We start from the raw sequence: 72,089 nt of genomic DNA, 5'->3' as shown, positions 1-72,089 counted from the left end.
GCTGAGCGTCAATGCCAAGGGTCACAAACAAGCTCCGGCAGGGCTTGTGCAGGACGTACTGGATTTGATCATTGTGTGGTGAGAAGAATTTGTGCAGTCAGAACTCCAAAGCAGCAGAAGAAAAGCTGATATCTATGCCAATATCACACAGGGCACGGTGGAAAAAGGATACAGCAATGACACCCAGCAGTGTCGTGTGAAAATAAAAGAACTCAGGAAAGAAGACAAATGAGGCAAATGGTCATTCTGGGTGAGAGCCTCAGACATGCTGATTCTCTGAGCAGCTGCATAGGATTCTAGCTGGGGACCCAACCACTGTCCCCAAATGGTTCATAGGTACCTTCAAGTGACCCTTCAGGCAACCACAGGAAACAGCAAGGAGGATGTTGTAGAGAAGGAGGAGACTGCTCAGTAGGCAATCAGAACTTCCAGTCTCACTGACAGACAGGAAATTTTTCTCACTTTGGAGCCAATCCCCGCCCAGGACTTATTCCTACTAGATGTTGATGGGGCGGAGGGAACTTCTGGTAGATTTACATTTGGAATCATGCTACAGTGGTAAATGAAATTGTATTTAATCTGTTTGAACTGCCCTGAGCAATTGAGGTAGAGTGGCAGGGGCTCCCGTAACAGTTCACTAATGTGTCTGGAGATGGAGTGGGCTGTCTCCCTGCACATCTTTACACAGCTCTTATAGGGGTACGCCTTCATCCTTCTCAGAAGGTTTCTGAGGTGGGCTGCCTTATTCCATCCCCCACAGTGGGACATCTGGCCATGCCATGTCAGCCGTAAGTGATCTGGCATCATCGCAGCACAAAGCACTGCAGCGTAAGCTCCAGGTTTCTGTGCACATGCTGTTAGCATCCTCTCCCTAGCATGCTCTTGCATTCAAAGAAGGTTGTATGAAACAGGAGATGCTCTATAATTCATAGCACTGGGACAAGCCACCTCTGTTCATCCCCAGCAAATCATGACACCAGGTTTGCTGCCCTGTTTGCAATGGGCTTGAAGGGATCATCCTGGAGAACACCCATGATGTTTGGGGCAGAGGGGACCACATGTTGCTGAATGACATGATCATGTGCTGTATAAAGTGTTGGCAACCATAAGCTGACTGCATGAACCTTTACATCCCCATCAAGTCCCCTCCACACACACTTTGCAGGTCGATATGGGAGGGAAAACTTCAGTTTGCAGGCATGTGTGGGGGTAACCATGCACTGATAGCATGAGCCACTATGCCCCTGCTCAGTTCCACCTGCCACAGGACCCCTTGAATATGCGCTCCCTGTCTTTGCAAACACGGATGCCTAGATAACCCTGAGGGCTGTACTTTGCAAACAATCATTCACACGTTTTCAAAGCAGAAGCAAAAGATCAAGAACCCCAACCTATGTTTACCATGCCCATCACTAGACTAAGTTCAGCTGCCCAGTTCTGTGCTGTGTGTTCTACCTGCCTGGTAGGTGCTCAGTCTAAAATTAAAAATTTGTCCTTGAAATAACATGTTTCTGCAGCACAGTGCTTCATTCATTGTAAAAGAGCTAACCTTCCGTGTATCTTCTTGAAAGTCTACCCTTGCTTTTTTCTCCCCATTGCAGCTGGAACAATTATTCTGTTACCTGCTCCCCCAGCTCTTCCTGCATCTTGACTGACATAGATCAGAGGGCCAAATAAATCCATGGGATGAAATGTTTAATAAGCTCATGCAATCTGCCTGCACAGAAAGAGCTCAGTTGAATGTATGGAGAAGAGCACTGCTAGAGGTCATCCACGCAGGAGGACAGGAGAGCATGTAGGGAACATGACCATAAAATGCAGGATAAGATGTTGAGTCTCATGGGAGAGCAAACAGAACTGATGAGGTGCCTGGTAGAAGTTCAGGAAAAACATCTCTTGCACAGAGTCCCCCTGAAGTCTATAATAAACCACATGCCCTCTTCACCAAGTTCCATAGCCGCCTTTTTCCAGAATTCTAGAATGCCAGGGTGGGGGGATTACTGCAAAACCTTTTCTTCAACTCCCAGGGATGTCCCCTGGTGCAGAAAGCTTTAATTCCCACAGCTTTGCTTGCTACAAAGTGGGATTGTAATAATCCATTTGCCCGAGACTGCTGCCCTCCCATCCCGGGTATCATGACCTAAACTCCTTTTCTGTCTGTGTTCCCTGTGTTTCCTAAATGTATGAATTCAGAATGACAGGATCATTGTGACAAACAACTGTGTTGGAAGTTGTGTGTGGGGCAGGGGGGTGTTCCGGCCAGTACATGTATGGGAGGAGACACCTTGTTAAGAGTGACATGCATTGTTGTCAAATCATTGTCTGTTGATCCACAAAACTCTTTCAAAGGCTGGCTGATTCATGGTGCCACTCAGTGTGCTCTCCTTATTGTCCTAGTGTCTGGCTGCTCATGATTAGCCACTGGGCAATTTGCCTTAACCCCCTAACCTGCCAAAAATGTTTCCCCAACATATATATAATGGAGCACAAAGCAAGCAGCAACAAAGGGAATATTGCTTCCACTGAGGTCTAAACTAGCCAGTATACTGTGAAAGAATCCTTTTAAACAACCAAAGGCACATTCTGCTCCATTTTGCACTTGCTCAGTCTGTAGTTGAACTGCTCCTTACTGGTATCCAAGTATAACTATTGGCATGTTCATGTATCCACTGGTAATTTTCTGGTCTGGGAAGAAAGTTCCACCTTTCAGTTCTCAGAAAACTCTGGAGCTCCTAAAGATGGGCACTGTGAACCTTTCCCAACCATCCTACTTTGATGTCAGTGAGATAGTCTTTGTGATCCACTAGCAGCTGCAACATAATGGAGAAGTACCAGTTGCAATTTATGTACTCTTTAGCATTGTGGTCTGGTGCCACTAAAGAATGTGTATTCCATTTATTGCCCCACCAAAGTTAGGGAACTCCATCACAGTAAAGCCATCCACAATACGCTGCACATTTCCCACAGTCACTATCCTTCCTGGCAGAATGGTATTGATTGCCCTGGCTACTTGGATCACAGCAGCCTCCAATGTAGATTTACCCATTCTGAATTGATTCCCAACTAACAAGTACAAATCTGTCATTTCAGAATGTCACAGGGCTACCACCGTTTGCTTCTCAGCTGGCAGAGACGGTTTCATTCTGGTATTGCTGCATTTCAGGGCAGGGGAAAGCAATTCATAAAGTTCTATGAAAGTGACCGTACACGTGTGAAAGTTTCGAAACTGCTAGTTATTGTCCCATAGCTACCTAACTATGTGGTCCCACCAGTCTATGCTTGTCTCGTGAAACTTTAATAACTGTCTACAGAGGGAATGTTTGGAACTAACATTCATACTCAAACTCAACACATTAACATGTGGTTTGAACAGGGACAGCAATTACCTGACCCATTACAAGGACTCTTTTACATACTTTGATGTTTGATTTAACACTTCCTTCCCTACCCCTCACCCTCCTGTCTTGCTATTCTATCTGATTTGCCAATAATGATAATACATTTTCTGATCAGTCAATCTTGATACAAATCTTTGGACTTCTGTGCTTTACATATTGAGCCTGTTCTGATAGGGCTGTAGATCTGAAAAAGTGTGTGTGTCCCATGAAAGTTCATCACCTAATAAATTATTTTGTTAGTCTTTAAAGTGCTATATGACTGCTTTTTTGTTTTGATAGATTACAGACTAACATGATTATCTCTCTGATACTATTCAAATCACAAGCTACAGATATTCATAAACAGATGCCTGAGGTACATCCTTCACATCAAGTGGCAAGACTTGGTCACAAATAAGGTTCTTTGGAACAGAGCAGGACAAGAACCAAATGACATTGAAATCAAGGGAAGAAAGTTGGAATGGGTAGGCACACTCTTAGAAAATCATCATCCAGCATAGTCCACCAAGCTCTCACATGGAACACACAAGGAAAATGCAAAAGAGGAAGGCCTTGGATGACATGGAGAAGGTCTACTGAGATTGAAGGACAACAACGGGGGGTACTCCTGGAGCCAGCCAGAAGCTTTGTCCCAAGACTGAGTGAAGTGGAGGAGACTTGTACAATGCCCATCTATAAAAAGGAAAATAAGGACATCCCAAAAATTACAGACCAGGTCATCCAGAACTCCAATCTTGGAGAGGCTGAAAACCTGGTGTAGTTGGCAAGGCACATGGTTGATATCTGCCACCAATGGTGAATTTCTATAGCCAGACTGAATGCTGAGCCTTCAGGGAATTTTACTTGCCTCTTTCAACAATGTCAAATTAGCTCAAAGCCCCTAATAAGAAGGAAAACATAATTTCTTTTTATGGAACAAGGGTCATAATAATATGTTTCCTTTGCCATGAAAGTCCTTGATGGCACTTTTGCCATGATACCTAAACATCTGCGTAATATCAGATTGTTCAGATGTCACAACAATCAAAGCATTTGCTCCAGTTTAGTGCATCTATTGGCTTGTGTGAATAAAAAGCATTTGGCAATGAGAGATGATGCAGAGAAACACTGACAATGACTGAAAACCCATTGACTTCAGCAGAGCCAGAATTTTGCCTGTAAACGCAATCAGATTCCACTAGATGGTGCCACGTCACTGCATTTAAAATATCTGTTGCCCAGAATAATATGAGCTCACCCTTTTATCATTGTACTTTTGATTTAGTTTCACAGGGTAACTTGCAAGGACTTTAGAACAAACCCAAGAACATTTTTGGAAATAGGGTTCATGTGAGATTAATTGTAGGGCCTGGGGCTGATTCTGTAGGGGTTTTTGTATGTGAATATCCCAAGGCATCCAGTGGCAATTCTGCATTAGTTACTTATTTGTAGTACATTAGAGATTGTAGGTCTGTTGTGTTAAGCACCATACATACATATTGTGGGAGGTACCCCCTGCCCCAAACAGTTTGCAATACAAGTAAATATGAATGGGAAAGGGTGGAAAGAAAAGTATTACTAGTCTCACTTTGAGGGCAAAAAGCTGAGTGATTAAGTGAGGTTTCCAAAATCACATGAGAAGTTTGTAGTAACATCAGGGAATGATCCCAATAGGTATGACTACAAAATGTGGGTTTGCCCACTTCTTGGAATGTTCTGTCAGACTTGTTTTGCCATGTTGGTGCAGGTTGAATCTCTGTAATCCGTCACCCTGGAGACCTGATCAGTGCCACCTTAGAGAATTTGCCAGATTATGGAAGATCAATATTTTCTAGCACTTTACCAACAGTTCCACTGCTTACTGGCCTTAGAAGATACTTGGGGTAAATTACAGCTAAATAACAGCACAAAACACTGAGAAACAGGACTGGTGATTGTAAAAAAACTGTATGGGATTGAGGGAAACTTGACCACACCCAAGATAAGTGGTCATCTGGTTAACTAAAATCATGCTGGATTACAGAAATTCTCCAATGAGAGAGTTCTGCATTAGAGAGGTTTAACCCGTAGCTATAGAATTTCTGAAAGAAATAGCAAAAATGGAATTGCTGGAACCCTTCTGATAGCTGTGAAGATTATAATGACAGGGTATGGAGTGCTGTACGAAAGAGCTGGGGTAAGAGATTTACTAATAATCCTATGATGGCATGATGTGGGTCACAAATTAAGTCTCCCGCCAACTAAGAGACTCTTGCTAATTCATGTCCTCTACACCCCACTGTGATTTCTATTCTTAGGAATAAATATGGCCAACAAGCAAAAGATACTCTATGAGAAGAATTTTCCTCTCCTACTTGCAGAGTTGGTTTAGTGTTAGCATGTCCTTTCAGTGAATAAGGGTAATATGGTGGTTGGACTCGTTGACTTGCTAATGTCTCTTTCAACCCTATGACTCTATGCTAAACATCAATATTTGTCCTATGTTTACAGCATTGTCCCATTTTAATATCTTTCTCATTCAAATTACAAAGCAGAAATATTATTATAGTAGGAATAGTAAAAATAAAACCCGCTTCCAGAGTAGTAGGGTTAGAAAGGACCACGAGGCTTGTCTAGTCTAACTCCATGCCCAGATTCAGTATTTGTTGCATCTTGATGCTATTCAGCCTCCTTTGATACCCTCCAGTGAAGGACCTTCCACAACTTCCCAAGGTGTCTGTCCCATTATCCTACTGTTCTCATCATCCTACTGCAACTTCCCTTGCACACAGACACTACACCCCAAGCTCACTTCCCAGCAGCACCCTCCAACACTAAACCCCTCATTTTGGCCACACCCCATCCTAGAGGAGCACACAAAATGTGCTAGCTCTAGCCCCTCTAGGCTCTGGGGCTGGTGTGCAAGATGAATGAGAGGAGTGTCTCCTTTCTTGTTTGTTTTTCATTTGTTTGTTTTTCAGTCAGGGACCACATCAGTGAGGATGTTTTTTATTTGTTTGTTTTTGTTCTCTTTTGTGTAGTCCCCAACTGATTTTTCTGTGTGTCAGAGACCCCCACTCAAAAAAGTTTCTCCATCCCTGTCATATGGGACTGTGTCAAAAGCCTTTCTGAAGTCCAGGTATATTATGGTCACCACATTCCACTAGCCACCAAAACAGTTATCCTGTCAAAGAAGGAATACAAGCTGGTTTTGCATAATTTGTTCTTACTAAATCCATGCTGGCTGCTAGTGATCACCCCTTCATCCTCCAGGTATGCTCAAATGCAAAGTTTGATACATTGCTTTACAGGTTTTATTTCAATTCTTGATGTCAACAAGTATCCTTAAAGGTAGGACAAAATTTTAGGGTTAGGTATTAGGTTTAGGTATTCCATTGCCTGTGCTGTAATTTCTAGTGCAATATTCAATAAAAATGACTGTATTCTCTTGCATTTTCATACTCTGTGTATGCTGGTTCTTAAATTGAGAGTCTATTGTGAGACTTAAATTACAAGGCTTCCAATACAGTAAATATGTCCAGTCTATGCAAATTGTAGGGTAGTGTGTATTCTGTGAAAGGATATATGTTCATTACTATTTTTTGGTGTTGTAATAGGCAGGTCTGCTGATGGGGGACAAAGAGGTTAACTGCCTGGGGGCCCAGCGATTTAAAAAGGCTCATGGTTATGGGCCAGAAGTCTCAGGTCTTTATGCTCTGGGAGGCTGTAATAGCCAGGGGGGGTGCAGTGTGACACACTCCAGGTGGCATTAAGTGTTGGCTGTCTCTGATACCATACCTTCCACCTAAGGCCCCACTCCTTTCAGGAGTACAGAACCAGACTCCTCCCCCCACCACAGCCTTGCACAGGGGCCCAGTGTGACTCTCAGCTCCCCTGGCCACAGGACCCACGTATCTTACTCAAGGACTAGGATGCCATTGTGCTAGGCAATTCAGAAATACAACACAAAATTACAGCCCCTGCCTGGAAAAGTTTTCAAAGTAAATAAAAAAATAATAAAGTAAATAAAAACAATCAAAAGCCAACAGGTAGATGGAGACATTCTTCCCATTTTGTTTTGGGATGAAGGAGCTTTTGAAATCAGGGGGTACTTTTGAAAGGCCCCCGTCTATATGGGTGGCATGCATTTTGAAAGCGACACTTTCAAATCGCCTGCAGCCATCATTATGCTAATGAGGTGCTGCATATTCATGGCAGTGCCTCATTAGCATCTGCAGAAATCCCTTGTTAACATGCTGCTTCCAAAAGGAGGGGGCTAGTGTAGCCACAGCCAAACTGACAGCATCCTATTTCAAAATATACAAAGTGACTATCCATAAACCAAACACAAATAAGTTCTTGAGCAGCATTTTTAAAACACTTTATTATTGTCAATAGAAATATTTTTATGTATGTGTGCATGTGTATGGAGAAATCATTATTTACTAATAAAAATCTAATCCTGATGAGTGTACAATGTAGGAGAGTGGGTTAATCTTACTGCTTTGCATAGCCAGCTCTAGCTATGTCTCCTGCTTTATACAGTTTCATTCTGATTGTGAAATTTGTCATACTACATTGACCAGAAGCCAAAATTTGGCAAATGTTCAAATTCAACAAGTTTGAGCAGTATTTTTTCCACAAAACCTCCTGGCTGGTTTGAATGTATTGATCAACCATATAAACATGACCCATGTAAGCTGTGTCTACACGTGCACGCTACTTCGAAGTAGCGGCACTAACTTCGAAATAGCGCCCGTCGCGGCTACACACGTCGGGCGCTATTTCGAAGTTAACTTCGACGTTAGGCGGCGAGACGTAGAAGTCGCTAACCTCATGAGGGGATCGGAATAGCACCCTACTTCGACGTTCAACGTCGAAGTAAGGACCGTGTAGACGATCCGCGTCCAGCAACGTCGAAATTGCCGGGTCCTCCATGGCGGCCATCAGCTGGGGGGTTGAGAGATGCTCTCTCTCCAGCCCCTGCGGGGCTCTATGGTCACCGTGGGCAGCAGCCCTTAGCCCAGGGCTTCTGGCTGCTTCTGCGGCAGCTGGGGATCCATGCTGCAGGCACAGGGTCTGCAACCAGTTGTCGGCTCTGTGGATCTTGTGTTGTTTAGTGCAACTGTGTCTGGGAGGGGCCCTTTAAGGGAGCGGCTTGCTGTTGAGTCCGCCCTGTGACCCTGTCTGCAGCTGTTCCTGGCACCCTTATTTCGATGTGTGCTACTTTGCCGTGTAGACATACCCTCGCTGTGCCTATTTCGATGTGGTGCCGCGCAACGTCGAAGTTGAACATCGACGTTGCCAGCCCTGGAGGACGTGTAGACGTTATTCATCGAAATAGCCTATTTTGATGTTGCTACATCGAAATAAGCTATTTCGATGTTGGCTTCACGTGTAGACGTAGCCGTATAGTAGTGTGTTAGTAGGGTTACAATAGAACAAATGAGAAGAAACATACCCTGTGTTTTTTTTTTGATAAAGACCTTATAGCTATGGATTATGTAGGAGAAAATTATGCAAACTGCAGTGAGTGTGTTGAGTTATAACCCAAGTTTTGCAGAAGTCGTAAAGCTTGGCTGAATTAAAGGAGAGTGCTTGCTTACAGGGTGTATGAAATATATGGATAGAGGCCACTAAATGTCTTAGTAGGGATTGTATAGTGTCATTTGAAGAATTGTCTTAAAGGTGTTTATTTAATCACTTATGGCTGGTGAATGGAAGTTGTGATTGTTCTCAGGGATGGTAAATGTTTTCATTACAGCAGCCAGGATGTTACACAGTATTGTTGGGTGAGGTCCGTATGTTCATGCCCACAGGGAAATTGAGTCATTTCTGTTTAGTAAGAAAATCTGCCCTTTCTAGAGACATCAGTCCTTCTGCTTTTTTTTATTGCATAACTGCTCTGGTCAACAATGTGCCATCAAGAGGCGAGGCTGATACTCAGCAGGTCAGGGTCACCAGGGCTGATTGGCTGTGCAACCTCAGTCAATTCACTATAATCTGTCTTTCTGCTTCAGTTTCCTATTGTGCTAATACCTGCCCACCTCACAGGGGTTTTGCATGTGAATATGAGATACTCAAAGGGAATATTAGCATGTGGCATTTTGAGGGGAAAAAAAACACTTTCATAGTCTTCCATTTTATCATGATATTTCCTGTATTTGAAAGTGATATTTCCAGGAGGGATTTATACTAGAGCACAAAAATATTTGTTTTGGAGTAGCACCTGAATCCAATCTCTACTAGTCTCATATTTTCAACACTCCAGTTCATCAGCAAGTACACAAGACTTTAAAGTGTTATAGAAAAGAGAGAGAAAAAAAAATTCTCTGAAGAGCGATAGGGGAAGGTGGACCTGGGGGCACTGAGAGCAGCTGGGGGGAGAGGGGCCAGTGCAGTGAGGAGGGTGGACATGGGAGCAGATGGGGGTAGTGGGTTGGGGAGGGTCCTATGGTGATGGTAGCTGGGGTGAGGGGCAGTGAAAGGTGGGGAGAAGGGTCATGGCTCCACAGGGAGCTATGGTGACTCATGCTGACAGGGAGGTATGAAGTAGTATGATCCTTAACCACATTCTCCACAACTCCACACCCCACTGCCTTGTGGGTTATCCTGGGAAGGAGGAAGGCTAAGGGAGTAAACCCTGACAGAAAACCCGGAGTGGAGTCCAAAGGCGGTTCAGTGTCAACTTCTGGCACTGTCCCGGCAATTCCTGCAGCTGAGCTGGTACCAGACGTGGAGGTTATCCTCTCCTTTGGACTATATCAGTAAAGCAGAGAGGGGGACACTGGTGTCTGGGCAGCCCAGAGTCTCCATAACAAATGCCCCGGCTCACGCCCGGAGAGGTACTCCGGCATCGCTGAACAGCGTTGCATCAACACTGGAGGCAACAGTTACCGGTTATAAGCTCTTGCTCGATTGGCGTAGAGAACGAGCTCCAGGGGTTGCCTTCAACGGTGGGAGGGATCCTCGCATCTCACTGGACAGTCACCGCCCGCCTCAAGCTGGGCAGCCCCCAGCCAATAGGGTACTGTCCTGCCACAGTTCACCTGCCTCGCTGGGTGCGCGAGGCTTAAGGTTCCTGAACCTGACAAGTGACTGAAATTTGGGCACCAGGCAAACCAATAAGAAAATCAACAAGAAATGAGAAACATCAACAATTCAAGCTTGCTTGCTGGAATGTGCGGACCATGCTGACCAGCTTGACTGAAGATCTTCAGGCCATCAGTGACACCCGCAAGACCGCTGTCATCAATGAGGAACCGAAGAGGCTCCGAGTTGATATCGCTGCACTGCAAGAGACGTGACTTGCAGATTCGGGATCTCTAAAGGAAAAGGACTACACCTTTTTCTGGCAGGGTAAAGTTCAAGAAGAACCCAGAGAGCATGGTGTTGGCTTCGCTGTCAGAAACACCCTTTTACAAATGGTTGATTTAGTCATGGGCGGATCAGAAAGACTTCTTCGGATCACGCTTCAAACGTGCGCCGGTCCTGTCCACCTGATCAGCGCTTATGCCCCAACCCTGTACGCCACACCAGAAGTAAAAGACAAGTTCTATGACGTGCTTAGTGCTGCTGTAGTGCAAATACCTGCTCGTGAACAACTGCACATCTTGGGTGACTTCAATGCAAGAGTTGGAGCTGATTGGGCCTCATGGCCTTCCTGCTTAGGCCACTTCGGTGTGGGAAAAATGAATGAAAATGGACAGTGTCTCCTTGAACTGTGCACGTACCACAATCTGTGTGTCACAAACACATTCTTCCGAACGAAGCCACAGCACAGAGTGTCGTGGAGACACCCACGCTCGAAGCACTGGCATCAACTAGATGTGGTCATCACTAGGCATAACAACCTCAAAAACGTCCTTCTGACACGCAGCTATCATAGTGCTGACTGCGATACAGATCACACGCTAGTTTGTTCCAAGCTCAAGCTGAGACCCAAGAAGCTGTACCGCTGTAAACCTGCTGGAAGGCCCCGCATTGACGTCAGTAAGACGGCAAACTCGGAGAAAGCTGAAAAGTTCAGAGAGACCCTCCAGGAAAATCTGCGCAGTGGCCATGGGGGCGTCGACGCGACATCCAAATGGCAACATCTGAGGGATACAGTTTACAACACGGCCTTGTCAGTGTTTGGAAGAAGAGCTAGAAACACGAACGACTGGTTCGAAGCCAACTCTGATGAGATGATTCCAGTCATTGAAAAGAAGCGTGCTGCGCTCCTGGAGTACAAACGCTCACCGAGCCAGAGTACCCAGCAAGCACTTAGAGAGGCCAGAAGAACAGTACAGCAGACAGCCAGGCGCTGTGCCAACAACTACTGGCTCCAGTTATGCAGCAGCATCCAGACCTGTGCCGACTTTGGTAATCTCAGAGGAATATACGAGGGTATGAAGAAGGCATTAGGACCCACCCAGAACAAGATGGCACCTCTGAAATCCAAATCTGGTGAAGTCATCGCTGACAAAGCCAAACAGATGGAGCGCTGGGTCGAGCACTACTCCGAGCTGTACTCACGCAAGAATGTTGTGGTTGACGGAGCCCTCGATGCCGTCGAGCTCCTACCAGTAATGGACGAACTGGATCAAGAACCGACTGTGGATGAACTGAAGACAGCCATCGACAGCATTGCAGCAGGAAGGCCCCTGGTCCGGATGGTATACCACCAGAGGTAATCAAATGTGCCGCAGACACACTCCTGGAACCCCTGCATGAGCTGCTGTGCCTGTGCTGGAAAAAGGGTGAGGTTCCACAGGATGTGCATGACGCTAACATTGTAACGTTGTATAAGAACAAAGGAGACAGAAGCTACTGCAACAACTACCGTGGAATCTCCCTCCTAAGCGTCACTGGTAAACTGTTCGCTCGTGTCATCCTTGTCAGACTCCAGAAGATTGCTGAGAGGGTGTACGCTGAATTGCAGTGCGGATTCCGTGCAGAGAGGTCTACCGTTGACATGGTCTTCTCTCTAAGGCAGCTGCAGGAGAAGTGCAGGGAGCAGAGAAAGCCACTCTACATAGCCTTCATCGACTTGACCAAGGCTTTTGACTTGGTCAGCAGGGATGGTCTGTTCAAACTGCTCCACAAGATAGGCTGTCCTCCACGGTTACTCAAGATGATCCAGTCGATCCACGAAAACATGAGAGGAACCATCCAATATGATGGCGCATTATCGGATGCTTTCAGAATCAGGAGCGGCGTCAAACAAGGATGCGTGCTTGCTCCGACATTGTTCGGGATCTTCTTCGCACTCCTCCTGAAGCATGCCTTTGGATCTTCAACAGAGGGCATCTTGCTGTACACAAGATCTGATGGGAAACTGTTTAACCTTGCAAGGCTGAGATCTAAGACTAAGGTGCGAGAAGTCCTCATCAGAGACATGCTGTTCGCAGATGCTGCTGCTGTAGTGTCTCACACAGAAGACCAGCTTCAAAAACTGCTGGATCGGTTCTCCAAAGCGTGCAAGGACTTTGGGCTTACCATCAGCCTAGAGAAGACAAATGTACTCGGTCAAGATGTTGCTGAATCCCCATCAATCAGCATTGACAACTATACGTTAGAGGTTGTCCACGAGTTCGTTTACCTCGGGTCCATCATCACTGACACCCTGTCATTGGACACTGAGCTAAATAGGAGGATCAGAAAAGCAGCCACAACTCTGTCCAGACTCAGCAAGAGAGTGTGGAATAAAAACAAGCTGTACATTCACACCAAAATGCAAGTCTACAGAGCCTGCATCCTCAGCACCTTCCTTTATGGCAGCGAGACTTGGACCCTGTATGCCCGCCAGGAAAAGAGGCTGAATGTCTTCCACTTGCGCTGCCTCAGGCGCATCCTTGGAATATCATGGAAGGACAGAGTGACCAACACAGCCATCCTCGAGCAAGCTGGAATCCCAACCATGCACACCCTTCTCAGGCAGCGTCAGCTCTGCTGGCTTGGCCATGTCCACAGGATGAACGATGGAAGGATTCTTGGAGCAGCTAGTACAGGAACCCACAAGGGGAGAGTCAATTCTCGATCTAGTCTTGACTGGAATGCAGGATCTGGTCCAAGAGGTAACTGTTACTGGACCGCTTGGAAATAGTGACCACAATATAATAACTTTTAATATTCCTGTGTTGGGAAGAACACCGCAGCGGTCAAACACTCTGGCATTTAATTTCAAAAGGGGAATTACACTAAAATGAGGAAGCTAGTTAAACAGAAACTAAAAGGTAGAGTAATTAAACTAAAATCCCTGGAAGCTGCATGGAAACTGTTTAAAGACACCATACTAGAGGCCCAACTTAAATGTATACCCCAAATAAAAAAACACAGTAAGAGACCTAACAAAGAACCACCATGGCTAAACAGCCATGTTAAAAAGGCAGTGAGAGAGAAAAGGGCAGCTTTTAAAATATGGAAGTCAAATCCTTGTGAGGAAAATAGAAAGGAACACAAACACTCCCAAATTGTGTCATAATGTAATAAGAAAAGCCAAAAAAGATTTTGAGGAACAGCTAGCCAAAAATTCAAAAAAAGATAGTAAAATGTTTTTTAAATACATTAGAAGCAGGAAGCCCGCTGAAAAAGCAGTGGGGCCCTTGGACGATAAAGATATAAAAGGAGCGATCAAGGAAGACAGTGCCATTGCGGAGCGATTAAATGATTTCTTTGCTTCAGTCTTCACGGCTGAGGATGTTACAGAGGTTCCTAAATCTGAGCCAGCCTTTTTAGGTGACAAATCTGAGGAACTCACTCAGATTGAAGTGACATTAGAGGAGGTTTTGGAGTTAATTGATAAGCTGAATAGTAACAAGTCTCCAGGACCAGACGGCATTCACCCAAGGGTTCTGAAAGAACTCAAATGTGAAATTGCGGAATTATTAACAGTGGTTTGTAACCTATCCTTTAAATCCACTTTGGTACCAAATGACTGGAAGACGGCCAATATAACACCAATATTTAAAAAAGGCTCTAGAGGAGACCCTGGCAATTATAGACCGATAAGTCTAACATCAGTACCAAGCAAATTAGTAGAAACACTAGTAAAGAATAAAATTGCAAGGCACGTAGAAGAGCACGAATTGTTGGGCAAAAGTCAGCATGGTTTCTGCAGAGGGAAGTCGTGTCTAACTAATCTATTAGAATTCTTTGAAGGGGTTAATAAACATGCGGACAAGGGGCACCCAGTGGACATAATATACCTAGATTTCCAGAAAGCCTTTGACACGGTCCCACACCAAAGGCTTTTATGTAAATTAGGTAGTCATGGAATAGGAGGAAAGATCCTTTCATGGATCGGGAATTGGTTAAAAGACAGAAAACAAAGGGTGGGAATAAATGGTAAATTTTCACAATGGAGGAGGGTAACTAGTGGTGTTCCCCAGGGGTCAGTCCTGGGACCGATCCTGTTCAACTTGTTCATCAATGATCTAGAAAATGAGGTAAGCAGTGAGGTGGCAAAGTTTGCAGATGACACCAATTTGTTCAGGACAGTCAAAACCAAAAGGGATTGTGAAGAACTACAAAAAGATCTCAGCAAACTGATTGATTGGAAAGCAAAATGGCAAATGAAATTTAATGTGGGTAAGTGTAAGGTAATGCATGTTGGAAAAATAACCCAAATTACACGTACTACATGATGGGGTCAAATTTAGCTACGACAGATCAGGAAAGGGATCTTGGAGTTATAGTGGATAGTTCTCTGAAGACATCCACGCAGTGTGCAGCGGCAGTTAGTAAGGCAAATAGGATGTTAGGAATTATTAAAAAAGGGATCGATAATAAGACAAAAGATATCATACTTCCCCTATATAAAACTATGGTATGCCCACATCTTGAGTACTGCGTGCAGATGTGGTCTCCTCACCTCAGAAAAGATATATTGGCATTAGAAAAGGTTCAGAAAAGGGCGACTAAGATGATTAGGGGCTTGGAACGGGTCCCATATGGGGAGAGGCTAGAGAGACTGGGACTTTTCAGTTTGGAAAAGAGGCGATTGAGGGGCGATGTGATAGAGGTATATAAAATCATGAATGGTGTGGAGAAAGTGAATATAGAAAAATTATTTACCTTTTCCCATAATACAAGAACTAGGGGACACCAAATGAAATTGATGGGTAGCAGGTTCAAAACTAATAAAAGGAAATTTTTCTTCACACAGCGCACAGTCAACCTGTGGAACTCCTTGCCCGAGGAGGCTGTGAAGGCCAGGACTCTATTAGGGTTTAAAAGAGAGCTTGATAAATTTTTGCAGGTTAGGTCCATAAATGGCTATTAGCCAGGGATAAAGTATGGTGCCCTAGCCTTCAGAACAAGGGCAGGAGCTGGATGGCAGGAAATAAATCACTTGATCATTGTCTTCTGTTCTCCTTCTCTGGGGCACCTGGCATTGGCCACCGTTGGCAGATGGGATGCTGGGATGGATGGACCTTTGGTCTGACCCAGTATGGCCATTCTTATGTTCTTATGTTCTTATGTAAAAGACATCATGTATGGTGAGCTAGCCTGTGGCAAAAGACCCCCCGGACGCCTCCAGTTGCGTTACAAAGATGTCTGCAAGAGAGACCTCAGAGAGGTAGACATCGAGCTGGACATCTGGGAAGAACTAGCAGACGACCGCAGCAGATGGAGGCAGGGGTTACACAAGGGCCTTCAGAAGGGCGAGTTGAAGATCAGACAGCTAGCAGAGGAGAAGCGAGTGCACAGAAAGCATAATAAGGACTTACTAGACTCCCACTACATCTGCAAGAGATGCAGCAAGGACTGTCACTCTCGTGTGGGTCTTTATAGTCACAATAGACACTGTAAATGAAGTCTTCAATTGAAACTTTAAAGGGCGCGATCCATAGTCTGTGCAGACTGAAGGATGCCTACTCAGCTGGTAAATATAATTCAAATATAAATCAGGACAGAAAATGTGGTTCAAAATTTCTACTACTAGGCTGTTATATCCTGCAGAAGCTCGATCAACCCTGTGTAGAGATCTATGGATACTAAAAAGACCAAATGATAGCAATCATTTTAGAACATAGAACATGGTTATTCTATATGCTTCTAGCACAGAGTGGCCAAAGATTTTTCTGTCCTGTAAAAATGCCTGAGATTTCAAAATTGCTCACCATGTGACACTGGGATGAATCTCAGGGGTGTTTTGTTGTTGTTATTGGGGTTTTTTGCATAAATCCAAAGACAGCCACTCCCCACACTAGAACAGTCACAGAGAAGTAGATGTGTTAATCTGTAGCTTCAAAAATAATCATCAGTCCTGGGGCACCTTAGAGACTAACAAATTTATTAGGTCAGGAGCTTACGTGAGGTAAAACCCACAGAATAGTCATTTGGTTTGGGCACTCAAAGTGGGAGATGAAAGGCCTTGAAGCTTTGTGTCTAATATCCAAGGTGTGTGTCTCCTAACCACTGGGCTATACAATCAGTCTTTCTTACTACCTTACCCCCTCTTTCTCTCCTTACTCACCAGAAGGTATTCCTCTTTGTGTGAATAATAATTCATTGGGCTAAAGAGAATAAAACTTTATATCCCAGTAGTTCCTTAGATATGAGTGTATTTTAAATCAGAGATGGTTTATAATAATTCCACTAGTGGGCAGCTAAACACATGACTGTTAGCTGCGGAAGAGCTCTGTCATACACCTACCAATGTTTGCCCTTTAGACCTGGACTCCCTGGTAAGAGGAACAGCCACTGGTCTGTGAAATAAGTAAGCATGAGCTCTTTCAATGTCATTTTTTCCAAATGCCCTTCATGAGTTTAAAGAGATGTACAAAATATACAGAAACTAGTCCACACCCTGCCCTCTGTTTGTTCTGGTTCATCCTTTTTTTGTCCTATGGTCACTCATGCCTTTAGGGAGAGCTTTTCAAAACTTTGTGTTCTCAATTTGTGGACACAGCTGATGTCACGTGAACACATACATACTTCTGATTTACAAATGCAACCAGGTACATGAATGTCCAGCTGGAATTAACTATGGCAGTGTACAATAGTGTGGGGGAACCGATAGCCACGTGCCTCTTCTGAGGACTTTCCTGCTGCCTTCAGGCCCCCAGTGGCCTAGTCCTTACCCATTCCAACAAGCCCAGCAGCCTCTCCAGGCCTCAGTGGCCCAGTCAGCTCTTGCAGGCCTCAGCAGACTAGTCAGGGTTCTCAGGCCCAGAAGCAGTCAGTGTACACAGGCCCAGCGACCTCATCAGTGCTCCCACTTCCTTGGGGTCACAGGGGCAGAGGTTAGGGAGCTCAGACCCTCCCTCTCCACTGAGCTCAAGCCAGGGCCCTTTTGGTGGTGGGTGTGTCTCCTCACACGCCAGCTCAGCAGGGTTCCCCACCACAACATGCTGAGCTAGCAGGATGCATCCCAGTTCTTTGCCCTGGGCTACTTCCTACCCCGTTTCTGACAAGGTGCACCATCCTGAATCTGGCTGCTCCTCCTCATGCTGCTGCTGCTGCACTTGTTGCTGCTGCGGCTGCTGCTCCCCAGGCAGCTGCTGCCGCAGATGTAACAGTTACTGCTGTTGCTCCCTGGGGCAGTGGCGGCTGCTGCTGCTGCTCCTTGAGCATCTGCTGCTCCGCAGGCGGCTGCCGCTCCCAAGTCCTAGCAGGAGCTCCTTCTCCACTGCTGGCAAGCCCCAGCTGACTTGCCTCCCTGGAGCAGTTGGAGCAGGCCCAGCAGGGCTGTGGGGAGGGGCCTTTTCCATCCAGCAGCCTGGGCCCCATGCACCTGGCTAATGTGGGGTTGGTACACCCCATCACATACCCTCCCCCTTAAGACAGGTTCCCCAGAGTGCTGCTCTTCCCCACTTCTCAGGATTGAGGCGGGAAAAGAGGTCAGTGTTTGCATGCGCCTTCCCTGGTCAGTGCGCCACTTGACATGAATACGGCTGCAGGGACAAGTGACAGTGTAGAATCCACACATTTGAGTCCTTCATTGTTTGCAGCCATTTGAATGGGGCATGGTCTGTCACCAACGTAAAAGTGTTTCCCCACAAGTAATAGCAAAGAGCCTCAATAGCCCATTTCACGTCCAATGCCTCTTGTTCTATTGTGGAGGACATGGTTTCCCATGGGGACAGCTTACGGCTCAGGTAAAGGATAGGGAGCTCCTCTCTGTCTACCTCCTGGGATAATACAGCCCCTAAGCCCACCTCTGAGGCATCGATCTTTAGCACAAATGGCTTCGTAAAGTCAGGCTGGGCAAGGATGGGCTCATGGATCAATTGGTCCTGAAGAGTCCTAAACACCATCTCCCATTCCCCAGACCACTTCACCTTTCAAGGCTTCTGGTACCTAGTCAGGTCAGTCACTGGGACAACTATGATGGAAAAGTTAGTGATAAACCTGCTTTAATACTCCACCAGTCCCATGAATTGCTGCACCTGGCACTTAGTGGTGGGCCTGTGGTAGTCCCAAAGGGCCTGCACTTTATCAATCACCAGCTGTACCCGCTCTTTCCCTACTGCGTATCCCAGGTATGTCACCTGTCATTGCCCCAGATGGCACTTGGTGGGATTCATTGTCAACTTGCACTGTACAAAATGATGTAATCAATATAGGCTGTAGCATACCCATCATGCACACCCAGCACATGGTTCATAAGGTGCTGAAATGTGGCCCATCTTCAAAAAACCTCTTCTTCCTATACCTTCTTCATCATCATCATCATCATCATCATCAACAATAACTGTGGGCTCAGCACCCGTTGATGTCTGATGCCTCTCTCACTATTTCCTTACATCTTTCCCTATCCAGTGCAGAGTGGCTTAGTTTCTTTAGACTAGCTCCGCACTAATCTACTACATCATCTACCCATTGTCTGTGGGGTCTGCCTCTCCTATTTGAACCATCCATTATGCCGAATACAAGGGTCTTGATTTTTCGTTTGTTGTTCATTCTGTAAATATGTAAATATGCCCAAATAGTTGTCACTTCCATTTTATAACTTTCTGCACCAGGCTCTCTTTCAGCTGTATCTTCCAATATAATTCCTCATTGGTGACCTTCTGCATCCATCCTATTCTCAGAATCTTTCCATAACAACTCCTTTTGAATGCCTATATTCTTCTTTTTGAATCTTTCGTTATCACCCATGTCTCACATCCGTACAACATGCTGCTGAATACACACGTTTTCAAGACGCCCAGCTTCGTTCTTAAGCTAAGTGCTTTGCTTTTCCAGATCTTGTTGATCGCCTTTAAACTCTCTCTTGCTCTCACTATTCTAGTCTCTATTTCCTTCTTACAGTCTAAATCATATGTTATGTTGCTCCCCAGCTATGTGAACTACATTTTCTAGTTCAATACCACCCACACTGATCTTCCTTCCTATTTCCTTATCTCCAAATGCCATTGTTTTTGTTTCTGCTGGCATCAGATTTCATTCATATTGTTGTTTGAAGGTCAGCACATCAACACACATCTGACCAACCCTCCTCCTTCATCCAGGCTTGGGACTGGCATGGAGCTCTCAGTGGCTTCATGGCAGAGTTCTATATCTTCTTCCTACTTCCTATCTTCCTATTCCTACTCTTTGGCTGTGGCCACACTAGTTCTTCCTTTTGGAGGGGCTATGGTAATGTGGTACTTCAGAATATGCGGCCATCTCAACAGTGACCTGGTGTGGCAATACGTTGTCCCCTGCCAGGAGGTCCCGCAGATTCCTGAAGAAGAGGCAGCTGGCCGGGGCAGAGTTGAACCTGTGGGCACTGTCTTGAGTGCACATGTACCCCGGTGCAGCTGCTTGTCTTTACATTGGACTTGCTTGGTGGACCAGGAGGGCTGACCTCGGGCAGCCAGGCCCTGGGCGAGCTGCACAAATGCAGGGGCATTGTAGTGGTGCCTGCTTGTGTCCCAGAGGATCTCCTCATCACACCAGAGCCCCAGGAGGTCTTGGAGCTCTGACTCCATCCAGGAGGGGGCCCTCCATCTGGGAGTCCGGTTGGGGACCTGGCTGCCCTTCTCCAGATTCCTGGTGTTTCCCTGGGGTGTGTGGACTCCTGGCCTCCTGGCCATCTGGCTGGCTTGGGGCTCAGTGCCTGCTCCAGGGCCTTGCCAGAGTGTGGTTGGCATCCCTGCATGAGCGGCTTGCTTCCACACTCTCAGCTTCCTGCCATGAGGTCTCTGGGTCCTTGCAGCTTTAAATGCCGCAGGACCCAGAGGCCATAGAGCCCACTGGGGACACCTGGAGCATCTCTGCTGTCTGGTGGGCCACCACCATGGTGGACTGCTTCTTCCAGAAGAAGCGGTCCTCAAGCATCTACACATGCTTTTTTCCAGAAGATTGTTCCAGAAGAAGGTGCTCTTCCTGGTTTTGCAGCAGAGTACGGAATCTGGAATATGTGGCACCTTCTTCCAGAAGGAATTTGGAAGAGTACCTTGCATGCATAGATGCTCCACTGATCTTCTGGACAAAGGTGCCACTCTGTGGGAACAGCAAGCATGTGTAGAAGCGGCCTTACAGTATGTCTGTCTGTCAGTGCTATATTTGTTCAAGAACTCCTCTTAAACAGAAAAAGTTATGACCATGAAATTATGTATGCAGCTTCCTCTTACCCTAACTTAAACCAAGGTCAGGGTTTGGTTGTGCCTGGAAAATGGGAAATGTTTTGAAGGGTCTGTTTTCCACAACTAGGAAAAGGAGGGGCAGAGGGAGGCAAAAGGGAGGGGCACAGTCGGGAATATGGCAATATTGAGAGTGGCCACATGGATCAGCTCTAGCAGCAAGAAAGAGGCCAGCAGGGTTGGGGATCTGCACTCTCGCCTGCCACAAAGACAAGGTAAGTAGCTCCCCTGCCTCAAACACAGAGCCTGCCTGCCCATGGAGAGCCTACAGGCTGAAGAGGGAGCTGGTGGAGGAGGAGCATGCCTCAGACAGCCTATGGCTATAAATGGTGGTGCTGGAGGCTGCAGGCAGCCCCCAGAACCTCACCCAGACAGCCTGCAGGCTGTGGGGGGTGGGGGGAGGGGCTACTAGAGGGGAGGACAGCTGGAAAGGGAGGGCAGTCCCCAGAGCCTGGCTTCCCCAGACAGCCCACAGACTATGCCACCAAAGTCTGCCCCCCCCCACCCCGCCACGAGACAACCTTCAGGCCACAGAGGGTCGTTCTCCCAGAACCTGTCCCACCCAATTAGCTTGCAGACTGTAGGCAAATCCCACATTGGAACAGCTCCAGTTTTTGGGAGAATTCAACTTCTGATGCTGACTCTGCAGCTCACTCTGAATTCTCAATAATAATACTTTTCACTTTACAAAAGTTTTTATGTGTAATATGAACTACAGGGGGCAGTGTCATCCTAGACATCTTTGTTGGTTTCTTAAGTAGCTGTATGGTGGTGGTTTTGTTTGATCAACTTTCTATTTTATTCCCATTTCCAATTATTTCTTCCCTTAAAACAAACAGATTTCTTGACAAATGTTTCACTTTTCAGTGCAAGATTTCCCAAAAGGAAAGCCCAGGTGTTTTACACAGCTCTACGTGTGCTAATAGCTAAAGAAGCCAGTTTTCCAGGAAATAGCTCAATTGATTCTAATCCTACATTGATTTCATAATAATCCTATAGCAAACCTACCCACACTCTTTGAAACTAATATATATTTGTAATGCATGTAGACTATAACATCAGAGAATTTATTATATGCTGTGTCTGATTAAAATTCTTTTACTTTTTGCATTTTCTCTGTGTACCACTGCTAGATTTTGATAGCAACGTGAGCTAAATCTTTTTTTATTTTCAAATTAAAATGAGTTGAAAAGGCATTAAGGCCATTGTCACATTGTCTGGAGTGGATCATGAGTGGGAATACCAGACTCAAGGCAGACAGTTAAGAAACAAGTCATAAACCCCAAACCAGCTGTGAGTTCTACGCTTAGATTTCAACAACCAAGTAACAAGTGTAAACTCCTGTGGCACCATACAGTCTTAATGTGGAGTCACAGGCATTCCCAAGCAAGGTTGACTGTGATACATAGCCACTTCCCACCAAAGATAAAAACATTCAGGTTACTCCCAATCCTAGAGGACCAGTCATTTATCACAGGTCAATTTGCACATTGAAATTCACTGGAGATAACACTTGTAGCCAATCCTGTCATAAACTAACTAAACATTTAGTAACTAGGAAAAAAGAAATATGAAAGTTATTTACAAAGTTAAAACAGACAAACCTAAACACACAAATGAGTTGAAGTTTCAGACAGAGATAGAGCAATTAAAATATGCCAGCTCAAAAATGTCCATTAGCTCTGGGTTAACCTAAGGGACCTCTTGCTTGTTTAGGAAGTTTTGTTGCTGAGAGTCCCAACAACATTAAAAAACACAGTTTCTTCTGGTCAGGGACTTTTCTTGCCACTTCCCTGAAGTCCTTTCTGAGAGGATATATTGTTACCTCTTTGTGGGTGGATCGAGTGAAGAATGGACAAAGTCTTTGTTCCACCATGACTCATTTGGATTCAGTTGTCCTTTGAGGTGGGCCAGCACACACCACCTTCTGTAGACAGCCAACATTTATATTAGATGATTTTTCCCTGATTTGATGAGTTATAGAGTTTCAGAACAAACATTTTACAGTTCTAGTGCAAACAGCATTATCTTGTAACATGGGACACAGACTTCGGTGCTATCTCCACAGGCACTCCAACACTAAAGCATGCTTGGAATCATAGAATCATAGGGCTGCAAGGGAGCTCAGGCAAGGGACTTCAAGCAGGATCAACCCTAAATCATCCCAGCCAGGCCCTTGTCAAGATGGGACTTAAAGACCTCTAGGGGTGGAGAACCCACCACCTCTTTAGGCAACGCATTCCAGTGGAGAAAGAAATAAGGGGTGCTCAGCACCCACAGCATTAGCGATGGCTGCTGTTCTGGAGGCCCTGGATCTTGATGATGATCAGCACTTGAGTGGGTCTGCCATTTTACTTGATCCTCTCTGTCTCCTCCCCACTCACTGCCCGTAAGGCAGTAGGGGGGCGGAAAAAAGTGAGTGGTGGGTAGGAGGCACTCAGGGAAGGACATCTTGGGTGGGATGGAGCAGAAATAGAATAGAGTAGGGGTGGTGAGGTCAGTCTGAGGCACCAAGTGGCGAAAAACAAAAGTCAGCACCTGTGGACACAGATACATAGATATAACTAAGACACGCAGCATCCTACAAGCAGTCCATACAGTCTAAACTTATTCTTACAATTCGAATATCTGTGTGCACTACACTACCACATAGATAAGCCAGACTCTTTTCCAGCTATGACTTTGCCAGATTCTTTTGCCAGACTCTTTTCCAGCTATGACTTTGTCCATGTTCAATGAATCCCAGGACCTTGGGATAAGACGGCACATGGTCTGCCAGCATGACAGCCAAAGGCACATTTCTGCTGCCCTAGGTGAAAGTACAAAAACATTTTGTGTGAAGGAAGCAATGGCAATGGACTCAGATAATGTGTTTGTTTAAGGCACACACGATGTGCAGATGCTCCACAATAATTATACAACATGGGGCCACATCATCCCTGCAGCTCAAGCTGTGTTTGCTGACTTTGTCTGAAAGAACAATCAGGCTTTAAAAAAAAAAACACTTAGTTTGCCTGATGAGCATGAAAAAGTCATGCTTAAACTAAAGCCCAGAATTTGATATCCTTCCTCACCTTCAGTCTCATTTTGCTCCATAGGGACAGCTTGCGCAGTAAAGTGCTGTTCCATGAGAGCAAAGGTATTAGCATCTGAATGTAGGTCAAGCTGAACTATTTTAAGTCTATATTTTTTAGGGTTCAGCATGATTCACCATAGTTCAGCAATCACAGTGCCCATTCACTGTACAACGACCCTATTAGAAAGAAAGTCTGTCCAGTGCTTAAGGTACAAGCCTTGGCTTTAGTACGTATTGGTTCAGTTCCTACCACAAATCATATAGGCCCAGATTTTTAAAGCCATTCAGTCATTGCTGTTCTCAGTGTTGCAGCGCCTAACTGATCTACAAGGCTAAATTTCATTTCTGAGCAGGATCTAAACACTTAGGAGCCAAAATCCCACTGTAAGTCAATGGACTTTAAGCTTCCAAGTGCCTAAATCAGTTGTGAAGATGAGATTTATTTTCATAAATTGATTTGGAGGTCCAATGATGAGGGCAGCAATTCCTGTTGACCTTTACAATCTGGCCATTAGCCCCTCTGTGATTCCGTTCCCCAACTCTAAAATGGGGCTAATCGCATGTACCCAGCTCATTCACCTGTTGTGAGGATAAACACCTGCCAGGTGTTCTAATGGAGTGGTAATGAGGGCCATAAAAGTTCCACACACAGGTACACACCCAGAAATGTCTTCAAAGTGGGTCAAGTCAAGCTGAAGGTATATTTTTGATCCTGGTAGAAAAGACACTGGGTTTCTTCAGCCACTACCATAAAACCATCTGAATAAATCCTTTACCTCTCAGGGATGCATATCCATGGTCTCTTGAGACTGAAGGATGGCTACTACCTAGGTAAGGTAGAATAGTAGAAACTCCAGAGTTTAAGAACACACGAGGCTCATTTTGGAAATAGAGCTAGTAGGTGTTTGTGCCCAACTTAAAAGAGAAAAGGAAAATGTGGTTTAAAATTCAATCTCAGTATTGACCAAGAACCAGTTGCCCACAGGATAAGAGAGTAACTTCTTACATGGTTTAAAATTAATCCTGAGGTACTCACAACTTTATGGGACCACTCATGTGGCTAGGGCTCACTAGACATGGATACCATAGCTTTTAATGCTTTCTCTTGGAAATACCTTTTAGGAATCCTTAGAGAGCTGATTAAGTCAGCCTTCAAGGTACAAGACTGTGTTGGACCCTGGGAAGTTCTGACTGACTTTTCAACAAATTTTAATGAGCAGCTGCATAATCTGATTTCATTCTGATGTAAACATTGCGAAAATATTGCAAGAAAGCCCATTTTTCCAAGATTATCAGCCTAACAGGTGGAGCTCGCTAGTTAACATCTTTTCTATGATTAAATTGAAACCAAACCTCTGAACTTGTTATGTGTCTCATACTAGTAATCCATTTATCCACCTCTTTGTGGGACAGTTAGACTTGCTGCCAGGCACACAAACCCTATGCAGTGAGACAAGAATATATAGTACTATATAAGAGAGAGAGTGAAGGTACAGAAAACATGTGATCAGTTTATGTTAAAATATGGAATCTATAAATGCCTAAATGTGACTTGAGAAACTCTACTTTAAAACATGAGTATCCAAACATATCAATTGAATACTTCTTGTATACGCCCTACTACTCATTCGGTCACCTGACATCACTATGTTTCAATATTTCTACTATTTCATCACCTAAATCAGCCCTGAGATGCCTAAGCCAGGTATTGAGATGCCTAACTTTTGGAATTCAAGTTGAAAACTGGATCTTATACCAACAAAAATTACTGTACTCACTTGGAATTTTGTATCTTTAAGTCAGGTAATCTCACACAGACCAATTTAGGTATTTTTATCAAATTATCAAATTTATCATTTGATAGTTGTTCATGTCTTACAAGAACTGAGTAGAACTCTCTGTCTTTTTGTTCCAAAACTATTCCACAACTTTTGTTATCAATTTTGATGTCAGAGGAGCCAAAGTTTGCCTCCTAGTCCGTGTAATCTCAACTCTTCTGGTGGTCTTTCCAGAAGAGTATTGAAAAGCAGTGATGGAGCAATGAGAAGAAATCATACTGTACAATCATGAGTCAGTGCCAGCTATGGTAAATCAAATTTTCCTGAAGCCTTAACATTTTTTTTTAATTTAAGAATTTAAGCTACAGTATAAAGTCACAATGTAATAGAACGGCTTGCTGAGTTTAAAGGACATTTTATCAGGTTCTTAATGATTGATTTACTGTGTGTGAAGAACTTGTTTTTCTCAGAAACCACAATTCAAACTTCACCCATGCAAACACCGGCCTCATCATTACATCTGATCTCTTGAATTATATTGGCCAAAAGGCAGGCTGAACAAAAACAGTATTACCACCTTCTCACTTGGAATATGTCTGTCAGGTCGTAGTCTGGGAGACAGGGTGGGTAAAATCATAACTTTCATTGGTGCTACAGAGAAACAAAAGTTGGTCCAGTAAAAGATATTACCTCACCTATCTTGTCTTTCCAACATTTTGTAGCCAACATGGCCACTACAACAGTGCATAGTTCTGTAACGGCTTCCCCCAGCCTGCTCCACAAAACCAAGGTCCAAGTGGCTGACAGAGAGGTATTCAAAATGGGAGCCCTGCCTGATTATATTAATAAGAATGGAAAGGGGTGGAATCCCAATGAGAGGACAATTTCCTAACTGACTACATTAAGAAGTGAAACCAAGAAGCTGTGATGTGACTACAAGGACAAAACATAAATGTGAGGATCTTACCCTGGATAAATATTGAACCCCTTTACTTAGTTTGTACAATTTTTATTTCTATAAAGAGTTATGGGGGGAAAAAGACAGATTGTAATTTCTTTAATTCCATCCCCAAATCCTCCTTGTTAGTTGGAAATTACAGTAGTGGCATATGAAACATTAATTCGGTCACCTTTTGCGTTTGTATAATGCTGTAGTCTTTACTTACATGATTCATAGATTTTTGTAGCCATGGCTTTTATGATCATTTAATCCCATGGTGTCTAATACGCTCCCCATTTGGCACATGTGGTGAAAGGGGAAGAATATTATGGTGAATGCAAGTCAGCAAGCTGGCGCCATGGCTCAGGTGGTGGCACAGCAGCTTGGGGGGTCACATGACAGCTCATTGGGCGCCATGCAGTGGTGGCTTGGGAGCTCAGGTGCTGTGTGGCTGACTTGAGGGCTGCACGGTGGTTCCTTGGGCGCTGTGTGGTTGGCACAGTGGCTCCTCAGGCTCCACACTGCTGGAGCTGCCCAGCCTCAAGCTGTGCAGCCCTGAGCCAGCCATATGGCGCCTGAGCTTCCGAACCCCCACTGCCATGTGGTGACCAAGAAACCACTGTACAAACCCCCAGAGCCACCACCCACCAGCTCTCAGGGCTGCACGGCTTGGGGTAGGCAGGGTAGGGAGGTAGGGGTCTGGCTGCAGCAGTGGGAAGGGGTGCGGCACATGGCGGTGGGGTGGGTGCATGTGGTAATTGGGTATCTTCCTTTTGGACACCAAGGCTGCATCTGCACGTGCACGCTACTTCGAAGTAGTGGTGCCAACTTCGAAATAGCGCCCGTCACGGCTACACGTGTTGGGCGCTATTTCGAAGTTGAAATCGACGTTAGGCGGCGAGACGTCGAAGTTGCTAACCCCATGAGGGGATGGGAATAGCGCCCTACTTCGACGTTCAACGTCGACATAGGGCACGTGTAGACGATCCGCGTTCCGCAACATCAAAATAGTGGGGTCCGCCATGGCGGCCATCAGCTGAGGGGTTGAGAGACGCTCTCGATCCAGCCCCTGTGGGGCTCTGTGGTCACCGTGTGCAGCAGCCCTTAGCCCAGGGCTTCTGGCTGCTGCTGCTGCAGCTGGGGATCCATGCTGCATGCACAGGATCTGCAACCAGTTGTTGGCTCTGTGGATCTTGTGTTGTTTAGTGCAACTGTGTCTGGGAGGGGCCCTTTAAGGGAGCGGCTCGCTGTTGAGTCTGCCCTGTGACCCTGTCTGCAGCTGTTCCTGGCACCCTTATTTCGATGTGTGCTACTTTGGCGTGTAGACGTTCCCTCGCAGCGCCTATTTCGATGTGGTGCTGCGCAACGTCGAAGTTGAACGTCGACTTTGCCAGCCCTGGAGGACGTGTAGATGTTATTCATCGAAATAGACTATTTTGATGTCGCTACATCGAAATAAGCTATTTCGATGTAGCATTCACGTGTAGACGTAGCCCAAATCTAATCTCCTCCATAACAAAGGCCAGAGAATTTTGCTCTGTTTTTTGTTCAAAGTGGAATAACTTGCAGTTAAACAAGATGTCTGAGGAGACTATCAAATCTTGACTGAATGTCTTGATCCATGATTTACACTAAGGTCCTTTTACACTGTAATTTACACTTACACACACTCTAAGGCCCTTTTAAACTGCCAGGGCAGTGACAGGAAGTCTCAATGTAAATGAAGATAAGGCTCAAGGACTTCAAATGAAAGAGAGCCACCCAATTATTGGGTCATACATTTTAGTGATTAATACCCTCTCTGTTAAAAAAATTACATCCATTTCCAGTTCAAAATTTATTGAGCTTTATCATACAGCCACTGGAACTTCTTAGGCCCTTGTTATCTAGATTAAATGAGGCTACAAGTGGCAGAAATCTCTCTCTATAACTTATAATTTGCTATTTCTCAAAATATAAAATTCCATCAAAAACCAGCAGTACTTTTTTTTTAATTACATCAGAAGTAGGAAGCTGGCCATAACTGGCCATTAGAGGGCCAAGTTACTAAAGGAGCTTTCAAAGAAGACAAGGCCATTGCAGAGAAGTTAAATTAATACTTTTCATTTGTTCTTAATGCAGAGGATGTCCAAGAAACACCTATTTCAGAGCTATCCTCTTTCGGTGCCAAATTTACAGTTCTGTGCCACAGTGGAAGTGTCAATCGAAGAAATATTTATAACAAATTGATATATTAAATATAATAATCATTGTGGCCAATTCAGTTCCCCTAAATGGTGATCTTCAAAGCTAAGAGCATAACACAGCCTGGTGGATCTGTGATGACCCCAAGGCAATCTCTGGCTGGGACCCATGAGCCTGAACCTGCCACCCACATATCCAGTGCCATCCCACCTGCATGCATGTGGAGCTGTCCTCCCACAGGCATACACCCAGTTCACTGACAGCCCAAAGACAGCACCAGCCCCACAGCTAACAGTGCAGAGATGCAGGCCCCAGCAGCCAGCACCCTGAGTGGGCTCTGGCTGTGCAGGAGAGGGACAGTAACCATTCAGTAAGAATTTTGAACCAGTCACAACTGGCATTCTCATCAGCAAACTAGGGCCTTGGAGCTGAGATGAAACTACTATAAAGTGGGACAAACACCCGCCAAACCTGTGGTTCAGTGTCACACTAGGAGGAGCTATCCAGGGAGTCCCTCCAATCTGTCCTGGGTCCAGTCCTGTTTCATATTGCCAGTAATGACGCAGAGCAGAGCAGGCATTCTTATGCAGTCTGCAGATGGCAGAAAATGGAGGACAGGGTTGGAAATAAGGACAACCTTGACAAACTAGAGACCAGGGCTGAAAGCAACAAGATGAAATTCAACACAGACAAGAGCAAGGGATTTTGCTTAGGGAGGAAAACCTGAGCATGAAGCTACCCAGGGGAAGAGCTGCCCAGACCCTCGTACTGCTAGACCAGTGCTAGGCGTAGGGTCACATGTTGAATAGGAATCAACAAGGTGATAAATTTGCAAAAATGTCTCATGTCATTCCAGGCTGTGTGATCAGGACTGTTGTACGCGCCTCTCAGGAGGTAAGTGTCCCACTCTGCTTGTTGTTTGGAGGCCCCCCTGGAGCACTGGGTCTAGTTTTGGGCTCCACTTTTTGGGAACGGCTTGCACAAATTGGAGGGAGTCCAGAGGAGCTGAACATCAGTGATGAAGGATGAGAAAACTTGCCCTGGGAGGAGAGGTTAAAACCTGGGCCGGCTGGGCAGGGGACTGGACTTGATGATCTCTCGAGGTCCCTTCCAGTCTTGTGTTCTATGATTCTATGACTGGAAGGTAGCTAATGTAATGGCAATGTTTTAAAAGGGCTTCAGGGATGATCCTGGCAATTACAGAATGGTGAGTCTAATTTCAGTCCTGGACAGACTGGTAAAAACTATAAAAGAGTAACTACAGTAAATTTTCAGAAACTCAAAGGAATGAAATTTGTTGGGAAGAGTTAATTCAAATTGTGTAAACAGAAATCATGACTGACTAAACTATTAGAGTTATTTGAGGGTATCAAAAATATTATCCAGTTAGTATAATGTACTTTGATTTTCAAAAAGGTCTCTCAGCAAAGTCACTTAAATGTTCATGGTATAACAGAGAAGGTTCAGCCAGTAGCTGATTAAAACATAATAGCAAAGAGAAGATTTCCACAATGAAGAGAGGTTCCCACAAGAAACCATACTAAGGTCTGTACAGTTCAACCATCACGAGGAAAAGGGAGTGAGCAGTAAAGCAGCAATGTTTGCAGATGACAAAATTATTTAAGATAATCAAGTCCAAAGATCCTTGCAAAGACTTAAAAAGGATCTCAGAAAACTGACTGACTATACAAAAAAAGGCACATAAACTTTAGCATTAAAAAATTAAATAAATAAATAAGGCATACTGGCAAAAAAAAAATCCAGTTGGGCTCTAAGTTAGCAGTTACCACTGGAGACAGAGCTCTTGGGGTTAACTTGGCTAGATGTCTGAAAACTTCAGCTCAATGTTCAACAACAGTCAGAAAATCTGTCAAGGTATTAGGAAATATTAGGAAAGGGATAGAAAATAAAACCAAAAATATCATAAATCTACTACACAAAGCAAGGGTGTGGCCACTCCTTGAATTGTCCAGTTCTGGTAGATGCATTTAAAAATAATTAGAGTAGACCTGGAAAAGTAGCAAAGTGAAAAGATGATCAAGGATATCGAATGGCTCCATATCAGGAAAACTAAAATGACTAGAGCTGTTCATCTGAGAAAAAAGATGACTGAGGCGGGATAAAATCATGAATGGTCCAGAAAAATGAATCAACAAATGTTATTTACCCTTTCCCACAATTCAGCAACCAGAAATCACTTACAGAAATTAATAAGCAGTCAGTCTGCGGAAGTTCTTGCCAGAGGATGTTGTCCTGTCCAGAAATATAACTTGATTTTAAAAAAATGGCTAAATTCATGGAGAATACCTAACAAACACCAATCAGGACAACCCAGAACCTCTCACTGACAGAAGCCAAGAGGAGAAGACACGGAAGGATCACTGAAATACCACAACAAAATAGTAATCTATGACATTCAGTTTGCCCAGATGTAAACAAGGACATGGGGTTCAGGGCAGGGGAGAACTGGGATCGGGGGGCATGCATTTAGTGTTGCAGAAATATGGCATGCAAATTTAAGGGGATGAGTACCAAGGTTCTGGTACTCAGTACTGACAAGTGCCAACACAAAAAAGCACTGGTTCTAGGAATGATTTTTGGGAAGTTTTATGACCAGAGTAGGGCTTATCTGACTAGGTAAGGACAATGGACCCTTCTGGTCTTGCAATCTACAGAGATGATGTAAGGTCTTCAGTATGTCTCAAATTGCTCTGTGAAGTATTCACAGAGTACTAGAGAACACAGCAAAATGCTAAACAGTAACAATTTCACTTTGGTGTTTTCTGAACATGGAGGGATGCTCCATTTTTACCTGTTATTTTCATTTATAAAATGGTATATTTTTATCCCGGGAAGCTGTACAAAATTTAAAATAAGATCGCTAAAACTTGCTACTGCTAATTGTTGTTGCTGTCCAAGCCCAGCACAACAATATAATCACTGGCTCAATAAAAACATGGCCTCAAACAAAACTTCATCCAACTAAACAAAAAATGAGAGCCTTGTATTTTGCCCTGCTGTCAAGAGCAATACATTGAGGCACTGATAGACTAAAGTGGAAAGTGAATTTTATGAGAGGCAAATACAGAGTAAAATATAGCACTGTCTCTGGGACAAGTTTTAATAGTGTTTCTGGGTATTTCCATACATCATGGATCCATAGCTCTGACTTGTTAGTGGTCAGGTTTGCCAGGATGTTCTATGCAGCTCTCCTTTTTTTTGTTTATCTTAATCAGCAGACATAGTACATCTAAGCACAAAATACACAAACATAAGCCAATGGCAGCCATACAAATGAACAACAGCCTTGTATTAAATAGCGTACACTTGAGCACAGTGTGCTTTTCTGTTCCCTTGTCGGACCCTTCACATCGTTGGACTTTTCATTGCTGCAATCGAATTTGCTGTGCCTCGTGCCTCTTCAATCTATCCCCAGCAATTAAGAACATAAGAACATAAGAACATAAGAATGGCCATACTGGGTCAGACCAAAGGTCCATCAAGCCCAGCATCCCATCTGCCGACGGTGGCCAATGCCAGGCGCCCCAGAGAAGGAGAACAGAAGACAAGTGATTTATCTCCTGCCATCCATCTCCTGCCCTTGTTATGAAGGCTAGGGCACCATACTTTATCCCTGGCTAATAGCCATTTATGGACCTGACCTGCAAAAATTTATCAAGCTCTTTTTTAAACCCTAATAGAGTCCTGGCCTTCACAGCCGCCTCGGGCAAGGAGTTCCACAGGTTGACTGTGCGCTGTGTGAAGAAAAATTTCCTTTTATTAGTTTTGAACCCACTACCCATCAATTTCATTTGGTGTCCCCTAGTTCTTGTATTATGGGAAAAGGTAAATAATTTTTCTATATTCACTTTCTCCACACCATTCATGATTTTATATACCTCTATCATATCGCCCCTCAATCGCCTCTTTTCCAAACTGAAAAGTCCCAGTCTCTCTAGCCTCTCCCCATATGGGACCCTTTCCAAGCCCCTAATCATCTTAGTCGCCCTTTTCTGAACCTTTTCTAATGCCAATATATCTTTTTTGAGGTGAGGAGACCACATCTGCACGCAGTACTCGAGATGTGGGCGTACCATAGTTTTATATAGGGGAAGTATGATATCTTTTGTCTTATTATCGATCCCTTTTTTAATAATTCCTAACATCCTATTTGCCTTACTAACTGCCGCTGCACACTGCGTGGATGTCTTCAGAGAACTATCCACTATAACTCCAAGTCCTGGGACCGATCCTCTTCAACTTGTTCATCAATGATCTAGAAAATGAGGTAAGCAGTGAGGTGGCAAAGTTTGCAGATGACACCAAGTTGTTCAGGACAGTCAAAACCAAAAGGGATTGTGAAGAACTACAAAAAGATCTCAGCAAACTGAGTGATTGGGCAGCAAAATGGCAAATGAAATTTAATGTGGGTAAGTGTAAGGTAATGCATGTTGGGCGCCTTTGAAGTTCAGTTCTGTGCTGCTCCACATGGCTCTAAGAGAAGGGGAGTTGGCCAGCACTGCAATTCAAGCAGTGCTGGGGCTGACTGCCATAGGCCCCCTGCTTCCACCCTTGGCCCTGCCCCTACGGAAGGCATGGCACCAGGCCCCCTTTCCACCTTGCCCCAGGGCCCAAAGTGGTTGTCGTATGATGGTGATACATATGTACAGATGACAGATACAGCAATATTGTGACTTGCCCAGCTCACACAGGAAGTCTGTTTGGCTGAGGCAAGGACTGAACTTAATGATGGGTGACTATGAATTGAGACACAGATTCCCACCATAACTCATGGGTAAAATAACAGGAAGATGGAGAGAAATGGCTGAAAAGTTATATGAGGAGAAGTGTCAGGGCAGAATGTTCATTTAGCTCAGTGCCCACAGTGAAATGCATTGCAGAGTGGCCTTAGTGTGCGCCAATGTTGATACAATTAAGCATTTCAGGGAATTAAATCTGCAGGGTTGTTGGAGAATCCAAATCTGGATTGTTTTTTTTTTACTGGTAGCCAACTCTATTTTCTCAAGGAGCAGTGGGTGTTGCCTGGGGTTCTCTGCTCGGTGTCCCCCTCTGGTTCCATCATTTTGACCCTTTGACCTCCAGACCTGTCCCTGTTTTCCTTTTAGTTGTCCCTCGTAAGTATCTGGGGCCCTTGTTGTTTTAATGGATCCCCCTCTTGAGGGGGACCTTTTAGTCATGGGCAGGCTGTACCCACCCACTCCCTTGGTCCCCAATAGGAGCCAGCTCTACTTGTGCTATATGGTCAAGAGTATTTGTTCCCAAAACACCAACAGACCCAGGTTGCTACCACCAGAGATTGAATTTGTAATCATAGGGGTTAAAGCCCTGTGCTCTACGTCATGGGCTAAAGGCCAGATTATACTCAGCCAAGGCTAAAGAGCACAGCCTTCACTCACACTAGCATGTGGTCTCAGTGCCTCTGGAGATTATATTCTTAACCAAATTCAGAGAGGGGGAGTGGTAATAGGGGACGAGAGCTGAGGAATCGTTGTTCCAGGTCAGCCATAAATATATTAGCATATTGTGGGGCCATGCAGGTGCCCATAGCAGTTCCACTAATCTGGAGGTATAAATTGTACCATTATACAATCACCTAAGGGACACATATAATTCTACAGTAATGCTAATTACACACATATGGCAAATATAAAGTGATAAATGTCATCATCAAACAAGAAAGTGTATTGGAAGACTAAGATCGTTTGAGCCCACAGCTTTCCAAAAGCTTGTCCATACTTTCTCTGAGATATTCTTTCCCCTGCACACACAAGTTGCACTGTTTTGACATAACAGAGCTGTGGCCGGGTTAGTCTGTTTGGCAACAAAACAAAACAGCAGAAATGTAGCAGTTTAAAGACTAACAAAATGATTTATTCGGTGATGAATTTTCATGGGATGGACCCATTTCATAAAACAGTTTAGCAAACATTCTGTTAAACTCCTGGGCTACGCCTAAACTAGAAGTTACTGTCTACAAAGAAATCTCGACAGAACCTCTGTCAACAGATTGCTGCTGCACAGCTAGAACTACATGGCACAGCTTTCCAGGCAGATCCATGCTAATGAGAAGCCTTGAAACTGCAAATGGCTGCTCATTAGCATAGCCATGCGAGAGCTCGGTCTCGGCAGAGGGGTTGCTGGCAGTAAGGAGGCCGTGTGGACATGCCCCTGCCAGCAAAAAGCCCCTCTGTTGCCAGACCTTTATGTCCCCCCCACCCTCAATCTCTGGGAGAGAGGACTTATGCCTATGGCATAAGAGTCTGGCAACAGAGGGCCTTTTTGGTGGCAGGGGCATGTCCACATGGCCTCTTTACTGCCAGCACCCCCCTCTACTGAGACCGAGCTCTCGCACAGCTATGCTGATGAGCCACGGGACCATACTAATGAGCAGCCATTTGCAATTTTGTGGCTGCTCATTAACATAGATCTGCTGGGAAAGCGGCACTGTGTAGACCAGGCATGTCCAACCCGCGGCCCGCGGGCAGCATGCGGCCCTGGACAGCTAGTAATGCGGCCGCACAAGATCATAAACTTTTAACATTATTATGTGATTTATATACTTTAACTATATTATATACTTCGTATGCGGCCCAAGACAATTCCTCTTCACTCAATGCGGCCCAGGCAAGCCAAAAGGTTGGACACCCATGGTGTAGACCCAGCCTACATAACTTGCTCTATTGAGAGAGAACTGCCAGACTGCACTGCCCTCTGGTGTCAGTAACCAGAATGGCACCTCTACAAAGAGGGCAGTCTGGTAGAAGCATCTACACTGCACTGCTGTTGACAAAACTCTCTAGTGCAGCCACAGCCCTGTAAGCCCTTGTGTGGATGCAGTTGTAACAGAGGAGGCAATGTGGCCTAGAGGATTAGGGTTCTGGAGATGTGGATTCTGGTCTAACCGCTAATGTATTTAAGCCATTGCAGTGTTGTGTGCAGACCAGGCCTCACTTTCCTTTCTCTGGGACAAACCCAATCCCAATGGCTCTATAAATCCCAATGGCAATGAAAGTGGCGTGATTCTTCTGCACAGGAAAGTGGGCTAGGGTCCATCAGAACTTACATAGGTATTGAGCTCAGCTCTGCAGAGACTCTCTGAGTGCCAGTGCTCTGGGGTAAGTGGGCAGGACATGTGGAAAAGGACAGTGTGATCCACCCCAGCTGTAACCTCCCATCCTGTCTACTACAATACAATTCTGGGTCCATAGCACTACTTCTGCCACAGAGTGGGATTGTCCTCTGAGAGTGATGCTCCAGTTATTCCCCCAGCTATGAGAAAGGCTAGTTCCTTTCTTCCTCCCTTCACTGCTAGTCAGGTAGTCCTGCAGCCAATGGACTAGGCTCTGATTCAGGACATGATCATTTTTAAGCACAGCATTTAATCACATGCATGTATCTGCTACTATCCCGTTAAAGACATCTGAATTAAATACGTGTTTAAAACTGAGCCCATGCTTAAGTGTGGTGCTGAAGCAGGGTAGAGTAACTCATGTTATGGCAGCCAGCAGCAGTGAGCTAGAAGTTGCTGGATCAGTTCAGCTCAGCCATCTCCTGTTAGTCCGCTGCCCTCTAGACAGGTGGTGGATAGCTGGACTAGAATTGCTGGGAGGTAACAAGGAGGTAAATGAAGTGTCCCTTTCTTAACCTGGGCCTTGACTGTGATTATCCTCGATGATAACTATGGCCAGCCAAGTACTCCAGTTATGCTCAGGGTTATTTTAAAAAAGTCTCACGATTGTACCAAAAATCCATGCCATGCTTCAGTGTTGGATGTCATGTCATTTCTGAGGCTAAGGAGCCAGGGTTTGCAGATCGGAAAGGGGGAATTACTCAGTGCAGGATTGTGAAATAACTAGAAAAACTGACCACGTCTGGCTCCACAGAATGCATCCTAGTAGCAGCCTGGCCAAGTAGTGTGTTCCTAAGCATTCGAGTTTTCTTAACTAGAAGATCACTTATCCTTTTGATGCCTGGATGGATGTCAGGGAATCCTTGCCCCTCCCAACCAATCATAGTCCAATGTTGTGTCAGGCCAGACAGTACTTTTGGCTGGGTAGAGCTCTGTTATTCAGACCCCAATATAAAAATGGCTGCGATGTTCATCCCCCTCCTTCATTCTTGTTTCATAATGTGTGACCTGTGGCCCAGAAATTATTATTATTAGTCTCTTGTGAGATGCCTGGGGCAAGCAAAGAGTTATCACTGTGTAATAGCCAAGGAGATAATCAATTGGTCTTTACTTTTGCAGAGATGATCCTGCTAACTGCACTTGTGTGTCTGCTCACTGGGCTACATCAGTCTGTTGGACAGGTATGAGCCTCACACTTTCTGTCCCTCCACATGCTTTGGTTCTTGCTTACAAGTCCACAGGTAAAACTCATACTTGACCATCAGCATCATTAACTGTAATCCCTTGGGGTTTTTTTTCTCCTCATATTAGAAGACTCTCTGCTCAGAAGTTTGCACCAAGCACAAATCTCTTGCCATTTTCATTCTTAACAGTGGTTAGTCTCAATTTTTTCTCACTTAGTAATAAAATCCTAAATTCTTAAACCTGAAAGATTTTTTTGTCAAAGATTTTTTTGTAACTCTGTTCCCTGAGAGCTCTTTGCTCTACCTGGGATCCGTACAGACTACAGCTTAGGTTGGTATAAGTTATGTCACTCAGGGGCCGTGTCTACACTAGCCCCAAACTTCGAAATTGCCATGCAAATGGACATTTCGAAGTTTACTAATGAAGCGCTGAAATACATATTCAGCGCTTCATTAGCAGGCGGGCGGCCGCGGCACTTCGAAATTGACGCGCCTCGCCACCACGTGGCTCGTGCCGACGGGGTTCCTTTTCAAAAGGACCCTGCCTACTTCGAAGTCCCCTGTTATTCCCATCTGCTCATGGGAGTAAGGGGACTTCGAAGTAGGCGGGGTCCTTTCGAAAAGGAGCCCCGTCAGGACGAGCCACGCGGCGGCGAGGCGCATCAATTTCAAAGTGCCGCGGCCGCCCACATGCTAATGAAGCGCTGAATATGTATTTCAGCGCTTCATTAGTAAACTTCGAAATGTCCATTTGCATGGTAATTTCGAAGTTTGGGGCTAGTGTAGACACGGCCAGGGTGTGAATAAGCTACCCAGGATGGATGTAAGTGATGCTTACCTAGGCATCAGTGTAGAAAGCACTGCGTGAGTAGGACATCTTCTCCCTCTGATATGGCTCCCACCTCTTATGGGGGTAGGAGGGGTAATTAAATGGGTGGGAAAGTTGTCTTCCATTGACTTAGAGCAGTGGTCCCTGAATTGTGAGGCCTATTCCCTTAGGGCATCATTGAGGGACATTTAGGGGTCACAGCAGGGCCTAGGCCAGCCTCTCCCCACATGCAGGGCAGGAAGGGAGAACCACCCAGCCCCATCTCTGCTCTGGCCCCACCCCATCTTCAGCTGCTGCTCCCATCGGTGGCTCCATTCCTGGTACTAGCCCTGGCCACATCTGCCACCCCTGACCCTGACCTGATTGGGACTCCACTCATGCTGCTCAACCCTTAATTTTCTTTCCCTTGTGTCTCTCCTTCTGGATCCAGACCTGCCACCAACTCCAACCATGAGTTCAGCACCTGACTGCCAGCCTAGATACAGATTGGGCCCAGTCTTGGACCCCTTACCTCTGTCCTTGCCCTCTCGCACCCACCCAGTAGCTTTGGCCCCATTTCCAGCACTGGTTCCCACCTGTGGCTCCCAGGAGGACATGGAGAGGAGAAGAGGGGACACCATGTGAAAAGTCTGGGGACCACGGGCTTAGAACATTTGCTCCAGCAGGGATGCAGCAGTGAAGTGCATCTGCGCGTCTGCATTGTTGTAAGCTCTCTAGTGTAGACACAGATTTTTTTCAGGGCCCAGTCATGAAACTGAATTCAGGTACGTGCTGCCATTGAAGCCAGGGGCCGCCTCCAAGCCCAGCACAGGCACATCATTTTGGAAAAATTCAACTAGACCAGTCAGTTTTACTTGCAGTCATTTTTGTTATTGAGTTCACTTTCAGGGAGTAATGCTGCAGTATTTCTGGTCACACTTTGTAAGTACAAATAAATAAATGAATTCAAACTATTTTCTTTTAATGTCTTCCAAGAAATCTTTCAACTGATCTTATATATATATAAAATCTGGCTCAGAGTTTGTTTTGTAGAAGTGAACTGCAGATTCATTCACTTCTGGGCCAGATTTTTTTCTGAAAGAGAAATTTACAGTTCACACCCGTAAAATCTGCATGAACTGCAGCCACTCTGGCCAGAGAATATTATGTGAACAAGTGCATGGTACATGGTACATTGTTTCATTTCAGGATTTAGATTCAGCATTTGCAGCTTTGTCTACTGACTTCCCAGAAATACAAAAGGAGATCACTGACAAGCACAATGAACTACGAAGATTGGTAAATCCCACAGCTAGCAACATGCTGAAGATGGTAAGATTTTATAAGGAACCTATTATGTCATGACAGGGCAGTGATTTTTATTTCAAACATCTCCATAAATGGACCCTCACAGAACTCATTTCTGATTTGCTAGACTGTAGCTAGGACCTGGTTAGCATGCAGCACATTTGGATGCGACTTCCATAGTCTTCCATCATCTTGTGGTAGTGGGAACTACCACATTCACAGCAAGAACCCAGGTTTCAGCAACTGAGAAGCAGCTCTTTGCTCCATAGTCCAAATAGCTGAGCCGAATGGAAATTTTGTGACAGAACATTTTTTGCTTGCAAAATGCTGACTCATCTAAAGCAGAACATCTCGTGAAAGTGTGTTGGGTTGGATTATATTTTGTTGGAGTGCAGCCAGGTCCTGCAGGGCTTCTAGACTCTTCAGCTCTGAGACAGTTGTCTATGCATGTTGGCCAGGGGTAAGAGATCCCAGGATTTCTAGGCTGCCTGATACAGATTGGGGCACCTCAACATCAGTAGCTGTTCTCAGCATTTAAGCTACCAACTACGCAGCAGGGAGCCTCAAAATCCTGGGGTTCTGCAGGGCTCCCTCCCATGGAGCTGGTAGTTTGGAAGACCAGTGAGTCCCAGTTCCCCAGCTCCCTGCTCAGCTGCAACTTTCAGACCTTCTTAACTTCCAGCTCCCTTTCAGCACTGTGACTGATGGGAAGCAGGTGCCCAGAAGCACTGGGAGACATGGATGATCCAGTCTTGGAGATTAGGCTTTGAGGTGGATCGTAATTCTGAAATGTCCCCTAGGAAGTTTTGCAGTTCTTACTAAATAAGTCTCCTTTTATTCCCTGCCATGGGAAATTTTCAGATGTAGACTTCTCACTTCAAAACATTTTTTGATTTTGAGATTTTCCATAGAATGAAAATTTAGACATGTAACTGGCTTTGTCAAGTTGCTGAAAATATTCTCTGATGTGTCACAGTGAGGTGAGTACGTAGGGAATCAAAGGAGAGGACAATAGGAAAATAAGTCTAAATGAGGGAGAAGCTTTGAAAAGTGAATGCTAGAATTATTAACGGCCATCAAACAGAATGTAGAGAGTAGAAAAACAGACCTCCACTTGGCTGGATACAGAAGTGTCTTACTTATTCAGCTTGTTGTACATTCCAGGACTCTCTGTATTCCATGGAAGCTAGTATCCAGGACACTGGGGTATATTTACCCAGAAAGGCTAGTCTGATATAACGGCTGTCGTTTAGAAATAACTGTGAGAACATACAGTAGGGTTGCGACATTCGCGAGGGTTCAGTGGTGAGAACCTTCGCGGATGTTGAATTTTGTGACTATTTGGACCCACTGCATGGATGAGTAGGGCACCTCGCGGCAGCTCCAGAAGCACTGCACAGGCACTTATGGTGCCTCGCACTGCGCAGCGGCAACAGCAGCACAACATGAGCAGCTATGGTGTTTCCATGCAGCAGCAACAGTGCAAAAGACAATGAGCCACTCGTGAATAATTAAATTTGTGAATGTTAATTTGCGAATGTCATGACCTTGCTCTACATGATGCAACCGCTACTTCAAAATTATTTGGATGGCTTATTTAGAATTTGGTAAACCTCTTTGTACAAGGAATAACATCTCTTCTGAAATAGATATTTCAGAATAGGAGCTATTTCGAAATAAACTATTCTGGAATAGCTTATTTCAAAATAAATCTGCTGTGTAGATACAGTATTTCAGACTAGAGCCCCCAGAAGCAGTTCTGAGAAACCAGATTGCTTTAAAGGAATTGTGGAAACTAAAAAAAAAAAAATTAGAACATTGCGATGGAAAGTGAAGTACTCTGGCCATAAAAACGTACATCATTTAAGCCGTGTTAGTCTGTATCTTCAAAAACAACAAGAGTCCTGTGGCAACTTATAGACTAACAGATATTTTAGAGCATAAACTTTCATGGGCAAAGACCCATTTAAGCTTATGCTCCAAAATATCTGTAGTCTATAAGGTGCCACAGCACTCCACACTTATTATCATTTAAGCAATGTAAGTAATTCATTATTTGTTATGGCTGTGCCCAGAAGAACCATACGGAGGAGTGTGAATCTCTGATCATGGTTCTCCAATAGATACTGAGTTGAGACCTACCACCAATTTAGCATAGATCAACAGAGTCACTTTAACATCCCCACAAGCCACCCTGGGCACCGAGTATACTCACAAGCCCAGGTAAGTAGGCTAATTTTCAGAAATTCAGAGACCTGAACTGATCCCACTGAAATAAAAAAGAGCATGCAGTCATTGCCTGTGAAAAATGAAGCCACCTTTCTTTATGTGTCTACTAGTCGCTTTAGGGATGAACAGGGGATTTAGGCACACGATTCCCATTGGTTAGCTTTGAAAATATCTATTTGGATTTCTAACTTCAGGCATGGAATGATGAAGCTGCAAAGAATGCAAACAGTTGGGCAGACCAGTGCATTTACTCCCATAGTCCTGAATCCAGAAGACAAGTCAGAAGTAAGTAAAGATCACCTTTGGCAAGCAATGTATCATTAAGCAGGCTGGGCTATGGTATGTTATTTCATGCAGTGCTGTTCTTAGTCACAAGCAACAGAAGTAGGACTGCTGTGTAGGGTGCCACTAAATTTGAGGGACCAGCAGTGCTCCAAATTTAGCAGTGTCCTGTGCTGTACATACTTAGGGTCACTGCCAGCCATGGTCAGCTCCAGCTGTGGTCACCCCAGCCTCACCCTGCTCTGAGTCCCAGCCCCATCAGAACCAGTATCTCAGCCCTCCCCACCTCCCAGCTCAGTCAGACTGAATCACTCAGCACCCCCATCCTGTTTCCTGCTCCATCCTGTCATCTCCATTACCCAGTCCCTGGTCTCCCCATCCCAATCCTCCATTTCCACCTCCTGCACCTGCCAGGCCACAGCTCTAGTCCACTGGTGCCTCTCAGTCTTGCTCATATGTGGGGAGGGTTAGCTCAGTGGTTTGAGTATTAACCTACTAAACTTAGGGCTATGAGCTCAATCCCCTAGGAGGCTATTTAGGGATGCAGAACAAATAGAATAAGGTAAAAGGAGGGATGGTGCTTGGTCCTGCCAATAGGGTGGGGAACAGGTCTCAATGACCTCCTCAGGTCCCTTCCAACTCTATGAGTTGTGTATCTCTATTTGTTATTATTAACAGCATCCCTGCCCACCTTTACACTGTTCCTGCCTTCACAGCCCAGGTGTAGGTGCTTGGCTGCATAGGTCATCAAGAATTTTAATGAGGCCCATGTGTAAGACAGGAGAGAAAATAAATTGAACACTTTCCCAGTAGGACAGAAGGGATGTACATAAGCTAGCTCCCAGAACTGCGGTGGCCATGCTGTTGAAGGGAGGGTCAGGAAAGTGAGTCTGTGTACCACTGTAATAGCCAGTTCATAAAAAGGAGAGAATTCCATTATAGCGAGCAGCAAGAGCTCTTTGGCTGTACCTGACTGAGAGGGTGGGTGTTACATATTATGGTGATAAATACCATCAAGACAGATCCCTCCTGCAAATGGTCCAATGGAGCTGTGACTTGCAGACTTGGGAGAACACAAATATTTGTGAGGATTTGGGAAACTATCACTGTTTTAAAGTGGTTTCTACTGAAAACACTGACAGTGTTTTAACCCGGTTCACATCTAAACTTAAAGCGTGTGAGTCTCATTTACACCAAGGTCTTTTTTAGCCCTCTTGAGCAGTATAAAGGGGTCATAAAGTGACAGCAAATTTACTACCTCTTTAAATGACTTTTACATGCTAGTATAGCTTAATGATGCCGTCATGTTAATGAGGATGAGACCCAAGTTGTTTAGCGTGCACTTACATTAGATGTACAAGCATGCACATAGCATCTTTCATGAGGGCATTTCTAAAACCTGGTACAAGTTCAAACTCATTATTTCTTCAATATTAGTTTTTCTCCTGGATTATGAAGTCTTTACAACAATATGCCCAGCAGCTCTTCATTACATAGTTGAACTGTCTTTCCATTATTTAGATCTCACCTGTGGTGAAAATCTCTATTTCTCAAGTTTTCCTAAATCCTGGTCATCTGCACTTCAGGGCTGGTTTTCTGAAAGAGCTTTCTTCATGTTTGGTATTGCACCAACATTTTTAAGTGCAGTGATTGGACACTATACTCAGGTATGGGCAGTGACTTTTATACAACACTCCACAGCTGCTAAAGTCCTCTCAACTTGTACCAGAAGTCTTACACTGGTAAATGTTCACTTGCAACAGTTTCATACCCAACTAACTGCTTTTTATAACGTGAATCCAGATTTGGGGCATGTGACTTATTTTCTTGCCCTTCAAAGTTGGGGCAAGTGTAGACAAGCCCCATTAGATGTGTAAAAGTTTGCATGCACAAAGTGACCTCACAACTTTAGAACCTTTCTGAGGTAATCAGAAAAAGGTGTTTAATTTGGATCATTGACAAATGTGTGATTTAAGAAGGAACTAGATGTATCCTGGGATATCAGGTGCATGAATTTTTCAACTATGGACTTTCCAGTATCAGTCCTTGAACAATGACATTTTCCGTACTATATTTAAGCCAGAAGGCACCTCCTTATAGTCCTCCTTATAGCAGATAAGATGCATGTAAGGGTAGTGGATGCCAACTGGTCCTTATTTGATATACAAACTTTGAGAAGCATGTCTGATCATTAAGACCGACCGGCAATCTTGTCCAGTGCTTCCCCTTCAAAACAGAGCAACTTCTTCAACTTCTAGAGGAATCAGAATTTATATGAGGTGGTAGGATGCTGCTATAGATGTGAGTTTTGAAGGAGTGGGAGCTAATAGCAACACTATCTTTCCTAGAATTTCATCTCTAAAGTTATCTAAGTATCCATGGATCTTCATTGACATTTAACATCTTGCAGTGAGGTCCAGCTTAAATTGTAGACACAAGCAGATATGTGATATCTTTAAAACATAAAGGACACAGCCTTGGTATGAACATCCCACGGAAATCTAGCTCCAAGTTTCTTGCACTAAACAGCTGTGAACACAATTTCTTTAAAAGCTGAATGAAAAAAAAAATGAAAATATGCTTCTGTTTGCGTTAGTGATCCTTTTTCTAGTGAGATCAACTGGCACATTTGCAAAATATACTGACTTTTAGAAGACCTCACTCCACTAGGATTATGATAGTGACAAAAGCAGGACATCAAGGGACTGCCTCAGCTGATGCACCAGTAAAGCCAATGGTACTATTTGCTTTATAGGAATTAAGGAATTGGCCGATGAAATGTACCTATTTTAAAATGTTTTCTCTATTTCCTGTTGTGTGTGAATTACATTCAGGGTGCGTCTACACTAGCCGGCTACTTCGAAGTAGCTGGAACAGCATTGAAATAGTATGCGTCGCGTCTACATGTGCCGTGAGCTACTTCAATGTTGAAATTGACGTTAGGCAGTGAGACGTCGAAATCGCTATTCCTATCCGAAGATGGGAATAGCGCCCTACTTCGATGTTGAACATCGAAGTAGGGTGTGTGTAGATGAGCCACATCCCACTACGTCGAAATAGCGGGGTCCTCCATGGCGGCCATCAGCTGAGGGGTTGAGAGATGCTCTGTCCAGCCCCTGTGGGGCTCTATGGTCGCTGTGTGCAGCACCCCTTAGCCCAGTGCTTCTGGCTGCTGCTGCTGCTACTGCTGCAGCTGGGGGTCCATGCTGCGTGCCCAGGGTCTGCAACTGGTTGTTGGCTCTGTGGATCTCATGCTGTGCAGGGTGAGTGTGTCTGGGAGGGGCCCTCTAAGGGGTCAGCTTGGGGCTTTGCTGGCCCCTTATTTCGACGGGGAGCACTTGTGTGTGTGGACACTCCACATTTCCTTCTGGGGCGGCTCCTTTCGACATTCTCCGTCGCTACTTCGATGTTGAATGTTGATGGCACCAGCCTTGGAGGACGTGTAGACAATACACGTTGAAGTAGCCTATTTCGATGTTCTTATGTAGAAATAGGCTACTTTGATGTAGTGTGCTAGTGTAGACGTAGCCGTAGTCACATAAAAGTAGTCCTGTATAGTGGTTAAGGTAAGGAATTGCAACACAAGGAACTGTGCCATTGATTCATTGTGCTTGCCTCAGGTTCAACATCTGCAACCTAGGGATAATGATACCCATCATGACATATTGTTAGAGAGCCTAGGTATTAATACTACATTGTACAATGATTCAGTGCAAAGAGTTTTATAGTTTTAGTTGTAAAGTTAAATAGCTCTGTTGAAAGGTAGATATTATTATTGCTTCTCTTTCAAGAATGGATCACATTACCTAATGTATTTATTTTCCTACCTACAGATGGCTTGGTATAAGTCTCATGAGATTGGATGTGCAGTTGCTTTCTGTCCAAACCAAATTCTGTACAAGTACTACTATGTTTGCCATTACTACCCTGAGTACGTATTGACTGTGGATTTCACTCATTTCCTAAATCCCTTTTTTGTCATTTCATTTCTGAAATAACTCAGCAACCCTTCAGCATATGTGATCAAGACCATGTACGATTATGTATAGATGAAGTGGAGGCAGCAGCAGGGGGAGCAGTGGGGAGTGCCAGGAGGGCCCTGCACACCTGCCCGAGCATCCCCAGCACCTCCACCACAAGTGTCCTGGTACCACCGGCGGTCCTCCACCTGCAGAGCTAGCCACCTCTCTGCCACCTCAGTTTGGTGGCGGAGGGCATCTGCATATGCCTCTGCCTCCTGTGCAAAACTCTGGCGGCAGGACCTCAGCACCTGCTGGGCTGTGGCCATGCACGTGGGTCTGGTTCCTGCCTATGCTCTCCCAGCTAGGTCTGGGCTCCTCCGGTGCCTCCCCCATCCCTGGGATGGAGCCGCTGTAAGATAAGGTGGGGAAAATGGGGGATTAGGGCCCCAGCCAAGCCCCCTGAGGCAGTCCCTTGGCTCTCTGGCCACCCCAGGCTGGACCCAGGAGGCCCTTGTGCTGCAGGCTATGGGCCTGGCACAGTGGCCTGGACAGTCATTTGCCTTAGGGATGCTGCCACCTGTGAGGGGCCCCATGTGGGAATGGGGCACTATTTGGGAGGCATAAAGTCAGGCATGGGGGGCTTCATGCCCAGAGCACAGGTAGGCTGGGCACAGCTGTGCACCCTGGGTTCTACCCTGAGTGGACCTGTGTGTGCAGAGGCTCCCGGGGGCGTGGGGAGTGCCCTGAAGCTTGCCTGTGGCCCCAGGGCACACTAGTGTGGGGCATCGGGAGGCTGCGGGAGGGGGATCTGCATGTGCCCCCACTGGGGATGCCCCATGCCGTGCACTTACCTGGTGTGACCTCATAAAGGTCCGGGGATGCCCAGCTGGACATGGTCCAGTTGCTTGGCTCTGAGGCCACAGCAATAACCAAAGACCCCTTGGGGGAGGAGTCCTCTGAGGGTTCCTGGTTCTGGTTGGGGGTCTTGCCCTCCTCCATGGGCTCTTCAGAGGAGCTGCCGTCCTCCCTGTCCAGTGAGGCAGGGGTTCTGTGGCTTCTGTGTCCACGATGTGTTGCAGTGGCGAGGTGTCTTCACCCGCCAGGATTTCCCCCAGCTCCCTATAATAGGGACACCTGGTTGGGCTGTCCCCAAACCTATGGCTGCTGTCCCTGGCCCTTGTGTATGCCTGGTGCAGCTCCTTGATCTTACACTGGACCTGGTCTGCAGTCTGGGCAGAAAGTCCATGAGTGGCCAGGGCTGTGGCCAGTCAGCTGCAGGCTGCGGTGTTCTGCTGGTGCCCTGATGTGTCCCTGAGGACTTCTTCCTCTCGCCAGAGTGCAAGGAGGTCCCTCAGCTCTGGCCCTGTCCAGGCAGGGACCCTCTTTCAGTGGGGCTGCTCCTCCTCCAGGCTTCCATCCCCTGGCTCCCTGGGGCTGCCCTGGGGGTACCAGAGGGCTGCTGCTGGCCATGCAGCTGCTGGCTGTCAGCTGTGTGGTCACAGGGAGCTGGGTGCTGCAGTCCAGCACATGCTGCCAGCCTCACAACCCCTGCTTCCTGCTCCAGGGTTTCTAGGTCCCTGCAGCTTTAATTGCCACTGGAAGTAGGCACCATAGAGCCTGCAGGAGCTAGCTAGAGTGTCTCCTGGCTCTGGGATGGGACTGCTGCCATGGCAGACTGCTTCTTCCAGAAGAAGCAGTCTGCGATTGTCTACATGTGCTTTCTTCCATAATAATCATCTGGAAGCAGGCATTATTCCCCTTGCGAGACCGGCATTAGGGATCCAGAAGAACTGGAGATTTCTTCCGGACTCCTTCCGGAAGAGCATCTCACACATCGAGATACTCCCCTGATCTTCCGGAAGAAGCCTGTGTTCTTCCAGAAGATCTGAGACGTGTAGATGCAGCCTCAGTGAAATACACCTAATGCATTATATTTCTTTGAAATTATAAAGTCAAAATGAAATTTTTGACCTTATTTAGTCAGTTCATTGATCTTCCATTGAAAATGCTGTTAAACCTGTCATGTTCCTGCAGTGGTGACATATCAACTGAATTTTCCAGCAAAAAGCCAAACCTTCAGAACATTTGACCAGTCCTAGACAAAACTCAATAGCCCAGATTTTAAATTACATGCTTGCAAACGCAGGAATACTTTTCTATGCTGATACAGCATGTTTACATAAACCTAGGTATGCCTACAGAAACATAACCAATCTGCATGCCTACAGCAGGTGTTGCAAATGTATATGCAAAACTGCTCTCACCTAATTTGAATAATGGTGGCAGAAGCAGTTTCTTTTGTATGTATTCTGGATTGAATATTTAAAGTATCCTTGAAAAATGATCCTGATCATGCTTTCTGTGTCATTTTAAAATTTTAGAGGAAATTTAATAGGACAAATTTTCACACCTTACAAAAGAGGAGACCCATGTGATGACTGTCCTGATGCTTGTGACAATGGACTCTGCAGTAAGTTAATATATCATTGTACCACCTACATATTTCTGCTGCGTCTCATGCATGGGGGTTTTACTGCTCTGTTTGCATTGAGCAGTGAGATATATAGACACCACATTCTCAGGTTCAGGGCATTGCAGCAGGTGGTCCAGTTCTCAAAAATGGCTCTTCCTCCTTTACCTAAGGGATTATTCGATTTGCTGTGGTGTTGCTTTCACTCTGAAGCAGCAACTATATAATACAAATGATGCTATTCTCTCTCCCATCCAGTTCTTCAGTGTTACAGACCCACAGTTCATGCCATTAAAACCCAATGCACCTAGGGGGTCTGGCTGAAATGGGGCTGGGCAGCCCTGTACTCCTGGGAGGGGTGGGATTTATGTTGGAAGGGGAGTGACCTCTGTTGGAAGGGGCCGGGCTTGGACTAGCCTCTCCCTGCCAGCTGTTTAGCTCAACCCAAACTGTGGGCTCTGGCAATGGTTTAAAAAGCCCAGGGCTCCACCTGCCACTTTTGCAGTGGTGGCAGCAGGGAGCTATGGGACCTTTTGAATCACTGGGCCATGGAGAAGTTGCCTCTTTTTCTCCCTCCATCCCTGGGACTGAATGCACTGAAGCAGTTTTACTGGAGTAATTGTAGGGAAGATGTCATCGGTGCAGTTGGTTTTCTAATGCTATATTCAAGAATAAATCATGCCTGGGGAAATGTAAAGGACTGCCACAGAGCTAAACCAAAACATCCTGTGTCTGATCTATAGGTGCAGGAAGTAGAGGTGCAGGTGGTGCTCCAGCACCCGCAGATTTTCCACCCACCTTCTCCATTCCTGTGGTCCAGCCTCACCACTGGCTCCACCAACCCCATGTCTGAACTCCAGGATGCCCCTCAGGGTCCCTCTAGTCCTGTGTCCTGGCCTCCAGGCACCTCCTCTGGGGTCCCACTGGCTCTGCTGGCTTTAGAACTCCACAGGGTCCTGCTGCCTGTCATCCCCACATGCTCTGCAGCTCACAGTTCCTGGGGTCCAGACCATGAGCCCTGGAGTTTGCAGTGCTGCTCCAGGTCCTGCTATTAGCCTGTGGCTCTGCAGACCAGACAAACCAGAGACTATTTCCAGAAATGGCACCCAGTCTGGGTAAGCTGGCAGCTCTAGGCGTGACCCCAGCCTGGGGCAGTGAGTGTGCAAAAAGATTAGGAGGGAGCACAGCTCATCACTCCCACCCTAAAAATAGTTTCAGCACCACTGGTCTGATCATGCTCTTAGCCAGGTAAATGGCAAAGCCTACAATGATTTCAGTGAGATAGGGGCAGGTTCTGGGTTACGATCCCTCAGCTACACAGAATCATCAGCACTGGTAAAAGTCTAAGGCAGCTTGAGAAGAGGGGAAAGGAAGAAAAGTCAGGGCTCCAACCTTGAAGGACTTGGGAGTGTGGGAAGTTGGCCAAAACATATTCTGCCATTATCCCATTATCATCCATTCTGCCCATATGTATCCAGCCTGTTCTCTTTAATTCTGGCCTTCCACTCCCTACCCCACATTCCTCTCATCTCATCTCCATGCCAGGCAGTCAGTCATGTCTGCTTCCACTCACATTCCCACCACACTCTCCAATGCACCAGCAAGGAGACTACTGTGACCCCCCGCCCCCGCCAGAACATGCCCCCTCACCCCAGGGAGTTGCAGATGGGTGGAAGAAACAATGTAGGAACATCTCCATTCTCTCTGTAGCACTGCTGGATGCAGGAGTTATCTTTGGGGATATGGAAATGCCTCAGAGGCCTACCACATGCCTAAGTGTTATTCCCATCGCATGATACTCATCAGCCCTGTCCTCCCCTATTAGGGACCCAACACCTATAAACAGGGTTCCATAGTGTTCAGAAGGGGGGATTTGCAAAGTCAGCTGAATCTCTAATCCACGCAGGGGAGGGGAGCCATTCATATGGAGGGTCCATGGCATGCCCATCTCCAGCTTCGGTCCACCAGGTCTGCACTGATTAGGCCTCAACTGGAGTACTGTGTCCAGTTCTGGGCCCTACATTTTAGCATTGCCTGTAATTATTGTCTTGACCTCTACTGCTTGGTTCAGTGCTCCTGAGTATTTGGATCTAGCTTGGCCCAGGGTCTCACCTATCTGTGTGTACCTTAGACAGCTGATCCCAATGTGCCTTTGGGCTTTGGTCACCAGCTCCTCGATCTTCACCTGCAGGGTCACTAGACCCTCCTGTAGGTACTTACTTCCTCTGTGCCATTCAGGGTCCCAGGTTAGGTTACCTGTCATTGCTAGAGTACGGTTGAGCCGCATTCCATCAAAGGTCAGAGTTGCTCTGCGAAGGACCATCATGCACATGGATGAATATGTGGAAGGGCAGGTCTTTCCATTCAATTTGATGGACTAGTCAGTCTGGGCAGTCAAACACCAGTAATGTGGAGAAATTGGAAAAGGTCCTGGGAACAGCAACTAAAATGACTAAATGTCTAGAAAATATGTCGCATAAGAGACAATTAAAATAATAGAGGTTGTTTAGTTTAGGAAAAAAAACATAATAGCAGCTTTCAAGTACTGTACTTAAACAGGTGTTACAAGGAAGAGGGGAAAAATATTCTCCTTCGTCTCTGAAAATAGGACAAGAAGCAATGAACTTAAATTGCAGCACGGAAGATTTAGATTGGATATTAGGAAAAAAATTACCATAACTGTTGGAGCAAAGAGCAAATACAAATGTGTGGCCTGAAATGGTGGATTACTGTGAATAACAATACAGAAGAATAAAAGTAAAGTCTTTATGAGAGAGCGCAGTGTGCGTGTCTCAGAGTCACTGCTACCCATTGGCAGCCGTAAGCAGCAATATGTTAAATCAAGCAATCTCTTAAAACAAAAATATTGGGGGGCGGGCCCTTGAACTGCTTGAGGAACTAAGCAATAGTTTAATCAACCTACCACTGTCACTTACTCTGGTGTATCCCCCCTAAAACAATGCAACAGCTTTTCCTCTCAGAATGGGTGTTCATCCAGGCAAGAGAGTTCTCAGAGACTGAAACAAAACAAATGAGTAACAGTCCTATAGCAAAATAATCCATGTTAACTATGTGCTTCCTTTTCTTTCAGCCAATCCTTGCTGTTATGAAGATAAATTCGCCAACTGTCCTCTGTTAAAAATACTATACACCTGTAAACACCCATTCATCTTAAAGTATTGCGTCAATTCATGTCAGTGTACCACTGAAATACAATAATATCCTGATTTACATAAAGTCAGCCACTTCAGTAAAATAAAAATAAAGCCATATTTCCAAAAGAGATTTAGTTCTAGATAGAGATAATCGTAATGCATTCTGTAATTGTATGCTGTGATACTCCTCTTGTAAAAGTTTCACGTCCTGTTAAATTTCACTTGGCCTCTCTTTTCAATCTGCGTGTAGAATTCCTTTGATGTCAATCAAATGCCCCCAATGAAATAAAATTGTACCCCCTTGTCTGTGTTGCTCTTGTTTTCATTTAACACTCATTCATCCAGTGATGATTTCAATTCTTGTCTTAAATCCTGCTCATGTTGGGTCCTGCATAGCATCCAGCATGGCGGGTTCAGATCTCATTTAAACAGGAGTAAAAGCCAAAGTAATTCTATTGGATTCAGTAGAGTTGGTCCAGATTTATTCCAGTATAAATGAGATCAAAATATGACCCATAGACTCAACTCCACATACTCTGAGAGCTTTGTTCTACACAGATCCCATTTTAATTATCAAAAGAGCCCAAGGAAGGAATTTATTTGAAAAAGTAATTTTTAGTTATTATGAAAGCAAAACCATCATTGGCTTGAAGTCCATAGAAGAAAGAAACCTGACACTTGAGTATATTAATGTCACTCAATAACTTTTTTTTCTGGTGACCTTTCTCTTTGCCAGGATCCTGCAAATTAAATAACTCTCTTTATCGGAGCATAATTCCTACTATACACTCCACTAGGCAATACAAATATTGTATTAGGCTCAGAAAAGCAATCTGTTACATTTGCGTACATGAAGTGCTGTTGTTGATAAAAGCAAATGACCCAGAGAAGACAGAGATTTAATTGAAAGTAAATAACTTTTAATCCCACGAAGATACTCATTCAGCAGAAGATTAAGACATGACTTAAGGTATCTGAGTTGTCCCATTGACTTTAATGCATATGATTATGTGCTTAAAATTAGGCATGTGCTTTCAAAACTGGGTATGTTTAGGTTTGGCACAAGAAGACAATGAAGGATCTGCTAACAATCTTTGCATGTATTAAGATATATTATTAAGAGGGTAGTGATCAGTTCTGAAAGCGCTGAAATAGGATTCCAAGAGAGTTGGTGGAATCCTCATCACTGGAGGCTTTTAAGAAAAGGTTGGACTAATAATTCTTGGGGATTGTCTGGGTTTCCTTGGTCCTGCCTCTGCCCAGGCAGCTGGACTTCATGATTTCTTGAGGTCTTTTCCAGCTTATGATTACCTATCACTTAAAGACAGTTTTAAAGTGCAGACTCCCCAGGTATTAATTCTTGCAAAATCAGCATTACCTTCCATTGCACACCCTTGGGACCTTGCCAGGAGATTGAGCCAAACAGAGCAAATTGCTTTCTTATCCATAGATCTTCCCCTACTACTCTCCTCACTTTATTATTGATTCAAAAAGATGAACGCCAACTGCTAAATCTACATTTTCCCATCCTGCAGTTAACACTGGCTTTTTATGTTTCTCAGCCAGTACTAACCCTGTTTGATCCTACTGAGTGTAAGGAGATTTCAAGTGGAGAAATCAAGGTTGGGCTGTAGTTTAATCAAGGATCATAATTAAGATTCTTTGTGAAATCTAAACTATGACTTTCCTGACATCTCAAATTTTTGTCACAACAGCATCATGTTAATAATATCATTTTACTTTAACTGGTATGCTGCCAACTGTCACAGAATTTTAATTAGGGATTAGGAATTATAACTAAACTAGGAAATACCTCAGGTGAGTTCTGGCCAATTTATATGTCAAGAGATGTCCCACCCACATCTGGTTCACCAGAACTAATTAGTCGCTGCTGAGACAGAGTCATAAAGGAGAGGGTGGTCATAGACATAGTCACAGTCACTTATCTCTTGGCCAGCATAAAGGTGAGAAACAAAACATTATTGGTGCACATCAAGAGCTTGAACTCTTTCAGGAGAACATGATTACTAGCCCCACTAATTTGTAACAAGCTGACATTTCTTGATAGCCTTAACTGTTTCTCATCACAAAAAACAGAATGTTATACTCATATGCTTAAGGTCCTGGAGAATTTGGCTTTGACTGAGAATACTATTTCTTATGAAATATCAACTTGTATAAATGCCAAGGTCCAAATTCAAAATGATGATGCACCACATTCAACATTACAATAAGTAGCTTTTAGACTCCTACAAAATCACAAGAACAAAACCACAAAGCCTGCATCTGGGCTGCAGGGAGATGCTTGTCTTTTCTGGGGATTCTAGGCATGCTCTTTTTCACATTGCTATGTGAAGGGGGAGCAGGACTTGAAAGTGAAAAGCAATCCAAATGCTAAAAGTTAATTGTGTCCTTTTTAAGGCATAGTCTCTGGATTGCTTGTATCTCTGGATTCAAGAGCAAGCCAGGAGGTGTCTGTGTGGATGCAGATTGCCTGGCTAGTGTGGAGGGGAGAGACCTGCTGCCTGAGGTCAGAGGCTTGGAAGATGGCTTTCCAGAAGGTGGAGCCAGGCTTGGAAATGAGAGGGAGATAGGTTAGCCCTGGGTAGGAAGGACAGGCATTTTGTGCATCTGCAGTGTGGGATCTGGAGACAGCTGCAAAGGAATCTGTTTATATGCATAGAGCCCTTTCCTTTAGATTAACTGGGAAACCCAGGAATATGGACAATTAAAGTCCAAGCAAAGATGTCAAAAAAGTGCTGAACACACTGGCCTCAAGGATAACTTGCCTAATATGCAGATTTAACACCATCAGGATAAATCTGAAGAGGGATTGGGAATGGATTATCGATTCCTTGAGCGACCAGCAGCAGGTGCCACAGCAGTGAGTCATGACCCAGTTAGAGACTTCAAACATAGTGAATGCTCATGAAAATGTGATATCACCAGAGGGTAAAATAAGGGGGAAAAGTTAAAAACATTTAAATGAGTTAGTTTCCTTCAAATGAGTCAGAGCCTGATGAAACACATCCTAGAATACTCAAGGAAAAGAGTGAGGAGATAGTTGAACTATTACTAATTATCTACAAGTCATGGAAGATGCGTCAGATTCCAGGAGCCTGGAAAATGGCAAATACAGTGTCAATGTATAAAAAAGGGAGAAAAGGACAATGGGGAGAATCACAGACCAGTCAGTTTAACTTCAGTACCTGGAAAGTTTAAGATGCAAATAATGTAACAGTCAGTTTGCAAACATCTGGACAATAATCAGGTGATACGTAATATTCAGCATGGATTTGTCAAGAACAAATCATGCCAAACCAGTGTAACTGCTTTTGTTTGATGGGATAGCAACTCGCCTGCATGCGGGGAAAAAGCAGCACATATGGAACATCTTGACTTCAGAAAAACTCTTGATACTCTCTTGCAGAATCTTCTTATAAACAAACTGAGGAAATTCAACCAAAATAGAGCTACTATATGGTGGTTGCATGACTGGTTGGAAAACCATTCCTAGAGAGTCGTTATCAATGGTTCATAGTGCAGCCCAAGGACCAGTGCATTTCAGCAGCAGCCCTGGGAACTACATGCTGTCGACTACAAACTGCAGCATGCTGGGAGAACTTCCTAGTTCCTACCAGGATGTGCCCTCTGCCTCCGGTAGAGTCTCAGCAGAGACGAAGCTGGAGCAGCATGCAGGCTGCCGGCAGAGGAATGGGGCTGCTGCACTGTTATCTTGTTTTGTGTTTTTTTTACAGAATAAAGCCTGTTCCTGGTGGTTTGTCTGAGTGGGTGTGGTCTGAGGTGCACACACATTAATACACAACACAGAGCACACCAAGGAGCTTCAGGCCTAGTCTACCCCAGTTATTTGAGAAATCACAAGGCTTCCCCTATGCTGGATAACCTCACATTGGGCTAGTGAACAGGAGGGGTTACAATAGTCGTGCTGGAAGGGCATAAGGAGTAGGCTTCCACAGGGCCCAGTTTTGGGACTGGTTCTGTTGAATATTTTCACCAGTGATTTAGGTAATGGCATAGAGAGAACACTTAGACTCTCTCTTGGGGGCCATTGTAGATAGTTCTCTGAAAGCTTCAAGGATCATAATCTTTTGCCTGCTGAATTCAGTGGAATAAGGCTAATTTAAAGGAGCTGATGATCTGGCCAAATAATATTTGGCCCATTTTCCTGAGAGTCAGGGTAAGTCTACACAGCACAGTTATTTCAAAATAATTATCCTGGCATCTACACAATGAAACCACTATTTTGAAATAATTTCAAAACAGCAGTAGGCTTATTTTGAAATTTGTAAACCTCATTCTACAAGGAATAGACTGTCTTTTTAAATACCAATTTCAAAATAGGTGCTGTTAAGACTGGGATAAGAGCCTATTTCAAAATAAGCCATAGTGCGTCCAATGTCTCTGTTTAAAAATAGGCTCTATGTGTATAGATGCTGTATTTTGAAATCTCTAAGTGCTATTTCAAAATTCATTTTGCATGTAGCAGAGTTATTTAGAAATAAGCTATTCCAGAACAGCACTTATGGAATAGCGTCTTTTGAAATAGGGCTGTTGTGTAGACATACCATAACTTGTTGCAGGTGGTTATGGAAGGGGCTGATTTACGCGGACATTTGTCCATAAAGAATTGGACTAATCACACACATTTCTAGTCCTGTGCAAGGTCATGTGAACTTCTAATCCATTTTGATCTGTGTAGCTTGAGAAATGCCAAGTTTTGCCTTGAATTTGGTTAAGAATGTAATCTCCAGAGGCACTGAGACCACATGCTAGGGTGAGTGAAGGCTGTGCTCTTTAGCCTTGGCTGAGCATCATCTGGCCTTTAGCCCATGGCGTAGAGCACAGGGCTTTAGCCCCTATGATCACAAATTCAATCTCTGGTGGTAGCAACCTGGGTCTGTTGGTGTTTTGGGAACAAATACTCTTGACCATATAGCACAAGTAGAGCTGGCTCCTATTGGGGACCAAGGGAGTGGGTGGGTACAGCCTGCCCATGACTAAAAGGTCCCCCTCAAGAGGGGGATCCATTAAAACAACAAGGGCCCCAGATACTTACGAGGGACAACTAAAAGGAAAACAGGGACAGGTCTGGAGGTCAAAGGGTCAAAATGATGGAACCAGAGGGGGACACCGAGCAGAGAACCCCAGGCAACACCCACTGCTCCTTGAGAAAATAGAGTTGGCTACCAGTAAAAAAAAAAAATCCAGATTTGGATTCTCCAACAACCCTGCAGATTTAATTCCCTGAAATGCTTAATTGTATCAACATTGGCGCACACTAAGGCCACTCTGCAATGCATTTCACTGTGGGCACTGAGCTAAATGAACATTCTGCCTGAGAAACAAAAGCCCTTCAGTTCAGAGAGCCATGAATCTTCCCTGACACTTCTCCTCATATAACTTTTCAGCCATTTCTCTCCATCTTCCTGTTATTTTACCCATGAGTTATGGTGGGAATCTGTGTCTCAATTCATAGTCACCCATCATTAAGTTCAGTCCTTGCCTCAGCCAAACAGACTTCCTGTGTGAGCTGGGCAAGTCACAATATTGCTGTATCTGTCATCTGTACATATGTATCACCATCATACGACAACCACTTTGGGCCCTGGGGCAAGGTGGAAAGGGGGCCTGGTGCCATGCCTTCCGTAGGGGCAGGGCCAAGGGTGGAAGCAGGGGGCCTATGGCAGTCAGCCCCAGCACTGCTTGAATTGCAGTGCTGGCCAACTCCCCTTCTCTTAGAGCCATGTGGAGCAGCACAGAACTGAACTTCAAAGGCACACAGAGCTTCAAACACCTCCACTGCTACTTTGGGCACCAGCTGCATCTGGAGCTCTCAGCCCCTTTGCAATGCTGGGTCCTGGGACAACTGCCCCACAACCCCTGCTGTTGGGCTTGGTTGCATTATGAGTTTACACTGTATCTATACCTTGAGTACTGTACCCAGTTCTGGTCTCACTATCTCAAAATACAGTGGAACTGGAACAGGTTCAAAGAAAGGCAGCAAAGATGATTAAATGTTTGGACTGGCTGACATAAGAGTGGAAGTGATAATGATTGGATGTGTCCAGCACAGAAAGGAAGCCAATAAGGGGTCTATGATAGATGTCTATAAAATCATGAATGGTGCGGAAAAATGAAGGGAAATATGCTATTTACCTTTTCACACAATCAGGAGCCACACAATGACACTAACAGACTGAAGGTTTAGTGCAAACAAGAGGAACTACATTCTCCACACAATGCACTGTTAACCCATGGAACTCATTGCCAGGAAGGTTGTGATGGCCAGAGATATAATTAGGTTTGTAACCCTTCCATTAATACCAGGTGCCTGCCAGAAGGGCCAGTTTCAGCTCCTAGAGGTTTTCTGTTAAGGATACAACCAACTGGCTCAAGGCCCCACCCAGTGGCCTGGGACAATCTCACCCCACTTGCTGGGTGCCTGTAAGGCAGTTCTTCCCCCAGCTCTCACAAGCACAAAGCCTAAGATGCAAACAGTTTATTTAATAACAATAACCTAACCCAAGTTTACACAGTGACATATGCAATATATCTAAGCAAAGGAGAGATACACCCCTTTAACAAGATACCATCCCCATACGTTATAGAACCAAGTCTCTTGCTGGGGCTCTTTGCCTTTACCCCACACACCATTACAGGGTGTACCTCTCATGGTGCAGTCCCAGACCCAGAGCCCACAGATCCATCACCAGGGCAGTAATGGCTGTCCATTTGTCTGCAGCGTCCCACTGACTGCCACCTGCTGGCCTCTGGCTACTCCTCCTACCAGCGGCCCACTGGTAGCACTGGTCACGCCGTCCATCCCTCCATCCGCTGTTTCTCCTACCAGCCGCCCACTGGTCGCTCTCTGCTCCTCCTACTGACCACCCGCCAGTCACACTGTCCACTGCTCCTCCCACCAGCTGCCCACTGGTCACACCGTCCCTGCTTCTCCCACCAGCTGCCCACCAGTCATGCTATACACTGATTCCCCCTACCAGCCACCCACTGGGCATGCCATCTTTTGTGGGTTTGGCTTGAGGCAACACCCTGTGATTTCAGCTCTTGGTGGCCTTAGCTGCCTCTGTGATTTTGACTCTTAATATCTACCAATATGGAGTCTCATAAGAAAACACTAGCATCCAGCCCTGCCTTTTAAGAAGTAGATGAAGGACTAGTCAAACCAGGCTTATAGTTATACAGCAGAGGCTAGACCAAGACCCTCAGCAAAGTGGCCCAACTAGTACTCCTGCTTTACAATGCTTTAAACCAGGGAGCCCTATGTAATCAATGTTTTATCGAGTTGTGGCAACTGCCCTGTCCCCCACAACAACCCAGAGCAGTGGTGAGATTGCACAACTCCCACACTCTGGCTATGTCTACACTAGCCCCAAACTTCGAAATGGCCATGCAAATGGCCATTTCGAAGTTTACTAATGAAGTGCTGAAATACATATTCAGCACCTCATTAGCATGTGGGCAGCCGCGGCACTTCAAAATTGACGCGGCTCACCACCACGCAGCTCCTTCAGACGGGGCTCCTTTTTGAAAGGACCCAGGCTACGTCGAAGTCCTCTTATTCCCATCTGCTCATAGGAATAAGGGGACTTTAAAGTAGCCGGGGTCCTTTCGAAAAGGAGCCCCATCTGAACGAGCTGTGCAGCGGTGAGCCGTGTCAATTTCGAAGTTCCGCAGCCACCCGCATGCTAATGAGGCGCTGAATATGTATTTCAGCGCCACATTAGTAAACTTCAAAATGGCCATTTGCATGGCCATTTCGAAGTTTGGGGCTAGTGTAGACACGGCCACTGAGTGTCAGCATAAATTGTGATTTTACAACAATGTGTTTACAATAGACAAAATTGCATGGCTTCCTTGCTACCTATCAGGCTTTGTCTGTAAGGTATCACACATGCACACCTTTGCATTCTCATGCAAATGTCTCTGGGAGACACATTCCTCCCAGCTTTCAGCAGCATTGAGTTCCTGCTGGCACATTCCTTACAGGTTAAAAAACAAGTAAGTTAATGGAGGATAGGTCTGTCAATGGCTATTAATGAATATAGTCAGGGATATAACTTCATCCTCAGTACAACCCTAAACCTTTGACTGCCAGAAGATTGGAGTGGAGACCAGAGGTGGATTACTCCAGAAATGCCCTGTTATGAAACTTCCCCTGACCACCATGGGAGAAAGGTTACTGGGTAAATGGACCTTTGGTCTGACACTGGAGGGTAACTTGCACCCTCCTGTATTCTTATTTGTCTCATACAGATATCACTACTGTTGCTAGATGGCATGAAGATAACTTCAGTAATATCGGCTAATCTCTTAATAACATAGTGTCTGTAGAGGCACTGAGATACTTAAAGTCTTTAGAAGTCAAAAGATGAATACTGATGTTCTTTAGGAGTTCTGAGCTAAGAGGCAGATGTAGATGGGAGAACTCTCTTTCTCTACCTTTTTCCTCCTTTTGTCCCATAACAACTATCTTTTCCTCTCCCAGAACCAAAATGTGATTTGTCCCGTTTTCTTAGCCCTCGGATAGTGTTTCTTTCTCTGAAAGCCCTGTGTCCTCCAGTTGCAAACTTCATCCTTTACCAAAGACAAAGAGTTTTTTTCTTCAATGCCCTGATCATTATCACCAATCCTCATTCAAGGCTGGCTCCTCTGCTTCCCAGTGTTGCCTTCATAATGTGTGCCTTCTCCAATCTTGAGATAAGGGCTAGGAATCCAAAGCAGGATGGGACATAGGATGGCAGGAGAGCAGCACTGATGTGAAGGGAGAACTCACAGCAAAGGGAAGGCAGGAACAGGTTAGACTAATTCTCAGCAGGATTCCTGCTTCCGTCATGCCACAATATGCCTGCATTATACCCCTACCCGTTCCACACCACTCAATTGCCAACTTTCTAATTACACAAAACCACACATCCTCACCCTGCTCCCCAACCACAGTGAAGGCACTGACACAACTCACTCCATCTCCTCTTATTCTGTCACTAACTCTTCCTGACCCTCAGTCACTTTCACTGGACTGGGACAGGAGATTGAGGTACAGGAGTCAGTGAGAAAGCAGGAAAGGGCTCTGGGCTGGGGCAGGGAATTTAGGTGTGGGAGAAGATGAGGTCTGTGGCTAGGCGTGTGGGCTATCGGGTGGAGCTGAGGGTCATGGGTTTGGAGTGCAGCAAGGGGCCCTGAGCTGGTGGGTACAGCTGAGGGTTTCAGAGTGTAGAAGAAGACTTGGGGCTGGGATAGGGTGTTGGGGTGTAGAAGGGAGCGAGTGGCACAGGCTCCAGACTGTGCTCACCTCTGGCAGCTCCCAAGTAGCAGCCAATATGTACCTCTGGATCTTAGGATTAAGGGAGGCCTGAAGAATCTGTATGCTGACCATGCCCTCCATTACCATTGGCCATGATTTCTGGCCAATGAGAAATATGAGGACAGGGCTTGGATCAGGATCATCATGCCCAGCCCCCTCACCAGCCATGTGCGTAAGAGCGGGACATGCCAGCTGCATCCAGAGTCTGCACTTAGCAAAGGGATGTTGGGACCCTGCCTTAGACCTGTGGTACTGTCAACCAGACTTCTATCAGCACAGTCAGCAGTGCTAACCAGAGCCATCGGGGTCCTTTTTCAACCAGGTCTTCTGGCCAAAAACCAGACAATAGGCAACTCTACCCAATACTTTCTGGTTTTCTCCTGGTCATGCTAATTTGCCAGACCTCAGTCTTCTTGTGCATTTTGTGTATTCAGCTATCCATACTCGACTTATGGGACTCCATGCATACTAATTAAAGTTAAATAAAGAAATAGAAAAGGTGTCTTATTGATTCTCCTAGTTCTAGCCATTTACGATTCACTTTGCCTAGCAGGAAGGAGATGGCTTTGTAAGTGAAAAGGGACAGGACTGGACATAGAGCCAAATTCTCTACTTCAGCCCAGTGCTCAGTGAAATAAAAGAAGTCATGTGAGATTCACTGAGGGGAGAATGTGGCTCAAAGTCTCCAAAAGAATGACAGTGCTCCATCTTTGAATGGTCTCAGAAGGCCTGGTACTTGGCCATCCAGAAGGTTTCCTACCCCCTCATACGTCTTCAACCAGTGTTACCAATGGTAACTTCCATGATGGACTCTGTGACGTGGATGAACTGTGAGTCAGAGGAAGAGGGTAGAATGCTCATGTCTGAATCTCTCCAGCCCCTGCAACAGTTGGGAAAATAAAAACAGCTTCAACGCTGAGGAGAGTAAAGTTAAGCATGTCTAACTCAGCCAACCCTTCTTTCTGGAATCCACAAGGAGCACAACCTGCATCAGCAACTCTACTAACTTTCCCGCAGTAATGAAGTGTGCTTCCCTGCACCTCTCACTCCATTCTTATTCCAGCCTTTCCCATTGTGCCAACAGTCCCACTATCATGGAGAATCACAAAGAAGGTCAAATTTTCAATCTCCCCTTGACCCTGTCCCCTTTCCCTACAAATAAATTTGAGCTCCTACTGCTAGAATGATGGGCTAGAAACCCTCTTTCTGAGACACAGTTCCTTCCTTGGGGAACTCTGTGGGCAACATAGCTACACACCACCTTTTCCCCAGGGTGGCGTACCAAAACTCCATCTAGTCCAAAATTTCTGATATTAATCCTAATTCCTATCTTTCCCCCTGGCAGATTTGAGGAGTCATGCCGGGTCCATGGTGCTTGGAAAAAGAGGTCTACTTTTGAAACCAAAGTATGCAGTGAAAAATGGTTCATTTCCTGCTACCGAATCAAGTGATCCCTTCCTTCTCATACAAGAAGAGGTCCTGTGGCACCTTATAGACTAACAGATGTTTTGGAGCATAAGCTGTCATGGGCAAAGACCCACTTCATCAGAAAGCTTATGCTCCAAAATATCTGTTAGTCTATAAGGTTCCACAGGACTTCTTGTTGTTCTCGAAGATACAGGCTAACACGGCTTCCTCTCTGATACTTCCTTCTCATGGCTTTCTCTGCTAGAGTATTTCTCTGCTCCCTTCAAGAATGTACAGATTCATAACAAAATCAACACTAGAGCAAATTCTTAACAACAAAATGATGGGGACTACATTAGCTGTTGTCACTCATTTGAGATTCCACAATCTATTAACAATCCTGAATGATATACGATGCCTGAGATTCTATTTCCATATTTACTGGATTCCACTGAAGATAAAATGTAAAGCTATGCATAACCATAAAGCAATGAAAGAATCCTTATTACCAGTTTCCTATACAAGTATATAAGCAGAGTTTAGAGCTAAAACTGCACTGATTTTTTTAAAAGTAAACTAGAGAGACATTATCTAATTTTTAGCATGGTTCAATGTATCATGTCCTAGGTATCTAGCTTTAGCTACTATGATTTGTTATACTTCTGCATGTAATGTAACCATCTTGCTAATTAATGTGGTGTTGTGAAATGTCTATTGCTTCATAAATACCTCATCAATAAGTCAATCATCAACTTGCTAAATACATGCCTTTCTAATCAGCTGTTGACAGAAATAGGCTTGCTTTGAGTTCTTGCCTCTAAATCCTAAACCAGAGTGTAGACAAAGTCTAATGACATTGAAATATATTTTGCACAAAACTCTCATAGATTTAAAGCAGATAATACCTAGACAGGGAGAGCAACTTTGTTTAAAGCAATGAAGAAACAAACATTACTCTCCCCAAATAAATGAAGTCATTGTGGAGAGATTGAATGCTAGATTAAAATGGGAGACACCTATATTTAAATATCATAGGAAGAAACTCCGCTGAAATCTCACTGGGCTCTTAATGTTGAAAACTAGTGTGTAACACATTGTTCTCAATCCGCCACCACACTTGGCATTCTGTGTTGATACAAAAGTTACCAGTGTTTGCATGACACACAATCATATAATAGGATACAAATCCTCCCTCTTAACAGAATCCATTATCACTGAGCACTGAGCACAATTTATTATTATTATTTATTTGCATTTTAGTAGCAGCTGAGAGTCCTAATCAGGACCTCGATGCGAAGGCTCTGGACAAACACAGAACAAAAGTCCAAAGCAGACTGTTAAGAGCTTCACAAGGATCTCACAAAATTAGTTGACTGGGCAACAAAATTGCAGATGAATTTTAATGTTGATAAGAGCAGAGTAATGCATATGGGAAAACATAATCACAAATATACATATCAAATGATGGGATCTAAAATAGTTGTTACCACTCAAGCAAGTGATCTTAGACTTACTGTGGATTGTTCTCTGAAAACATCCACTCAATGTCCAGCAGAAGCCAAAAAAAACCAACTAGAATGTTAGGAATTATTAAAAAGGGGCAGATATAAGACAGAATAACTTCTTGCTGCTGTATATATCCATGGTATGCTCACATCTTGAACACTGCATACAGATGTGGTGGCCTCATCTCAAAAAAATATATCTTGGAATTGGAAAAGGTTCAGAAAAGGGCAGCAAAACTATCGAGAGAGAAATTCATGGAAGATAGTTCATCAATGGCTGTTGGCCAGGATGGGTAGGAATGGTGTTCCTAGCCTCTGTTTATCAGAAGCTGGGACCACTTGACAGGGAAGGATCACTTGATGATATACTCTGCTTATTTCTCCGGGACACCTGGCATTGGCCACTGTCAGAAGACAGGATATTGGGCTAGGTGGACCTTTGGTCTGACCCAGTCTGACTGTTCTTATGTTCTTAACAAGAGCAGCCCATACCCCAACCCTAAGACAAAAAGGAATAGGTGGACACAGAACGACAAATGGGAGATCACAAGGAAAACAAGGGATAGTTTTAGTGACCGTGATGGACTGTGGTCTCAGCACACCAGCAGCCTAATTAGTGCCACTTTTTATAAGCATCACTGAAATGAGTTTGAAGTTGGAATTCAAAGGAGGAAAATGACAAAAACTTTGCGGACACTTACAAGTAGCTCCTCCCAAAGGACAGCATGGGAGACACCACAATATTGCTGGTTTGTAAAGTTAATGAGTGAGTGAGCGATGAAGATTGACATCCTTAGCTGACTGGAGGCAGCAGTCATGCAGGGTGTGTGTGACGGGGCATTCCATATGCTTTATAAAAATATGCTTATGATATGACTATGACATAACTGAGATACACTTCATGCCAGATGCTCATTTAAGGTACCATTGGAAAAATTATGAGTTACTGAATATTACTTATGCCATAATTATTCAGGTACTGTGTTTGGTGATGATGTTAGTAATATTTAGATATGAATCTGGATTTCCTATTTGCTGCTTTGGGTCATTTCCATTGCTGATACTTCAGGGACTACAGTGGAAAAGCCAGACAGGACTTAATGGCCCATGAGTTAGAACTATGATCTATGAATTGATTTAGCCTTCCTGGGGACATTCCAGACTGCTATCGATTCATGGGAAGAGTCAGGTAACCTAGTCACCTGACATCCGTGTCTTTCTTGTTAAAAAAAAAAAAGAGAAGCCACTAGTCTTTCAGCTTCCCCCCCTTTCTCCCATGCCAGCCAATCCCATGTCTGAGGCTGCTGAGGTGCTGGTACTCCATATTGGCAAGTACCAGCACACAAAAAACACTGTCGGGTACTAACCTGCATCTTGTACTGCTGTTCCACAGAGTGCGGGGGGAAGGGGTCAAACAAAGAGTTCCCACCTTATGGAAATTCTATGCAGACATGATGTGTGGGAAGTGCATGGGGGGGGGTCACATGAACCCCTCATGCGTCTCTCCCCAGCCCCACAACCAGTGCCTTGCTATTTCTTATGAGTGCAGCGGCTTTCTGTCTGTTCTCTGTTTCCTTGTCTAACACCTGCTGTCTACAAACAGGATTCCAGGGTAGAGTCCTACTTGATCAACACGTCTCAATGGATGAGATGAGTGTCACATGGGCCCTTTATTGAGGTTAGGGATTTTATTAACAATTTGGCAGGGAAATGGGGAGATACTTATGTAGGTCCCTGTGGAGGAGGGAGAAGGTGTCAGGACTGGCTGGTCATCCAGGAGTGGGTTGAATCTTCCCCAACATGCAAGGTTTGTGTTTCCCAGAATAGTAAAAAGAAGGCTGTGCTGGTACAGGATGGGTGCAAGGATCTGTCTGGCTTGTGGGAGGAAGTTCCTAACCTTAAAGTAAAACTACATAGATGATTATGATTGTCTCAAAGAGTGTATTTTTTCTAGAAAATGAGGGGCCAGAACTCAAGCCTGATAATATACCTAGATTTCCAGAAAGCCTTTGACACGGTCCCACACCAAAGGCTTTTATGTAAATTAGGTGGTCATGGGATAGGAGGAAAGATCCTTTCATGGATCGGGAATTGGTTAAAAGACAGAAAACAAAGGGTGGGAATAAATGGTAAATTTTCACAATGGAGGAGGGTAACTAGTGGTGTTCCCCAGGGGTCAGTCCTGGGACCGATCCTGTTCAACTTGTTCATCAATGATCTAGAAAATGAGGTAAGCAGTGAGGTGGCAAAATTTGCAGATGACACCAAGTTGTTCAGGACAGTCAAAAGCAAAACAGATTGTGAAGAACTACAAAAAGATCTCAGCAAACTGAGTGATTGGGCAGCAAAATGGCAAATGAAATTTATTGTGGGTAAGTGTAAGGTAATGCATGTTGGAAAAAATAACCCAAATTACACGTACTACATGATGGGGTCAAATTTAGCTACGACAGATCAGGAAAGGGATCTTGGAGTTATAGTGGATAGTTCTCTGAAGACATCCACGCAGTGTGCAGCGGCAGTTAGTAAAGCAAATAGGATGTTAGGAATTATTAAAAAAGGGATCGATAATAAGACAAAAGATATCATACTTCCCCTATATAAAACTATGGTACACCCACATCTTGAGTACTGCGTGCAGATGTGGTCTCCTCACCTCAAAAAAGATATATTGGCATTAGAAAAGGTTCAGAAAAGGGTGACTAAGATGATTAGGGGCTTGGAACGGGTCCCATATGGGGAGAGGCTAGAGAGACTGGGACTTTTCAGTTTGGAAAAGAGGCGATTGAGGGGCGATATGATAGAGGTATATAAAATCATGAATGGTGTGGAGAAAGTGAATATAGAAAAATTATTTACCTTTTCCCATAATACAAGAACTAGGGGACACCAAATGAAATTGATGGGTAGTAGGTTCAAAACTAATAAAAGGAAATTTTTCTTCACACAGCGCACAGTCAACCTGTGGAACTCCTTGCCCGAGGAGGCTGTGAAGGCCAGGACTCTATCACGGTTCAAAAAAGAGCTTGATACATTTTTGCAGGTTAGGTCCATAAATGGCTATTAGCCAGGGATAAAGTATGGTGCCCTAGCCTTCAGAACAAGGGCAGGAGATGGATGGCAGGAGATAAATCACTTGATCATTGCCTTCTGTTCTCCTTCTCTGGGGCACCTGGCATTGGCCACCGTCGGCAGATGGGATGCTGGGCTGGATGGACCTTTGGTCTGACCCAGTATGGCCATTCTTATGTTCTTATGTTCTTATTTCTCATCAGGGTTAGAGTTTTCAGTTTTAATGTCCCGGTCCCTGTGCTGCTGCAAGACTGGCAGGGGCTCCTGCCTGGGCCAGAGGAGGCTCCCGCCCTGGGAGGCAAGGGCTCACGCTCCAGTCCCCACACTGCTGCAGAGCAGTCCGGGCTCATGCCCTGGTCACCCCGCTGCTGCAGAACTGGCGGTGAAATTTTTTCTGGAGTTCTAACAGAAAAAAGGTGCCAGAACTCTGTTCCATTGCAAAACTGGGTGTGTTCTGCCAGAAAAAAGCACTGGTCTCAAAGCTGAGAACCTGGCCCTGGTGGGTCAAGTAGATGCCTTAAAGCAAGCTTCTGGCCCCCCTCCCACCTCTCATGCCCCTCCCACCCCTCTTGACTCTTAAAGCAAAACTAAATTGGTAGCCCATAGGACAGGAATGGTTCAGCAAGAAAAGCAGGATCAGGCCCAGACAGGCAGGCTGGCAAATTGGAAAACAGGCTGGAAGCCAGGGGAAAGGCATAGTTCAAGGAGTGAGGGAAGCAGTAAATACAGGCAGGGACATTCAGATCCTGGCCAATGGTGGTAATTTGGAATGGTGATAGTGTGAGATATTAATGGAGTCAATTTGGAAGATAAGCAAGCCAGCTAAGGAGAAAAAGAGGGATACGTTAACTCTGCGGACACTGGTGAGAACTGAGTACTTGACCGTTGTGAAAATGTGAAAGTATTACAGTAAAAGAATGCTTTGTTCCTTTGTAGACATTGTGGAGGAAAATGGGCCCTGTTCCAAAAGAATCTCTGTAAATAATCCAGGCAAAGAGAATGTATGTAGGTAGTTGTGTGTGTATATGTATTGTGCAAATATGTAAGGGTTTTAGAACCTAACCAACACTCTTGTTTTGTAAATTTGTGAAACTCTGTTTTGTAGGTTTAAAATCAATTGGTTTTGTTTAGTTACAATAGTTCAAGTATATTTAAAGTTTTAAAACTAACAAGACAGTTTTTGCCAGTTACGGGTGACTAGTGTTGCTTGACTTTTGTTATTTAACATCTAATACTTCAGCTACTTCAGTAATCACCTTGTGGCAATTACAAGGGCAGCCAGAACCAGGAGCATGAAGAGAGATTCTGGATTTCTTGGTTTGTGGTAGAATAGCAGACAAGGGTTGTAGTAAAAATATTAAGACATCATGCAATATTAGGAACACTGAGTCTTAAGGTGGCTTTGAGTCTTCAGACTGCCACTTCAACACCTGTACATGAAAACTCTGTGAGCATATAAAAACATTTACATCTTGATATGGGTAATGTAAACTTGTAAAAATTAAACTATGGAAGGGTCGTGCACTTTCCTATAATGTGCAAAATATATTGTAGAAGGGGTAAAAGAAATGCAAACAAAACATACTATTGGACTGGAATCTTGTTAGGGCAATATATTGGGGAAAGACTGCTGTGTGTTGTGGGAGCTGGACATGAAAGTGAAAAGCAATCAGAACTCTGAAAATGAATTCTGTTCCTTTTAAGAAAAAGCCTCTGAACTGCTGGTAGCTTTGGAGCTAAAAGCAAGCCAAGGGATGGTCCGTGTGCATGCAGGTGAGAGAGATGTTGTCTGAGGTCAAGGCTCTGACTGTGGCTCTGCAAAGGGGGAGATTGGGCTTGTAAATGGGAGGGAGATGGGTTAGACCGACGTGGGAAGGGCAGGCGTTTTGGGTGTGTGCAGTGCCGGGATCTGGAGGCAGATGCAAAGGAATCTGCTTATATGCATGGAGCTCCTGGCTTTTGATTCACGGGAACCCCAGGAATATGGATAAATTAAAGCCTATGCAAAGATAGCAAGAAAGTAGTGAACACTCTGGCCTCAAAAATCAATTCTCTCTTAAAAGGCATGGTAAGAGAAAATACAGCAAATACTTAATTTAATGGACCCCAATATAACGGACGTCAGAAATAATGGATGCTGTCTGCCAGTCCCGCTGCCCCCTGCCTAAATAAATGCTGGAGACTCACCAGACCTGCTGCCAGGGCTGAAGGAGCTGCCAGACTGGCTGGGGCTGCCAGGGTTGGAGAGGCCACTGTAGTGGCTGAGGCAACCAGGGCCAGAGGAGCAGGGGGCAAGGGGAGGCTGCCATGGGGCACAGGAGCTCTTCTCCCCCAGCCCTGTGTATGTGGAGCCTATTGGCACCTAGCCATCACTGCCTGCAGTGGTGCCGAGAAGCAGCCATTGTGTCGGAGGCTGCTGCCCACTGGCAGGCTGGAGACAACCACGCTTTACCTTCCTGTGGTCAGCTCAGAGCCAGGGTCTGGAAAAGCCGCAATGCTGAGAGCTGCAGGTGGTGGAAGGAGTCAGGCCAGCATTCAGCTCCTCTCCTGGTAAATGGGAAAGGGAGATGGACATGTGAGGGGACGAATAGGGTGGGAGGGGAGAAAGAGAAGGGGAGAGCAGAGGACAGGAGTGAGTGATGGGCTGGGAAGGTCAGTGCACCATCGTACAGTATAACCATTTGGATATAACAGACTTTTGGCTTTAACGGACACTCCTTCCCCCATTAGTCGGTTAAATCGAGAGCTTACTGTACTTATAAATACCCACTTGTAAGGGATTTGAGGCTAGAGTTACTGTTTAACATTGGGATAAATTTTATGCTCATGAGTAATCCTGTAATAATGTATAACGTACGTGACTCTATTAGGAAAAAAATCGTCAAGCGTGCTGAATCGCTCACTGGAAACATTACTGATCTGTGGCACAGAAGGAAACTTAGGTACCCTGCCTCAGGAACTTAATGATTGAACAGTGGGATAATTCACCCTAAACCCCTAAAGGGGATGGGGCCATTGAAACGTGGTCTACCTATAGAACAAAACAACAGGTAATTATTGGGGCAATTGCAGGCAAATAGAGGAATCATCAAGAATACTGTAAAAATACAAAATATTTTAAAATATAATTTGCCACTCCCAAGGGCAAAAAATGTTCTTTTTTCTTTCAGGAAATCAAAAAGCAATGGTACCAGCTGAAGAACAACCATGGATCTGCTGTCGTGACGAAGACTGCGTCTTATGTTTTATGTTTGTGTTTGCCTTGTGGCATTTGTCTTATTGCTAACATTGTTGTGTATTGTGTTTTAAAAAGAAAGACTACTGTAGTAGACAAAAAAGGATTAATAGGCATTCTAACTCTAATTACAGAGACCAGTGTTCCAGAGGATGTATTTTATGGTAACCTCACCTCCCCGCTGCCATCAGACCAAGTGGAAATCCACTGTAGTAATGTCTTTTCCTCTTCCTATTCCCTCACTTCTCTTGAAATTCTCCATTACTATCTCTGTGGTGGTCCACACCCATCCAGAGACTTGTGGTCCTTCATGCATCAGGAATACACTGATTGTATGTTAGTAATAACATTTGCTAACTGTTCTTGGTTCACTAAAATAGGAAAAAAGAATGCTGGTATGAAGCATCACAAACTCAGTGGAAAAAATACATGAAGTGGGCAAGCCCTCACCAAATACATATGGGAAGGATGGAACTCAGTAATGAAAGCTGATTCTTCAGCTCTTATCTAATGCCTGGAACATCTGAGGTTACCGAATGGGGGAGGGAAGTTATTGCAGGGATCTGCCCTTAGCTCAACTGATCATCTGTTGTGGAAATGACATTTTAACCCTTGGGAATAACACCAAGTCCCTAGTAGCCAACTTGGTGAACAGTGCAAAGACTATTTTGTGGGGCAAAACTTTATGACTAGGTTCAGCAAACTTTAACCAATCAGTTTGTAACCCTTTTGCAAGATATCCACTCGAGCCTATGACCTCTTGGATTGGAAGGAAACAATGTAGCCGCCATTTGAAAATGTACTGGTCCCATAACACCACCTGGCAAACAACCCTGGGGGAATGAGCACCAGGTTGGTGTGCCTTTATTATCGAGGTAGTTGCTTGAGTGAATGGGACCTGAGCCATTCTTCTAAAGATAGGGTTCAGGGATAGGTGCAAATAGAAATGGCCACAAGCTGCAGTTTGGGGCAAACAACATATAGTTCCTAATGGGATCTGAGGTGTACCACCCACACATGGAGTTAATATGGGTAGGACCAGGGAACAACTGAGAAGGGTGGTCACACAAACGTACAGTGTATAGAATCAGTCTCCCCTCCACACTGGGTGGAAGAGGGAAATAGAATTTGCAGGGAGGGAGCAACAATACTCCCTGGTCAAGCTCTGGAGGGCAGAAGATGCATGGAAAGGGTACAGTCTGAGCTGGATATTTTTTCCCTGCAACAAGGAAACTCCGCCTACTGGATTTGTGTGCTGGCTGTGCAACATTTTAACCTGATCACACACCAACTAATTGGACTAAAGCAATACCTGCACCTACCTGGATAAATTGAGAGACTTTGACACACCTCTTAAAGCAGCACCAGGCTGAACAACATCAAGAATGAATCCTGGAAGCCTGGACCTTTGAAGGGGCGAGTACATTTTAACTGGCCACAGAACTGCCTTCACGCTTGCTCTGATTTAACCTGTGCTCTTTGGGCACACCTGACCAACACTCATTTGCTCCTCAGTTGGATTATCCATGCTATTGGGATTTTAATTCTGATAATTGTATTGATGATATTACTAATGACAAACTTAAAACTAGCTGCTGCACTGGAGACTGCATGTAAACCATATTTATAAGGCACAACTGCACCCTATGTGTCACCTGCCTTTCCTACCTCCCCATATCATGGCTGGTAGACCAAGGCATTGGATAAGTAAAGCCAGGGACTCTAGACCAAGTGCCCTGCTGGGCAGTGTTCAAAGAAGGAGCAGAGCCTTGGCCCTGTTTTGGAGGAGAGTGTGGGAATGTTGGGATATGTTAGAGTTGATAGGGGTCTGGGAAGGCCATACAATAGTGGTGGTGTTGTGGGTCTGGCTTTGAGCAGGCTTTGTCCTTTCTGATCTATAGACTGTTTTTCCTTCTTGCTTGAGGCCTGGAATGATAAATAAGCATCTAGCTCCACCAAGACTGAGCAGATATGTTGGAGGGTAGAGACAGGACCCAGAGTGACCGGGATAAATTGGAAGCTTTGGCCAAAAGAAATCTGATGTGGTTCAACAAGGAGAAGTGTAGAGTCCTGCACTTGGGACG

The 72,089-nt window shown here is 44.9% G+C and overlaps 1 protein-coding gene across 1 annotated transcript; it reads left to right on the top strand.

Moving 5' to 3' along the window:
• Nucleotides 1-37,163: 37,163 nt before the first annotated feature.
• Nucleotides 37,164-51,504, top strand: LOC142011624 (cysteine-rich venom protein helothermine-like). Its single transcript, XM_074991397.1, has 7 exons — nucleotides 37,164-37,223; nucleotides 39,244-39,366; nucleotides 41,766-41,856; nucleotides 43,375-43,520; nucleotides 45,687-45,784; nucleotides 48,197-48,285; nucleotides 51,377-51,504. The coding sequence occupies exons 1-7, from the start codon at nucleotides 37,164-37,166 to the stop codon at nucleotides 51,502-51,504; spliced, it is 735 nt and encodes a 244-aa protein (XP_074847498.1).
• The last annotated feature ends 20,585 nt before the right edge of the window (nucleotides 51,505-72,089 follow it).

The sequence above is a fragment of the Carettochelys insculpta genome, chromosome 3 (assembly GCF_033958435.1).
Source record: "Carettochelys insculpta isolate YL-2023 chromosome 3, ASM3395843v1, whole genome shotgun sequence".
NCBI classification, from domain to species: domain Eukaryota; kingdom Metazoa; phylum Chordata; order Testudines; family Carettochelyidae; genus Carettochelys; species Carettochelys insculpta.
The sequence above is the reverse complement of the archived record's forward strand: the minus strand, read 5'-3'. Positions and strand labels throughout refer to the sequence as shown.

Bases quoted from the DNA above. Each gene is read 5' to 3' on its own strand.
- LOC142011624 (XM_074991397.1), top strand. From the start codon at position 37,164: ATGATCCTGCTAACTGCACTTGTGTGTCTGCTCACTGGGCTACATCAG. The intron at 37,224-39,243 runs GTATGAGCCTCA...GTTTCATTTCAG, and splicing joins TACATCAGTCTGTTGGACAG to GATTTAGATTCAGCATTTGC. The intron at 48,286-51,376 runs GTAAGTTAATAT...CTTTTCTTTCAG, and splicing joins TTGTGACAATGGACTCTGCA to CCAATCCTTGCTGTTATGAA.